The sequence below is a fragment of the Thalia democratica genome, chromosome 8 (assembly GCF_965202585.1).
Source record: "Thalia democratica chromosome 8, ktThaDemo2.hap1.1, whole genome shotgun sequence".
Taxonomy (NCBI): Eukaryota; Metazoa; Chordata; class Thaliacea; order Salpida; family Salpidae; genus Thalia; species Thalia democratica.
The window spans coordinates 22933460-23001899 of NC_139172.1; the positions used below are offsets into that span (position 1 = coordinate 22933460).

Sequence of the window (68440 nt, forward strand, 5' to 3'; positions counted from 1 at the left end):
GGTTGTAATAGTAAAGAACTAAACAAAGTTTCATAAGATCAATATTATAATAGAAATACTGATTAGAAAAAGTTATAAATTATAAATTATACTATATCATATATTTTTACCATACATACCAACAAAAATGGATTTTATAAAAAGCACAAAGTATAAGAGTTTTAATAAAACTAAATCATTGACTTTTTAACACTAACGCACATTTTTATAATTTTGTTTTAATTTTAAAATGAATGATTTATTTTTAGTCGGTGAAAAATTTTGCATAAAGTAATCACTGACAGGTGCCTTTTTTATAAACTAGATTTTAGATTTATTTATTTTGAATTATTTTGTAATTATAAAAATATTGTTCAACGGTTTTCAATTAAAATTAGTTTGAAATTGGTGAAATAAATTTTGTAAGATCTGTTTCCAATATGTTGTATATTAACATTTTACTAGTATACAAAACTAAAGAGAGCTATAAATCAATACGAAAAACATGTATTTCAATTTAAAAAAAAATTGCTAACATTTTTTTTTGCTTATAAAATATTAAACTGACTAACAATACATTTTATTAAACGAACATATGGTTATACAAAGTAGCGTTATTTACATGTAATAAATGATTTTACCGAAACTTATAAAGATGAAAATTACCTTCTTTATTTTTTGCAGTAAAAATTTCAAGAGGTCTTAAAATTTATAAACGTCATTGTACTTTTTAGAAAATGCATAAATTAATCACACTGTTATCAGTAGTCTTCAATATTTTATGCGTGAATTCGAGGACACACAAGATTGGAAAACTTATAGGTAGTTTTTTTTTTTTAGTACTTTTGGTCATTTAAACTTATTCTTATTTCTAGAAAGTCCGTATGATTTATCTCTTAGAACAATTGATCTGAAGCCAAAGTTCTCCTGGAAATTAAACGAAACGCTATTGAACACGTCTTTTCCTATACAGTATAAACTTTTTACATGGTTAGAAAACAATGAATAGAGCTTTTTTTTTTCTTTTCTATTAATATAAGAAAACATTTAAAAATAAACAAGAAGCTAAGTAAAAGTATTTTGAGTGTTTTACAACATATCTGTAAAACTTTGTTCAAACTGTCATCATTTACTGAAGGTACTTTTATTAAGAAGTAAGTTTCAAACAAAAGTTAATCAAAACATTAACTTGCTTTTTTTTTGCCATAAGTTGCCATAAGTTTTGATTTTTAAAAGAATAAATATGTTTAATTGTGATTTTTTTTTAATACTTCATATGTTAAGAACTTTTAAATCGGTAACATAGAAAAATTATGTTTTCAGAACTACAGTTTTAAAGATTTTATCAGCTTTACTAACAAACTCTGACTTTAAAATTCCAAGTTAATAAATAAAAAAATTCTAACTAAAATAATACTATTTAGTTTATAAGTAGTTTCTTACCGTTTCTTGTAATTTTTCTTAAATTCTATAAAAACAGTATTTTCAAATCCATCCCTTTGCAAAAGTATAAGATTTAGGTTTTTAGTTAACTGCAGCTGTAGTATTTTCAGGTATTTGTAAACAATCATAACATAAACAAAACTTTAACAAAATAAATTCAAACTTTACTTTTATACTTACTATCTACTTAAAATAGTAACTTTTTTTTTAAATTTTCTAGAAAAAGTTGTTTTATTTCTATAGATGGTTGTAAGAAAAGAAAACTACATCAAAAGAAGTATTCTTAAAAATTTTGATAAATATTAGTATGAGTATCGTGTAGATAAAGAATAAGTTGTTTAGGCTATTAGAAACATAAAAACTTCTAGATAAAGTTAGAACAAGTCCTTTTTTAAATAACTACATTAATTAACTATCGTCTGACCTTACAAGCTGCGTAAAAACAAACTATAAAAATTTTTTTTACTAATGTATTTTGCTTCTTACAATCAAGTAAAACAAGAAACATAAACATAAGTTTTATTCAGAACTCAGTTGAACAAAAACTGATAATAAAATTTAACGTAAATCTTTGCAGTCATTGTGGTAGTAAGTGTCCTTGCGAGTGTGAGTGGACTCAAAGATGGTGTCCTACAACCACGGCTGAAGATGGGAGCATTTCGTGTTCTTTCAGCTCAGCACATGTTGGGTTTATAGGTAAGCACAATGCTTCTTATTTGTTGATTATCTTACTTGTATTAAAAACGGGTGTACGTAAAGCATGCAATTTTAACTAGAAGTTCGTTTGTTTAGATTGAGAGTATAAAGTCTAAATAACTTGAGGTGTAGCAAGTTAATAAACAATATTTTGGTTAAACCTCATAAAAGAATTTTGTGTTTTAAATTGTAATGTAGGCTATTGATTACTTTAAATTTTTTTTCAAACAATGAAAATTTATTTTGTTATTCATTTTGTTACATATATCTAAAATTTTGATAAAACTTCTACTAAATACATAACAAAAATTTATACATAAATACGCTTATTTTTATATGCATACTTTGCTATATCACGCTAAGGTAAACATATTCAAAAAAACTTAACTCTAATACTTTTTTGTAAAAAAAGTAAGTAAAAAGTTTATTATCTGAGTTTAAGTCCTATTCAAAATTTGCATCCTTTTTTTATTGGCTTTAAATACTTATATAAAAAACGTATCTCGAAGTTAATAAACTAATTAAAGTAAACCAATTTGGAAACATACAGTTTTAAATTTCTGAACTACAGTAGCATAACTATAATTTAATCGGAAACGGGTCAAATATTGACGAAGATATTTTTGCACGAAGGGATCACTTTTGCACAAAGACACTCTACACGGAGGGTCAAAAAAACTAAAATGGTTAATTAAAAAAAAAAGTTACCGACCGAGGGTAATAGTGTTAGTAAAAATAAAAAAAACAAATAACCAAATAAAAATTTAAAATAAAAAAGAAACTAATAAAAAACAAAAAAAAAGTTACTGACCAAGGGTAAGGGTTTAAAGTAAAAGTGATGGTAAAAAAAAGTAATAAAAAAATTATAGTAATGATAAGAAAACATTAGAAATGTTTTAAACGCGTGCAAAGTGACTCTTTGTTCAAAAGTGGCTCTTCGTGCAATATTGACGCCATGCAAATGTGCTTCGTGAAAAAATTTCACTTCGTGCAAAAACATCTAAGTGCATACTTGACTCTTCGTGCAAATGTGTTCCTTCGTGCATATTAGAAACCTAACAAGTTTAATCATATGTGTAATTTATTCTAATTTAGTTAAGTCTACAGTAAAATATTGCTTAACTTTTCACCTGCATAACTTTGCTTACCGTAATCCTAAATACAATTTACAAAAATGTTGTGTTTGTAATTTGAAATTTACAAACCGACTATCGTTCTTCTCACCTGCTTTATACTTTTTTTTTAAACCTAGGGTTTAAAAAGCGAAATAATGTAGAAATGTTAAGGAAGATTTTATTCTTTTTATACTTCAACTTGAAACAAAAACTAAGTTTCAGTTTTTTTAAATTAGCAAAAGTGTAATAGCTGCTTACAAAACTATTCTTACCACGTTACTCCAGAGTAACGTTTTAAATAAATGCTACTGGTAAAAGTATTTCAACTTAAGTTTACTTAATAATAAGGATCAGTAAAAGTTCGCGCTCTCGTACCTCCCAGTGCTGACTTCAAAGACGAAGAATGCTCCTGTGGAAGATGTCAGTGTAGCAAGTACGCCTTTGAACCATGCGCCATACCTCAAGAAGCATGTTGGTTTGTTTAATTTGTAAAAAAGAGCTAAAATGTTTATACAATCGAAGCATAAAATTTTGAGTAAAAGAGATAAAGTAAAACTCTTTGTTACACTGTCTAAGTATAAGTTTTAGTTTTTCTTCAGAAATAAATAAAAACCTTGTAAAATAAATAAAAACCTTCAGGTGAACTTAAGGTTTTTAGACGAAGTAAAAAATTGTTACGCTTATAACTTTTTTTTTTTTTTTTGAAAAGAAAATTTTGGTTAAACTAAGATTGTACAAAAATAAACATTTAAATTCAGTTAACTTATGTTTTTTTTTGTATTTTAAGTGGAAAGTTTTATTAAAATAGTTAAATAAGTTTCAAAAACCTAAGTTAACTTTAACTTTATCATTTAAAATATGTTTTCTATAGCTAACACAATAGTCGTTTTTGAACACTAATTTTATAACTTATACGAGCTTCAACCTATTTTTATTAGTTTAAGCTGTGCATACAACTACAACAGTAGTTTACTAAATAAGACCAAAACAAGGTGATCCTAACATTGTAAGGATGATCATTTTTTTCCCCTTAAAAAGCTTTTTTCACTCTCAAGTTTACTTAATGCTAGTTGAAAATGAATATATCAGTGGTGTGCAACTCAATAATTGAAAGGTTACTTTGTACACCAGGTTGTTACACCAAACTTTTTGAGCGCTTTTTTGTTATCGTTCAATTAAAACTAGTTATTTAAGCAAAATCATACAAAAAAAATAAACAATGTACATAAATTTTATTGCATGTTTCTCATTTTCTGACATTCAAAATACAGCATTCTTGCGATTTATGAGCATAAATTCTTCTTACAAAATCTAATTCTGTTTTAATATAATAAGCTATTGGAAATTTAAACATATCTTTATTAGATTACGATGTATCAATATATAAAAATACTGCATTATATCATATTTAAAAACAATAATATATTTTTGAGAAAAGTTTCTGTTAATAAATTTCAAAAATATTTAATTTTCAATGGCATAAAGTTAAAACATTTAGTTCAAACGATGACAGAATTAAATTAACTTTTTCTTAGATGACCTTCATTCACATATTTTTTCATTTTTAATTAGCATCAAATCATCTTAAGTAAAATTCTAGCTACTTAAAAAAAGGATGTCTGTATAAAAAAAAGAAACTTTCAAGTAGAAAATGTTAGCTAATATTATGTGATTAACAAGCATTACCCTTTTCAAGGATTGTTTTATTTTAGTATTTTCAATTATTATTCTACTTATACTTAATTAGAAAACATACGTTTATAGTTTTTTTTTTAAATTCTAGTTTTATAGAGACTTTTAGTAAGTTCATAAAGTTTATTAAAATTGTTAAAAATGTTATTTTTTAAATTGATTTAACTATATTTTAAATTTCGTATTTCGCTGTAGGAATGCAGTACGAAGCCAAACTCCAGGTTCTAAATTTTCAGATCATCTAATATAAGTATTAATTAATTTTTTAATTACAGTATATTTTTCTTCACCCGGTGTAAAGATGATAAGCATCGGAGAAAAAGAAGCTTCATTTGCTGTTACCTTGCCAACCGATGGTATTTTTTGCATAAACAACCTTGTCCAAGTCAACGTTTACTTTACAATCAAGAAGACAAGTTATTCTTGTTTTTATAAAGTTTTTCACTTTAAAGATAGCTTTTATTCTAAACTTGAGCATTTATGTTGTAAATCTGTGAGCCCCACAAGTGAGTCCGTAACTAAAAAAAAATTCAAACTTTATTTGGAAACGAGTTTAGAGCTTGAAACTAAATATTTAAAATTTTCTCTACAATTAAAGCTACGCCAGTTAGCGTAAAAAAATTGAATAGTTATTGCTTTGATGAAATATATAATATATGTTTTAAGTTTTCACTTGTTTTTCTAAACAAAGTTTTAATTGGTTTAATTTTAATATTACTCAAACAAATATTAAGACTTATAACACAACACAAAATCTATAAGTAATGATTTTTCATTTATTTTAGCACAACTTTATTAAGTTTTGAGTTTAGAGAACCGTAGAAGTTTTTTTGATAAAAACAAGTGAAATAACTTTAAAATTGTTATAGGCAGACATTACATGATATTTTTTCCTAAGTTTAACTTTTAAGATAATTAATACATTGTAGGCTGATGTTAATACATATTTTTATTACTATATTTTTATTTTTAGTAGAAAACGAACAAAAATAAATAATTTTTTATTTAAATATGCGCTTGTTTCACTTGTAAAAAATCAGAACGAAATAGTCTTAATTAGATTAAGAAGTACTTGTTTATTTGTAACCTTTTTCTTTAAATGTTTTACTCGTAAATTTAAAGTATTAAAGTTTATAGAACATTTTTAAATATGTTAAGTATGTTGCTTTTTAACCTTTTTCAAAATAAACACTACTACCTTAATATTAGTTCAATTTAAAAGATTGACGAGTTACGATTATTTGGTACTAATAAAAAACCTTAGACTATGGCTTTCATTTTTAGTTTATCTAACCGATAAGTTATCTATAAGATTTTCATAAGTCAAGGTGGTCTTAGTTTATGATCAGTATTAATAAATAAACATGTTTATAGCTAAAGTTGAAAACTAATAACAAAGTTTAGTAAAGAACAGTTTACTTTAGTTTTCAACTTTATCAATTTAGTTTAATTAAATGTTCTTTTAAACTAAATTACTAAATTTGTTTTAAAACAACTATAAAACAAGTTTGTTTTACGTTTATTAAAATAGGCCCTTCTGTTGATTGGTGTAAGATTTTTTCAAAGTGCTTAGGTTTTACTTTTTAATTTTTTTTTAATAAAATAATTTGAATTTCAAACTAATGTTCCGCCCTTTGAAATTAAATTGAAATGTTTAGTAGTAACAGACGATGCATTTTAAACAAAAATTTAAACTCAAACTAAAAAGCATTTTTTAAAGTGATTACTTAAAACTTAAAAAAAAGTTGAAAGAAAATACTTATGCAAACAAAGCAAACTTGATAGTTATTGATTGTATTTTTGTTAACTTTCTATGTAATCCACAGGTGCAATAACTAACAAGACAACTTTTGTGAAACACAACCAGGTTTCATTCATTGAAAATGTTTCGGATCCCCTAGAAGTTGTAAGTTAATTATTAGTTGTAAATACAACAAGAAATAACAAACGTAGCTTATTTTTGCAGCATAACCATTGTGTAAACAATTTCAAGACTAAAAAAGTTAATCTTTTCAACCTTAATGGTAGCACAACATATTCAATTACTACTGGTTTTGTAGTAAAGCAAGTACGTTTTGATAATGGAGTAAGCTCAAATACTACAGTTTACTTTACAACTAAAAGATCTGCGAACTGTAAGTTTCAAGCTCGAAGTTGTGAAAGCAAATAACTAAAACCTATAATTTAGAGTAGAATTTAAACATTATGATTGAAAAATTTTTTAATAGAAAAGTATTTTAACAATTTTATTCAAGTGTGTATGATTAATTATTTAATTATTTTTTTAAATTTATACACAAACTTTAAATAAACGTTTATAAGAAAAAAATAACTGTTTTGATTCACCTTTTATAGTTTTGGTTTAATTTCATAAGTGAATTTAAAGAACTAAAATTAGTAAGTTTTTAATAATTAAGTGATATTGAAATAGATTTTTTATTTTAAATGTAGTATTTGTATAATGTATATCAATTACAGAATTACCATAATTGTTATTTTCAATCATTTGAGACTTTAATTTGACTTTTTGATAAAGTGAAAAATCTAAGATACTCATGTTTTTTTAATTAAGCTTATTTTATTAAAACAAAAAATAAAAAGCCTCTTGTTTTAGATACTATATTGTCTAACCCCTTTTTATAATTCACACTAGTTTTTTAATTAAAAATTTGTTTGCTTAAAGTCAAAATGTTTATTTTGTTTCTATCCTCTTTAGAAATTTAAATACGTAGTGATTTCTAATAACTAAAAAAATAATTCTTACTAACCACAAAGCGAAATATCGATCGATTAAAACACAAATACAGTGTTATACTTTTTTAAACAAATTCATGAAAGTAAACTACATTTTCAACAAAGCTAAAATTTTAAACAAAAAATTCAAAATACCTTTAAATTTTTGTTTAGCTTATACCAATCAACAATTTTTGATATCTACAACTTTTTCATCTGACTCAGTATAAAAAGTTTTTATTTTTTTATTATATCTTTATATAGTTAATAATTATTAGAAATAATATAAAAACGCATAGACAGAAAAGTTAAAGTTATTGCTTTTTTCATTTTAAGGTAGCATAGTTTTAATAACTACACGAGTTTTTTCCAAAATAACACAGTGCTGCACATATAATTTATTATAGTTAAGTTGTTGATAACATAAAATAATTAGGAATTTTATTTTAAAACTATTCGAGAACCACAAACTAAAATTCACTATACATTTTTAAATGTATGCTTGATTTTAATCTCCATTAGTAACGTCAATATAGACGAGTAAAAATCAAAACAAAACTTTAAACCATAAGAAAACTGTTTTTTAAAACTAAAACTACAATAAATGAAATTATTAGTTTTAGTATTTTCCAACTTAAGTTATAATACTCAAAAATATTTAAAAAAAAATATTTACAAAAAACAGACACAAAAGGAACAGACAATGGTTCAAGTTCTTTGAGAATATTTGTTTTTGTGTTAATTGCTGTTTTGGTAGTACTACTATCGTGTGTTGGCATTTTTTCGAAATTGAAAATTTTCACCTTTAAGAAAAGTGAAGTAAGTTACATTTCATAATTCAATAATTATAAAAATTATTATGATATATTAAGTTAACTATCCTTATTTTTATAAAAAATAATCGAAACAAAAGTATACTATACAAAAACTTTTGGTTTACAAACATAATAATAAATTTTATTAAACATTTTAACGTGCTTAATTTTCTTAATGTCTTCGATGTTGATATTACTTTCTTTGATAAAGTGCTAGATTCAATATTAGAAGAGTAATATAGTGTTTTGAGAAAGTATTGTTTTGTTATTAAAGTTTTTAAATTTGAACTAACTGTTCAAAATATAGATTTAATCGTTTGCTAACAAAAGATCCTAGTGAAACAAATTTAATAGAATATGAATAAAAACAAATTATACAGTAATCTTCCTTTATTGTACCAACATATATTTCTGTGTGTCAACGAATCAACACACTTCAACTGGATTTATAATGGAAAGAATAACTTTCCTAATAAATTTTAACTATAAATTTTAACAAATGTTCTGAACATTTGCTAGTTATGTTATTTTCTTAATTTTATTAAAAGTAATTAATGTGCTTTCTATATATGTTGATAAAAAATTAAATTTATTTCCCGGTTAATTTATTTTGCTTAATTTTATTTCTATATAAATAAATCAGTCTTTATTATTTTGTTTATTATTCACTTCCTAAAAAACTGTTTTTAAAGTGCAACATGGTGGAAAAAACAAGAGATATTATAAATTAAAATGTCTAAATAAAAATAAAATGATTTTTTTTAATTTTATATTTATCTATTAAAATAAAAACAATAATTTTAATGTTTTTAATGACGGCAACATCCTTTTTTACGTCATTTTACTCATTATTTATAATTTTTAATTTTGTTATTGCTTTTGTACCTTTTAGTTAATTATAAAGTGTTTTATCAACCAAAAAAGTTTATTTTTAATTTCGTATTTGATATTTGATAACTGAATTTTAAAACGTTAAGTAGATTTCAATATAAAAGAAGATTAAGTTATTTCGGTTATCATAAACTTACTTCTACAAAACCTAAAATATATTTCAAATACACTTAAATTATTGTTTTCCTTTTATAAGTTTAGTATAGGCGTAACTATATAAACTTTTAAAGGTTTTTATTAACATATAAAATGACACGAAGTAAAAAAGAATAAAATGTTTATTTCAGTAAAACTCACATTTTTTATACTTTTTATATATCATCTTTATCAAAATTATACAAATGTATTTAATCATCTTTGCTTTACTTTTAAAGCAGCTATAAATTATTGTTTAAACTAATTTTACAAGTTATATTTTAAGTTTGCTTTTACTTAAGTTTTTACTTTTTATTTTTATTTTCTTTTTACATTAAAAATTCAAAGACACAACTATTTTTCAGAATGTTTTTTTCAAAAAGTTTTTCTTTAGTACGAAAATTTGATATTTTACAAGAAAAACAGAAATTGTAGTTGTTTAGAAGTTAAACGTTTATATGTCTATCGTGTTAATCGTTTACATATATTTTTCTATTGAACAATTATTCTGTTTATATAATTAAACTTTCATCTTATCTCTATATATTTCGGGATGGAATTTGTCCGTTGTATTATCTGAAACAAACTGAAAAAAGTTAAATATTCTGGTTCAAAAACTACGTTAGTTATTATGATCAGTAGCACACCATAAAAAAGGTTTTTTAAAAAGTCTTTGACTTTTTAATTATCTATTGTTTATCTATTGTTATTATCTATTGTTAATTATGCTAGTTTTCTATAAGTGTGGTGTACGACTCGAAAACATAAAGACTCCCTCGTATACCAAATCATTAGACCAAAGTTTTTGAGCGCTTTTTTATGGTTTAATTAAAAACATTTTAAGTTAAATAAAAACTAGTTAGATTTTTTTAAAACTTAGTATTTGTTATCAACAAATTACTCACTAGGTTTGTAAATACGACAAAGTCATTAGTATGACCATGTACTTGTCTCAAATGATTTATAGTAATTAGTAAAGTCTAAAAAGTATTGTCTGTAACATTTATAAAAAACACATTTAATTTAAAAAAAACGTATAAAAATAGTTCAATTAATTATGTAATATTTTCGTTTACATTATATTTTAAGTTCTAAAAATGTATTAAAAAACTACTATTGCTTTTTAGCCGTGGAAGCCACATGAATTTGATAGTTATGATAGCTACCTAAAAGTTCTTTTTAAGCAGCAATCTTTCCAGTAAGTTTATTTAAACATGTATGTATTTATATGATACCGGTAACATCTTTAATAAAACTTGAAAAAAATATTTAAGAAACGTATTAACAAATTCTAAAATTTAAAAAAAAAAAAGTTGTTTATAGCAGTATAAAATTCAAATCTTTGACTATGTTACTGATAGTAAAGTTTACATTGGTTTTAGAAAACTGTTAATTATTTTGTAAAGTATATTTTTAAAACATAGATAAAAGTCCTAAACTGTTCATTTTTTGTGTGTCTTTATTTAAAGAAGTTTAATAGTTAATAAAAAGATATATTGATAGTTTTAAACTTTAAAATTTTGACTAAAAAATAAGTTTATATGAGATAAGTAATTCACTATTTATTTAAAAAAATACATATTTTTATTTTAAATATGATTTTAAAGGTTTTATTATATTTTTAATATGATCTATATTTACCTAAAATTAGAAAGTTTTTTATTGAATAAACATTATTCCTATTTTATGTATAAAAAATAATTTGTAAAAAAAAACGTAGCTAGCTCCGTTTTTATTATAGTAGAAGTATATGAATATGATAAGCTAAAATATCTAACAGTTTTTATTTGAAGAACTAAAGTTATATTTTTACAACTTTTGTTGTACAAAATTTAAAACAATGTTTTGAAGATTTTTGTAGAAACTTTATTAAAGTTTACACGAAAAGCAATAACTGATAGTTATCTAAACCTAGACATATAGATTATGGTAAAAAAAATACATTCTTCTAATTATTGTTCCTGTTTTATTTACGTTTAACAAAAACAAATACGATTGTTTTAACTTGAATGCTTCTGAGCTTCCTTTAACACTAAAAAATTTCAACAATTTCAAAACCAAGCTTTTAATAGGATAGAAAGTAAAGAGGTTAAAAATGAAGAAAAAAGTGACAACATAAATGCACCCTGTGACAGCAATCTCACAAAAATAGATAACGATACGATTGCTGATCCTGAAAGTAAGGCAAATTATTCTAAAATTGACTACGCAAAGTTTGAAAGCAATTCCGATGATGACAAAAGTTTGTACTTGGGTAGCCAAAGCACTATAGAGTACTCTTACGTGGAGCAAAAACTTTTAGGAAAAGTTGAAGACCCTTGTTCGTCTGAGGAGCTGTTGATGAACAGTGACATCGATAACAGATACGTTCCAAAAAGTTCAATTTAAAAGTATGTGATTAATATTCAAATTGTGTAAACAATCATGCAGTTACAGTAAATGTCAATAACTAAGTTCATGTTTTTTTGTAAAGTATTACAAGAGGGTTTTAGTTTTTTCATTAGTACTTTTGACTGATAAAAACGGTATTTAATAAAATTTAAATTTGCACATTTTCTAAAAAAATTAAATTAAAAATAAATTTAAAATACTTTTTTTAGTAATTAGGTTATAAAAAGGTAAAACAGTTATTATTCTTAATTTTATACAATAACAAAACTTTTTTTTGAAACGATATTTTTCTGTCTTCTTAGACTGTCCTAGTGTTTTTTTCAACATAAAAACTCACTTTTTCAATGTTTAGTGGTTTAATTTTGATTTTATACTGTGATTAATATGAACTCGTGTGAAACTTTTTTGATTTTAAAGATAAATAGTTAGAAATATCTGAACAGTTCGTAAATATTTTTTTTCCAAACTATGTTTTAGCAATTTCTCCTCATTTCTTAAATTTAATAGGAAGTTAACAGTCTAAAATTAAAAAACCTTTTTTTTTTTCTTTTGCTTAATTGACTTTACTACCAATTCAAAATTTTTCTAAATTTAAGTTTTATAGTAGGTGCACAAAAAAAAACACCTATAATATTTATGAAAAAACTTGCCATGTTTTTATTTTTAGTTTGTTTTAAAGCATCTTCCGAGCTTCCAATCCTTTCTTTTATTTTGTTTTCATTGTTTGTTTTTAATAACTATTTCTTTCTAATTTAGAAAAATGCTAGCAACAACAATTTGTTTTATTTTATCAATGCTACATGTGTTAAGCAAAATTTTGAGACAAGGTTCATTCAACAACACTTTTATTGAGGAAACAAGTAAAATATATTTCAGCTAACCCTTTTCAACTACTTTTGTTGGCAACTATTTTTAAATAAATATTGAGTAAATAAAAAGTTATAGGTTTCTTCAGAAAATACTCAATTAATAAAACTAAGCAAAAAATAAAATAATAAAATATATTATTTAGATATAGATTAACAGTTTATAATTACATAAATATAAATTAGTTAGTGATTTAACTAAGATAAGCATACGTATAAAATAAAAGTAAAACAAACAATAAGTTAAATAAAATAAGCGACAAAAAACATTTATAACAACTTATAAACGTACTATTGCTTGAACGAATTAGGTCTAAACGTTTAGATTTACTAATTTTTTTTTTTTCAAATATAATAAGCTGTAAATAATGAAACTATAAAACAGTTGTTTAGTAGCTACTTATGCATCATTTAAAACATTTATTATTTGTTGTTAAACAATTAGTGCTGCAAATCAGCAAATTAAAATTGTATTTAATTCATTTATTCAAACTTAAGTATTAAACTATAAGCTATTAATCAACCATAAATGTATTTACAACAATTAAAACCTTAATGGATTAAAACTGTAACCACTTTTGTCTAGTGTAGCTTTTTTGTTCATTTATGCTTAGAATAGGCTTAATTTTCCCTTGAAAGTACCAATAAATTATTGAAATAAAGTTTTTGTGTAAGTACCTTGAAAGTACCACTAATACTTAAACTAATTTAAATATATTAACCCACTAGGAGTATTTTACTAGTGAAACAGTTTTAAGTCACGGTAGTTAAAGTTTATGGAGTATCAAAGATAGTAATGTAATTTTTAAAAGTTTGCTAACATATTATATAAAAAAACGATTAATTAGAAAAAAAGAATTAGTTGGTCCATAGTTGAGACTTAGAAATATACAAAATTAATTTTAATGTATTTTAAAACTAATCAAAGTCAGTATATAAAAACTAAATACTTAAGCATGAAGATGTTATTTTACAAAAAAAACATAACTAAAATAGCTATATGATTTTAGTTGTATATAATTAGGTCAACAAAAATTATGCATTTTTAACTTTAATAAATTACAGTAACCTCTCGCATCTCTACGCACTCGTGACGTTACGCACTCTCGTTTAGTTACGTATTTTAAAATTCTAAAACATTCAAAAAATGAAATTTTTATTTGCTTTTATATTGCACAAATCAGGTTTATTCTACATTTTTAAGTTAAAATATGTTTTTTAATACTAACTCGCCTCTCTATATCTTTAGACTTTGTGAAATTATGTTCCTTGACTAACTGATAAACATTTAGTTATACCTAATTATATTAGAAATTTTGTCAACAACAAGAGAATAAATCTTAAAAAATTTTTAAATATGACTTTGTTTAGTTATTTAAGTATAATAAAATAATGAGAGTTTAAAACACAAATAAATTTTACAGCACTCTTGCCCTATATATGAATAAACATCTAAAAAAGAAATCTAATGAAACTTCCTGGCAAAAGGTAGCAGTGATACTAAATAAATATAAAGCTTACAATTAACACAATACTCAGTTGTTTATTATTATTATTAAAATTAGTAAAGTTTTTCTACAAATTTAAATCCTTTTTTTAGTATACGTATAGTTTTATCTTTTATTTTCATATTTAAAAACAAAGTAAAAAAAAAAATTTAAGTGGCAAAGTCTTCAGTCTGCTTATAACTAGAAGCAATATCAAAAAACAGCCATTATAGTATGTAGATTTGGTACCTCTCGTATCTTTACGATCTCTCATATATTTACGCACTTTTTCTGTGGACACAATGTGCGTAAATAAGCGAAAGGTTACTGTAGATTATAAACTCTTTATTTATTTTTGATGACGAAATAATATTTTAAAACTTTATTTAATTCAAACTATGAACTTTAATGTTAGTTAATAAAATTTATGATTAACTATAGATATCAAATGACTGAGTGCAGTTTATCCAACTGGTATTAATTTAGGCTAGTTTAGGTTACAAAACTTACGTCTGTTTCAGGGTTAATTGAAAATTTTCAACTTTTTGAAAAACTTAGGCTAATTTAGGGTAGCTTGGCCAATTTAGTATAGTTATATTAACTTTAGTTTTTATTTAATAAGTAATTAAAGGAATTTGTAAGAAGTACAAATGTACCATTAAAGAATTTACCATAAAAAGCTTGTAGATTATTACAATACAAGGGGAAAGAATCAAAACAAGCACGAAAGAAAAGAACTGGTGAAAAAAAACTAGAACAAATGACTATGGTGTAGAGGTAAAGAAAATACTTGATTTTTAGAACAGCACAAGTTCAATTAGTTTTTTGTTATACTTAAAAAACTGACAACTCATAACAGTTTTTAAATTGATGTGAATAAAGGTTTGTCATCTACAAGTATGGTTCAATTTAAACAAGCCTTGACAAAGAAAATTGAATCGAGAAGCTAAGTAGTAATATAAACTAACTTTTAAATTTTATATCTTTCAATTAACTTTTAAATATTACAATCTATGTTAAGTTTTGTTTACCTTTGATTTTTGTGCTTGTATGATTTACTGAGTACTCAATTCGAATTCTGATGTAAGAATAATTAAGCTGGTTGTATTTTTTATATAAAACAGATAACACTTTTTTGTTTGCAAGACAAGTTTTGAGCCGTTGGAAATTTATTGAACGAGAATTTTATCGAATTTAAACAGTTTGTGAGAGTTATTAAACTTTTTATATAGGTCAAATCTATATAAAATTGTGATAATTGTAAATATAACAGAAAGTTCCAAAAATCTAGCAATTATTACGTCTGGTTGCTGAAAAAAAACTGGCTAAAGGTGCTTATGTTATATTTTTTTGTTTTTAGGTTGGGTTTCAAAACCAAAGACGGATAGAAAAAGAACAACAAAAAAGACTTGCTAAACAATCTAACCCTACTTCTAACACTCATTCTATACAGACTAGCCAAACTACCCCTAAATTGCCTAGTAAGTTTTTATAATGCTTAAAGAATGTATTAAATGTTTTTCAGATTAGATCTAATTAGCTTTTCACTGTTTTTTTTTTCTGTTCATATTTAATACAAGTTATGATCTATACTAAAATTATATTTTGAACTATTTTAAGAAATTTAGATTTATTGTCTAGAACAATAATTAGTGTTTAAGGGATTTAAACATACAATATGCATTAAGCATGTTTGTAAAACTTAAATTGTTTGTTATTGTTGAAAAAGTTTAGATTTTGTTCATATGATTTTTACTTAGTCAGTCTGACCAGCTATAAGGCCACAGTTATTTTGTTTAATTTTTGTAAATTATATTTTAAGTAAAATAAACATAATCATTACTAAATATAATTGAAAAATTATAAGTTTTTACAATGCTTGTACGCTATATACTAATTTTCTAGTAGTCGAAGCAAAAACTATCTTTATTGGTAAGATGGAAAACATTTTTTTTTACTTACCTTTGTAAATGTAAAATGTTTATATAGTTACTAACAATGTTTAAAAAAAGATTTGTTAAAATTATTAAACCGTGAATAAAAACTAAAACAAATAACTTTTCTCAACCACAAATAAATTATTGGGCATTTTAAAAGTACCTCAACTTTTTGGTTCAAAATCAGGTCAGCTACCTCCTTGCGGTACTAATCAATAGTAAGTGTTATATAGAAACATATATATTAGTATCCAATTTTAGTTTAATAAATACATTATTTAACCTCGCTTCTTCTTAGGAAGATCAAATACTTATGTCAAAACTTTAGTTTTCAGCTGTGCAGCTTGCCCGAAGAAAATAATGAACAAGCAGTTACAGTTGCACTCAGCAATGCTTTAAAACCTCAACTACCAGCAAATAGAAACACCCCCAGGATCACAATAAGAAAAGTGCGATGAATTACAGTTTTAGATTTTTGTCCTGATTACAAACATTAAACTGTATTTTGTAGTATGACTTGATAACTAAAAGGTTTTTTCTTACATCAGTCCTTAGACCAATTTTTTTGAGCGCTTTTTTGTCGTTTAATAAACAATAGTTATTGTTTTTATTTGTTAAGGCCTTTTTTAGGAATTTTATGTTTTGGAACATTTGTAAAAGGTTTTTTGCATCTGCTTTTAATATTTTGTAGAAAGATTTAATAAATTAATTAAATTTCTCAAGGCACATTTACTTCTAAACCTAAATATATATTAATTTAGACGTATTGTTAAACTGTAATCGTGAATTATGGATAAGTAACCTAAAATACTTTCGTACACCAGGTCCGCTTACTTATTTTGTCTTTTAATTTTTAATATATTAAGTATATCTTTGTTTATCTAGGACATGTACAGTATTTGTATTACTTTTCAGTAGCTGTAAAACCCATTTTCTGAAAAAGTAATTAACTGTAAAATATACTAACAAAACTGAATAGTAATTATTCTAACTTGATAGAAACTCTAAAAACAACAACTTTACTTAATCACGGATACAAATGTTTATTTTAACGAAAAATATTTCATAAACCGAGTTATATATAAGTAAAGCGGTGACAAGTACAATTTATACAAAAATTTATATAGTTAGTTATTTGTCAGTACATAAATTAATATAACAGAAAAAACAGTTTTATGTGTCTTTAAATACATACCAATAGTACCACTTGCTATTATAGTTGAAATTATTCTAATATAAGCTTAATTAATTATATTAATATTAAGAAAATAAATAAATTTATAGGCGTTAAAATCATTTTAGATAAACAGTTCTTAATTTCATTATTTTTGTTATGTTTGTTTGTTACTTTTCTTTATTAAAAGCAAATTACCTATAAAAAATGCTAGCCGTTAAATAACAATTTTTCATGTTTTTATAAAAAGTTTTTGGGTATAATTTAAATCATGGGTCGGCAGCCTTTTATAAACACCATTTTACTTAGCAAATATTGTTCACAGGTCACACTGTTTACATAAAAGTCTTCCACGGGCCACAGTTTGTTTTTAATAATAGTAGATAAAATAAAAAATACAATTTTTAACTAAAAAATGCGGTTGAAATGCAACCATAAAGCTTGATGTCGCTGGTTCTATTTTTCAGCCAAAAAACACGTTGATGGTCAATCTTTTTTGCTTTGCGAGCCATTTTGTAGTAGTTAATTTTAAATAAACACGACATACCTATATTAACTATACTTTTTTACAAAAAAAAAAAAAAACGCATATTGTTATAATAGTATTTATGTCGTCCTGATTTTCAAGTTTGTAATTAATACAAAAAGTTTATGTTCAATATAAAACTTGTATTTATGTAGAAATATTTACCTTAAAGTATTTTTTAGTCATTTATTTAAGTTTTTCCTCAAGTTAAGAGTAGGTTTATTAAAATAAGTATTATTAATTTTATGCCTTATGAAGAGATTTTACGTTTTGTATAGAATATTTAGACTCAGTTGAGCTAAAACAAGTAGTTATATATTGACTTTTCCAAACAAGCTGTCTTTAAAATAAAAAAGTAAACAGTACTCTTATATGACTTTTTAAATTTTTTAAATGTTTCAAATTATTGCATATTAACAAAGTAAATGATTTTCGTACAGGTGATAAGAAATATTTTGTGAATAATGGGTCAGATTTCTCAGAGTGCATGGTTTAAAAGTTAATACAACTCAAGTCCCTTTTCACAATATTTTATTTAAAACAGTTAAACAACGAACCAAAACACAGTTTTTTAATTCATGTAAACCAACATTTCAAGCAAATTTTTAAAACTCATAATTTATTTTTTCGAGTCTTCAATTGTTGACTCATAATAGTTTGAAAAAGATATATAGATTTATATACTACAGATCCCTTGCTGGTTCGAGGCAGTATTCCAGGGGGTGCGAGATGGCTTTTCAATTTGGATTGATAAAAAAGGAGATTTTACTTAAACTTGGGCAATTTACTTTACTAAACAAAACATATCAATTTTTAAAGCTAAAAAGTAATTTAAATCACATGACAAAACCTTAGATTTTGATAAGTACGTAATATTTTAATTGCATAATGTTAACTAAGCTTTCAAACTCAATACTAATTATGTCGGTTTTTTGATTTCAATTGTTGCTTTACAAAAAAAAATACTACCATTACCTGAATCTAAAGTTTGTTATAGGAGTGCACGACTATTCAAATTCTGACAATTCAAATTCCGACAATTCAAATTTGGACAATTCAAATTCCGACAACTCAAACTCGACAACTCAAATTCCGACAATTCAAATTCCGACAACTCAAATTCCGACAACTCAAATTCCGACAACTCAAATTCCGACAACTCAAATTCCGACAACTCAAATTCCGACAATTCTAATTCGGACAATTCAAATTCCGACAACTCAAATTCGGACAATTCAAATTCCGACAACTCAAATTCGGACAATTCAAATTCCGACAACTTAAGTTTGGACAGTTCAAATTCCGACAACTCAAGTTCTGACAATTCAAATTCCGACAACTCAAATTCCGACAACTCAAATTCCGACAATTCAATTTCGGACAGTTCAAATTCCGACAACTCAAATTCGGACAGTTCAAATTCCGACAACTCAAATTCGGACAGTTCAAATTCCGACAACTCAAACTCGACAATTCAAATTCCGACAACTCAAATTCCGACAACTCAAATTCGGACAATTCAAATTCCGACAACTCAAATTCGGACAATTCAAACTCCGACAGCTCAAACTCGACAATTCAAATTCTGACAACACAAATTCGGACAATTCAAATTCCGACAACTCAAATTCGGACAATTCAAATTCCGACAACTCAAACTCGACAATTCAAATTCCGACAACTCAAATTCCGACAACTCAAATTCGGACAATTCAAATTCCGACAACTCAAATTCGGACAATTCAAACTCCGACAGCTCAAACTCGACAATTCAAATTCTGACAACACAAATTCGGACAATTCAAATTCCGACAACTCAAATTCGGACAATTCAAACTCCGACAACTCAAATTCGGACAATTTAAATTCCGACAACTCAAGTTCTAAAAATTCAAACTACGACAACTCAAAATTCGGATAATTCAAACTACGACAATTGAACTTTTTTATTAAGACGACTAAAGTGTACACATAATACTTCAATAAATTTTATAATGAGAATTGAAAAGTTTATCAATTGTTTCATTTTTTTTTTAATATTATAGTTTTTTTTAAATGTTATAGTTTTTTTTAAATTATGTTTTTAGTTTTCTAAAGATGTATAAATTTTGCTAAACTATAAATAAATTATTAGATATAAACGATTATAAAGATAATATTAAATTTTTTTTGAATATTTCTAGACATAAAATTAAATAATTTTAAACAATATGTGTTATGTTTTTTTGTAAATATATAAAATATCTTTTTTTTTTTACTGTTAATTGAACGATAAAAAAAAGCGGTCAAAAAGTTTGGTCTAAAGACCTAGGGTACAAAAAAACTTATCGGTTATCGAGTCGTACATCATATAATTATAAGTTTCTTATGAGCAATTACATTTTTTTTATCATTTAAATTACATTTAAATTACATTTTACACAACTGGCTGTATCTCTTTTTTTTTTCAGAAAACAGTATGTAATAGTTATAACTGATATAAGGGCTTATATACATTTTGGTGAACAAAATAATGTTGAAACCCCTATGACCTTAACTTGTTTAAATATCAAACATAGTTTATTCTTCATTTACTCTCATTATATATTTTTTGAAGGCTGATATAAAGGTCTACCCATAATAAAAATAGAATTGACCCAATACTTAGAAATTCACAGGATTTTTTTTTTCCACATTTTTTGTTTAACTAGAGATTTGTTTGTTTCTGTTGTTCTTTTTTTACATGCAATTTAATTGTTTTATGATTATTTATTAAAAAAATAAAATTTTAAAACTTTTTATACCAGGATGGCCATTTTACAGAGAACTTTGAAATTTTCTGGATCTGGATCTTTTTTTCTAAATAAACTGGCTGGCTCCAGATTCTAAACAATTTTAAAAATCCAAGCAAAAATAGCCAAATAATTTAAAAATGATCAAAAAACCTTGAATTTTATTTTAAACCAGTGGCAACCCTGTGAAAAACAAAAAATAATGATCAATTTATGGTCTTTTAAGATCTTGAAAATGTTAGAAATGTGTGCATGTTTGTTTTTATTATGAGTATCCTTCAAAATGAGTAGCCTCATTTTAGCCTTTAAAAATAAATAGTTTGAAAGTAATAGAATAATAAGAAAATTGTGTCTCATATATATTTTATTTCATAAATACATATTTGATAAATAGTAAAACGCTTTTTCTTTACATAAAACTAATTTACAGGCATTGAAGCTGGTTTCTACTGCCAAAAGTATTGCTACGAGTACAACAAATTCTACATCAAGGATTGTTAGTGATGCTTACGGGTCGATGCCATCTCATTCAATTTTTGAGATGCCAAAGGAATCTAGTCTTAAGAGAACACTACAAAGGTCAAGGAATGTAGCAGAAAGCTGTCCGCCTGAGCCCGCTTCTTTAAATGAGCTAGTTTTGAGAGAGGAAGACAAAGTGTTATTCAACCGTGAAAGCTGGTTGGTTTTTGACTCTGGTCCAGGTAGTGACAGACTTCTCATTTTTGCAACTCAAGCGAACCTAAGGCTCTTGGGACAGGCTGAAATCGTGTTCAGTGACGGAACATTTAAGTGTGCTCCAAGTCGCCTTTTTCCCCAGTTGTATACCATTCATGGTAAATGCTACGGGTCAGTTGTTCCCTTAGTATACTGTTTGTTGCCGAACAAAAGGGAAGCAACATATAGAACTTTAATCAATGCATTACTTGATAATGTAAATCTAGCTCCTCTTGCTTGGCACACAGACTTCGAAAGGGCTGCCATTAATGTAGTTAATGAAAAGTTCAACAATGTTGCTAAAGGGTGTTTCTTCCACTTCACTCAATGCACTTATCGTAAAGTGATAGAACTCGGCTTAAAGCAACCCTACGAAGCAGAGGATGGAGATTTTGCCCACTCAATTAGGCAATTAAGTGCATTGGCGTTTATCCCAGAAGATGATGTAGCTGGGGCATACCTCTTACTGAGGCAATCTGATCAATTCGATCAAAGAACTGTGCCTCTGTTTGCATATTTTGAAGACACATGGGTGGGAGTTCCCGGAAGCAACCGTCAGCCCTTGTTCCCGATTTCATTATGGAACGTGTGCCTTCAAACACTGTCAGGAGAGCATCGAACTAACAATGCTCTAGAAGGTTGGCACAGAAGTCTTCAAAGTAAGTTCAACTGCGCAAATCCAAGTGTTTTTAAGTGCATTAAGTTATTGAAAAGAGAACAAGGACTGATCTCTGCGAGAGTGGCTCGTTATGCAAGCGGTGAGAGTCCTCCTCTTCCTCGGATGGACATTCGGAAACGAGAAGAAAGGATCAAAACAATCGTGGAGAGATATCCTTTAATGGATAAACTTGACTACCTTAGTGCAATAGCCAGGAATTATAAATTTTAATGTTGTAATAAAATGTGCACTTATAAATCTTAGTTGTTTTAGTTTGTAAAATTTGAGGAGCTTAGGAATGAATATATATTTTTCGAAATTTTTTTTAATATAAACTAAATAGGTTTTTATCTTTATAAAACCAGCATTGATTGATGTAATATTAGTTGAAAAAAAAATTAAAAAAGCAATGTTAAAAACTGGTTATGTTATATTAACACGTGAACAAAATTTAGAATTCTCCCAATTTAAACTGATCAATAAAAGCTCACCATTGACTAAGAAAACAATTTAATTGTTTTTTGAAACTATAAGAAACGAAAGTGTTACACTAAATAGAGTAACATACCTAGAATATCATGCTATAGATATACATTTAATTTAGCGCTATGTTACACTAATCTAATCAAAAAAAAATTGCCTTCAAAAATTTGATAACTTGAATAAAGAAAAATGGGCAACTCAAAATAAAAAGTAGCACAATTTAAAATCAAATCTAGAGTTAAATTACACAAGAATAATAAATTAAATGTTTTTTATTGCATCAAAAAACAATTATATTGATTTTAATATTAGGAAATGATTTTTTTTATCAAAAAAAAAAGCATAGAATGAAGTTTTACTGTATATGTAGAGATACAATTTATTTTAAATAAAACGTTACGACAACGTGACTTACATTAAAAAAGAAATAAAGCTTTAAAAGAGAACAACTATTATAACGACATTGTACTTATTGAACATACATGCAAAAGTTTTTTAACTTCAAAATATTAAATTTTTAATCTTTAAGATGAAAACTATATACAAATCGGATAAAACATAACCGCAAATATTACCCTTGTAACTGCTGCTCTTAGAATCTATGTCCTTGGATAATAAATATTTAACCCTTGACCGACTTAATACTATATTTATAAATACAAAAACTCGATTACTTAAAATTTACTCGAAAGTAATGTTTTAAGCTAAAACATACGACTTTTTATTAAGTTTTTGGAATCATCTATTTGTGGGCTCCTTGTGCTGAACAGTATTTTAATAACATTTTTAATATTAGATCTTGTAACCGCTCTGTAGCGTTAGAAAGTCATCTTATTTCATTTTCTTCTCTCAAGTTCTCTTTGACAGTAACGAACTCGTTTGAATTTGGCTTTTTTAGTTGACTTACTGTTTGTTAGTATTTGTTTTTTATTGGTTTTTTTGGGTTTGTTTTCGTCGCTTCAGCTGTAAAGCCGAAGTGTTTCATATCGAACTATTTTGTTAGTACAATTCGTTTTAGTTTATTGCAAATTTATTTTTTTGTAAATACAGTCTAAACTTATTGACTCGATTTCTTTTTACAAGTAGTTTAAGCTTTCTAACAAAGTTAAAAAGCTACTTAAATAAATTTTAGTTTAAATAATCTAACTGCTTTGTAAAACTACTTCAATAAACAGCAGTTTGGGTTCCACCAACACTTATAATCTGTTAGATTAGTAGATTTACTTCAATTTATTTTCTATATACCTACTTAATTATTTAACGAGATTAATCTAACTAAATAGTAGCATAGAACTACCTAAGGATATCATTTTAATACGGCATTATAGTTAGTAACCGCCAGAACTGCGTATATATAACCAAGCATATCTCTTAAATTGATTTATTATAAGTAAAGGTATTACCTCTGATCTTGAACTAAACAAAATGTTACGACGTAAAATGGTGTTTTTATCACTATACATAAATAAAAATTCTATTTTTAAATTAAGTATTTTAAAGTCAAATTTTTACAGTTTTTTTATTGTAAAATTATGATACAAAATTAATTAAAATTTTTGTAATATTGGCCTTAGCGGGCCGGATCCGGCCTGCGGGCCGTATGTTGCAAAAACCCTACTCTATAAGAATAGGAGATTAAAATCCAACACAACATCTTAAAGACTTCAAAATAAAACTTAACAAATTTAAAAACACAACACTTAAAAACGACAAGTACATGTAGATATACAATTACGATAAAAATAAACTCTTATTATTAAACTTTTTATAATATATACTTTTATTTTGATTTTTTTTTGTATTTATTTTAAAACTAAGTTTTATTACTCAAGATAAAAATACATAAAACAATTAATACTGTCAAAGCTTTCATAGCAAAAACTGAAAAGAGGTTACTTGCTACAAAAATGAATAGTTTTTGAAACTTTATTTTATGTTGTTGGTTTTATTTATCATAGTTTTAGTTGTCGTATTTTGAATTGTCAAAATTAAAATTGTCGGGTTTGAAATGTCGGAGTTTAAATTGCTAGAATTTAAATTTTTGAATTTCAATTGTCCGAAATTAAATTATCGAAATATTAATTGCCACAATTGAGTTTAAAAATTTGAATTTTAAAAGCTTGAATTGAACGAATTTGAGTTGTCGATGTTTGAATTGTCTAAGTTTGAGTTGTCGGAATTTGAATTGTCGGAATTTGAGTTGTCGGAATTTGAATTGTCTGAATTTGAGTTGTCGGAATTTGAATTTTCCATATTTGAGTTGTCGAAATTCGAATTGTTGGAACTTGAGTTGTCGGAATTTGAATTGTCCGAATTTGAGTTGTCGGAATTTAAATTGTCCGAATTTGAGTTGTCGGAATTTGAGTTGTCGGAATTTGAACTGTCCGAATTTGAACTCTCCGAATTTGAATTGTCGGAATTTGAATTGTCGGAATTTGAGTTGTCGGAATTTGAATTGTCGGAATTTGAGTTGTCGGAATTTGAATTGTCGGAATTTGAGTTGTCGGAATTTGAATTGTCGGAATTTGAATTGTCGTATTTGAATTGTCCGAATTTGAATTGTCGGAATTTGAATTGTCGGAATTTGAGTTGTCAGAATTTGAATAGTCATGTAACCTTGTTATAGTCCCTTGGTTAAAGGTAGTCCCTTCGAATTTCTCTCCAGTTGGACAAAATATCCAATGTTGAAAATTGCAGTCAACTGATCGCAATAGTGAGATATGTGCATTATGGTGCCTTAATGGGCGATTTCTTATATTTTGAAGATCTGAAGAGAACCACCAAAGCAAAAGACATCTTCCAATTTTTTTGCGAAACATGACCTACACACACAATATATTGGTTCTTTGTCTACTGATGGTGCATAATAACACGCAGGTTGTGCTTAAAAGAAACTTTATTAATACTTGAATCGGATACAAATTACACCAACAAAAGAACAAAATTAATGAAAATATGCAGGCACACGAACAATTTTTTATTTGTAAATTCGAAGGTAGATTAGACTTAAATAAGTATACAGTACTAGTACAAAATAGGTTTTGACTTTTTTATTGAGTTTTGTTGATACTTGGTTTAAATTAATATTTTTAGAAACTTATTTAATTGTATTAACTTTATAGTGAGTTATAGTTCCAATAAAGAGCTCAACTAAAAAGAAGCAAATATTAATTAGACTATTTCAGATTGAGAGTTTTGTTCAACACGGTGTTTCATGCAAACGCAATGATCACGATTAAAAAACTCTATAAAGTAAGATAGACAAAGCCATATATACTACTATTAGATGCTACTAATCAGCACTTATCAACACTAGTTATATTCTAATTAAAACTGATTAGATTAAATGAGCTTGCTAAATTGACAAAAAGATTCCAAAATGCTTAATGGCCAATTAAGTAAAAAACCTATTGGATAAGTACAAAATAGATAAATGAATAAATAGTTAAGTGACTAGAAAAACAAATACAACAATAATACAATAAAAATAAAATGCAAGCACAAATGTAATATACTTATAAAATTTGTAAATACGGACATGGCAATGTTATGATTTTAAATAAAAATAAATAATTAGCAAATCAAATCTTAAAATCATAGAGGAAAGCAAAAACCAGGAGAAAAATGAAACAACTTGCAATTGCAGAGTTAAAACATCATGCTCAGTGGAAGGTAAATGCTTTTCCAGAATGTTATATACAAAGCCACGGTAACACACAATAACAAAAAACACCATTATATTGGATCTACCGCAAGAAACTTTAAAATAAGATACAACGAGCATATGCATAGCTTCAGAAACAAAAATCTGAGAGAATCGACAAAACTGAGCTCTTTCATTCAGACCGCCAAATTCAACAAAGAAATTACCAAAAAAATGTCAAGTGGAAGATAATGCATAAAATTAGTCAACGCAAACCAAGCAAAATTTGCTCCCTGTGCAATGTAGAAAGACTGGAAATAGCATTTGCCGACAAAAAATCATCCCTCAACTCCAGAACTGACTTAATTGCAAATGCAGACACTTCGCTAAATTTTGTTTAAAATCATAACATTGCCATGTCCGTATTCACAAATTTTATAAGTATATTACATTCGTGCTTGCATTTTATTTTATTTTTATTTTTATTGTATTATTGTTTTATTTGTTTTTCGAGTTCGTTAACTATTTATTCATTTATCTACTTTGTTTTTTACTTAGTTGGCCATTAAGCATTTTGGAATCTTTTTGTCAATTTAGCAAGCTCATTTTAATCCAATCAGTTGTAATAGGAATATAATTAGTGTTGATTAGTAGCATCTAATATTAGTGTATATGGCTTTGTCTATCTTACTTTATAGAGTTTTTTAATCGTGATCATTGCGTTTGCATGAAACACCGTGTTGAACAAAACACTCAATCTGAAATAGATAGTTATTTATTCAACTTAGATATTTTTTTAGAGTTTTTTTATTTATTTTTAGATAGCTTTTAATTTCATTTAAATTTTGACTTATAGCTTAGTTTAATTCAATTTGTTTTAAAATTAGTACTAATATACCCAATTATATACTTATAAGCTCGAATTTTTCGAATATGCAACTTTTTAGTCTTTTATTTTATACTTTCATGCGTGAATAAGTTTTTAAAACCATTATAGATAAGCAACATTGTTAATTGTAGTTACTATTTTATTATACTTGACAAGGTCGTTTTTTTTTGCCCCCGAAACATGGTAGTAAATAAAATACTCTCACAATAATTGTTGTTTAGTACTATGTTTCAAAACTTCGGTGGCTTGCGAAGAATTTTTTTATAAAATTCTAATGCATGAAATACTTTAATTATTAACCTGGCCCATTACTTGTAAAAAGCTGCCGATTAGATCTGGTATGCTTTGCTGAAAATGTAATACATATAAAACTAAGTTTAATAATATATAGTTAATGCTAGAACACATTATTACATTGAGAAATTGTGTAACAAGTTTAAATTTTGCTAACGCAAGTAAATTATCACGTTGTTTGGAATTTCTATTACTGATATTATTTATTAATAAAGACCTTAAATTTATGCAAAACCGTTAATTTTATTCCTTACCTGTAAAAGATTTAATTGTACAACTTAAGTATCTAATATTTCCAGATTTTTCTAAACTAAAAATTGTTTTTTTAAATTTTAACTTTACTATTTTTAATAAATATAAAGTTTCATGTTTAAAAAAGAGGTAAACATAATAAAAAATACACAACTTTATATTGTTTGCATTGCCTTTAAACATATTTTGAAAAAATACGTAAGGTCATTAAAATTAAATGCTCCTAAAAATAAAATTGTAACGGTGCATCAAATTGTATTTGAAACCTTTTTGTGTTTAAGGGAAAATCCAAGAAATAAACGCATGAAAATACTGATGCAATTTTAATACAGTTAAAATAAGGAGAAAATAAAGTACAGATAGGAAATTCCTGATTTAATGTTTTCAAATTAAGAAAAGAGCTCTATAAACAAGCCACAGAGAGTTGAGGAGAGACTCTAGCCAGGGCTTGCTGCAGTAAACATGTAAATCAAAATAGACTCTTATATTGTTTAATGAATATAAATAGTTTAAGTTAAGAATGTTCTTCTCATAAGTATTCTTTTAGTTTTAATTTCAAGCAGTTTACTCTCATTCTAATTTAAACATTCTCAAAGTATAATTCTTTTAGATTTAGATTGTGCTTAAAGGTTTTAATGTTATACAAAATAATTTATAAACCACAAAGTTTTTTTTTTATTGTACGGTTCTTTATATCTGTTAGTAATTGCAATTGTTCTTTATCACAATATATTCATTCATTGTCATACCTAGTTTTATATAGAGTAGCCCTAAGTATTATTTAGTAACAGTATTAATTAAGTTAAAATAAATTTAGTTATTGGTTATAGTGCGGATGTAAAGTACACTATCATCATATAAATTACTATTGTTCACTGAACGACAAAAAATTTGTTCAAAATAGCTGACCATAGGACCTTGTGAAGTTAACTATAACATAAGTTTATTATTCAAGTAACCATCACGTTCTATATGAGTTACGAAATGAAATTTATGAAAAATAATTTTCTACTTGTTTGAATTGAATTTTATTACTAAAGCTTAGTTGCATATTTTCAGAAATTCGATAAAAAACAAGCAAATTGAGTTAACGTCATCTAGCAGCAAAAAAGTTTTATTAATGTTTGACTTGCACATTATGTTTAATTGAAAAAGACAAAAAAGACAAAAAAACAAAACAAAAAAGAAGCTAGTTTGAGCCGACTTTTTTTAGCAGGAAAAAAAACAAATTTCAATTCCCCCACGCGCAAATTCTAATTGATGAAGGCCACAACTAAGGCGGCCAGCAAGCTCAGGGAAGCGACCAATTTGCTTCCGGCGCTCTTGCCATCCGTAATCGACGCTTCCGTAGTCGACGCTTCCGTAGTCGGCGCTTCCGTAGTCGACGCTTCCGTAGTCGACGCTTCAGGATCGGGTCTCTTGATTGGGACATTGTTGCAAACTTTGATTATACAGCAGTATAACCATGCTCCTCTGTTAAAAATAAAAAAAGAGTCGAAACAAACGCATTTGATTTTAAATTTAAATATTGATCTTTTCGAAGTGCATATATGATTTATTATTAGGTTGTTGAAAAAAAGAGTTACTCAAATTACAACAACTACTTACAATTATTTACATGTAACAAGCGTGCTTTAAGCTATTAAAACTGCTTAGACTTACTTGTTTCCCTGTGTATAATTATTTGAATTAGCGAAAAGATTAATATTAGCTGCCGCCATTTGGTTTATATCTTCCTCGTCTTTTCCATTAAAATTTTTACAATCGCTTACACAGGTCAGCGTCACTATGTCTTCAACTGCAATATTTGTTATATTTCACTAAAAAAATTCTTTAAAGTCGCGATAAGAGAAACAAAAGCAGCGTTGCTTATGAAATGATCATGATTTCAAATCTGATATAACATTTTTTGGAAATTTTTATTTGTTACAATTGGTGTTGTTAGTTGAAATGCTGAAATGTTTTTTTAACTAGTACCAAACACGCTTGTTGTGATTCTCACAAAGAACAAGTTAGCTTTTTCTTTACAAAAAAACTAAAATGTCTTAACACATGAGTACAAAAATGTTACCTTTAATATTCACTTTGAATTTACAACGAACATGAACAAGCAAATGTGTTTAACACTACCGTGCACTTAAAGTGCAGACTCAGTTTCAGCTGAACACTGCGGAACGCTTTTATGAAGTTTGTAAAAGCATATTGTAAAAGTCTAAAAAAAAGCTTAACTGACTGAGTCTTCCAAGTGGGTCCTGCATTTCGTCAACTTCCAGTCGTAGGCATGACTGGGCAGAGCAATTCGTAGACGTGGGGAAATTTTGTCCGGACGGGTGTCCATGCTTTCCGTCAGCTATGGCTCCTTCCATGCAGTTGAGAGCGGCAATGTCATGCGCGATCAACAGCAAGAACACGGCGGCCTTCAATTTTTTGCGGCTATGAATCGTGTTCATTTTGGCGCTTGTTATGGATGAATTAGTTATAAAAAACTGTTGATATTTTAAGAGAGTTAGAAAATAAATACCTTGTTTAGTTTTAGTTCTGTTCAAATTAGTTAGTTGACTGTGTATAACTGTAGCACATAAAAATAAAAGTAAACAGTTAAAACATTACTAAATATGACGAATATAAACAAAAGTGAACAGATAAGGTATGACTAAACATGACTAGTGTTGTTACAAAACAAAAAACAAAAGTAGCTTGCATTAATGTAAGAAAATTATAAATGAAACGCTTAATTTTTTCATCATTTTTATTTTTTGAAGGAATTCAAAAAACTAAGATCCGGAGGATCCGGATAATTTTTTCAAATACATATCCGGCCAGGTCCAGATCTAAAAAGGCAATATCCGACCGGAACCAAAACCGGATACTTTGATCTGGTAGACAATTATTCACACATGCAATTTACTATGCATTAGTTTTAAGATGTTTAAAGCAGTTTGCAAGATGTTGCTAAACAATGAATAAAAGTTAGAAATCAATCGAGATTTAAAAAAAAAACGTTATTAATCACGCGGTTTTTCGTAAAATACATATATTGTAAACACACAAAATAAACTTATTGATTATAACTTGAAAATAAAACAAATGTACATGTTGAATTAATTTAAACTCAATAAAAACCTAAGTAATTTAAAAAAAAATTAATTGTTTTTTTTATTCAAGTTTGTGTTTTAAAAGTAAACAAGTAAAACATTATTTGCAAAGTAAAAGTTTTGTTTTTTTAAAGCTAATCTGTTTATTGGTAATTTGAAAATAAACTTAGATAATTTCATATAAATTCTAATTTTTTCCTTTGTGTAAACCATAATTGAAATTATTTGCAGAAACGTATACTTATGAGCGAAAACACTTGCTTTTATTTCAGCTTGAAAAGAATCTGCTTTCTTAGCTATTACTATTAATTTATACTTAGTTTTGCATTCCTGAGAGATAGTTTTGACACATATATGTACTCTTTAGCACTTTTAGTGTCGTAAAAGTTAAACGAATTGAATACATCTTAATTTTATACATTTATCTCATATTAGATTTTTTTATCAAAAAGCTATGCATTGCAAAATTGATTCTAATAAAGTCTGTTGATTTTTCTTCAAAAATCAAAGTCGTACAATTTTATGTTACAAAAATTTGCATACTTTAATGTTGTTTTTATTGACTGCTTTAAATATTAAATTTAGAAAAATTCTACAAAAACTCCGAAAGTTTTACTATAATAACAATAATATTGTTTACTAATAATAATAAATATTGTGTAATAATATTGCTTAGTGTAAATAACAATAATATTTGCTTTAAATTGTCATTCTCTTATACTTTTTTTCAATAAAAGATTCATGGGTCATAAGGGGTGTGGAGCAACATAAATTGCTTTTATAAAGTTATTACTCGTACTTCAACATAAAATTTATTTTTAAAGTTTTAACATAACTGCATCCTTTAATATAAAATACAAGGGTAGTTCTTTTTATGGGTAGTATTTTATGGGCACTATTTTATGTGTAGAATTGCTGCAATCAATTCTGCCCATAATTTGATATGATGTCATTAGAATAAAATTATGTGTAGTATTTACATGTTGCTGCAATTAAGTTGCTGCAATTAAATGAAAAAATTAAAAATAAAATACTGTCCAGGCCTTATATAAATATTATGGATAGTTTTTGTAGTTTTAAATTTATAAACAAACAAATAAAAAAGAACTCAAGTACACATAAACCAATAGTTTGATTTATTTGTACATTTATTTAAACTATATTTTGTAAACTAACAGAAGTATAGGCTAGACTTATTAAAAGATTATGGATATTTTTTCATTTAAGATTTGATAAAGAAAAAAAAACTTGAATACACTTAAACCAATTGTTTGATTTAAAAGTATATTTATGTAATTTATATTTTCTATATTAACAGAAGTAATGGCTTGGCATATTATAAATATTTAGAAATTATTTTTTTTTTAACATTTTATAAACAAAATTGAAATTGAACACACATAAACCAATTGTTTGATTTATAGTTGTATATATGTAATTTACATTTAGTAAACTTATAGAAGTAGTGGTTTGGTCTTATGTGTACTATTTTATGGACACTCTTTTATGTGTAGAATTGCTTCAATCAATTATGCCCATAATTATATGTGATGTCATTTAAATTATGGGTAGTATTTAGATGTTGCTGGAATTAAGTAAAATTAAAATACTGTCTAGTTTTAATACAATCAATTGGTTTAAGTGTATTCAAGTTTTATTTTTCTTTTTTAAATATTACATAAAAAAACTATCCATAATCTTTTAATAAGTCTAGCCACTACTTCTGTTAGTTTACAAAATACAATTTAAATAAATGTACAAGTAAATCAAACAATTGGTTTAAGTGTATTCAAGTTTTTTTTTTTTGTTTGTTTATAAATTTGAAACTACAAAAACTATCCATAATGTCTATATAAGGCCTGGACAGTATTTTATTTTTCATTTAATTGCAGCAACTTAATTGCAGTAACATGTAAATACTACACATAATTTTAATGACATCACATCAAATTATAGGCAGAATTGAAGTGCCCATAAAATACTACCCATAAAAAGTCCTACCGTAATATATTGCAGGCTAGTAACTTTTTCGAGCTAGCTACGTCCCTGCACAATAGTTATTTAAACAATTCTTAATCGCATAATAAGCTCGAACTTTTTCTCTAACATCCTACATTTTATTAATGTAAAACTAATGTTTACTATTTAAAGTTTACAAAAGTACTATAATCAAACAAAGTAGTTGTAGTTTACGAACACTTTAAAATAAAGTTTTCAATACTTTTTCATCTTAATATAGTTAAAAGTTTATCAGTATACAAAAATGACAGTATCGGGTTCAAATTTGAAACAGCAACTAAGTACAATATATTAAAGGGTGTATTAAATTATTGCAAATGGGGAAAAATAAAAAAAAAGCTACAATTTACAAGATGATAATTTATTTTTATTACTATTTGTTGTATACAATATAAATTTAATTTAGCTTTTCATAAGTTTTATAAATTTAACAGTTGTTAACTTTAATTTAACCTAATAGATTTGTTTAGTTTATATAAAGAACTGCCTAAAACTATCAATTAACAAAAAAATCAAATTTAAATTTAACTTATGATGTAAATTATTAATTTTCAAAAAATATATCATAACATGTAGTTTTTAAATTTGCAGTTTTGTTGATAGATAAAAATTTTGTATAAAATTCACTGCTCTGTCTTGCTTAAGCTAACACTACTGTATTAAAAGCGTTGCAATGTATTACTTCGGTAGTTAATATACGTTTTAAGTCAGTAATAACGGAAACGTAAACAAAACAACTAATAGCCTGTAATGATGACAAATTCAAAAACTTTACTCATTACTAGTGTTTATTAAAAAAATTCATTTTTTCAATTCAATTAAGTTAGCAAGACAATTTTATTTTAACAAAAGCGTGTTGACAACCACCAATTTTTGTATAAAGTTAAACAGACTAATTACTTTTTAAATAAGGTGAGTTTTAACTGAAACAAACTTAGAACTTGATTGTACTTTTCCTTGAGCAAAAAAATCCCATCTAAATTTTGATCTATGTGAAACTATTTTAATTTAATTAAAGTTTATAAATACTCAAACTTACTGTAAGAAAACATATTAAACCAGTAGCATTTATTAGTAAATGAGTCATAAAGTTTTTGGAGTCCGAATTTACCAGACATAAACTTTCGTGGGCTGCCGTGTTTTTGTTCATCGATATTCTATACTAAAAATTAACAGTTGATTGTGATTCACCTTATTTTAACGGGTTGATAAAAAACACAGCTTTTTAGTTTATTTAAGTAATTCTAAACATAATTTAATGTTTTGTTTTTTTAAGTAATAAGATTTTCGCGAGAAGGAAAAAATGTGTTTGATCTTACCCTTGGACCAAATGTTACATTATTTTATTACTCAAAAAAACTTTAAGGCTCGGTATTTTATACTTGTACTTTGGATCCGAAAAATTCTAAACCTTAGATTTTAATAACTGATTTTTAACAGAACAATTATAACGACCCAAGGTATACAATTTTGAACTTTGCACTTTTAAAAAGTTTGATAAAGTGTTGTGTTTTAAAAACTTAAGTAACTCTTTTATATGTTTGTATTTTGCTTGTCTTTTAACAATTTTAAACCAATTATAAAAGTATTCTAAATTGTATTGTAAATTGAGTATAATAATTAAATTTATGCTTGAAGTTTTCAAAGTTTACAAATATGTTTTCTATAGCTAATAACAGCTAAGCTTTATATTTAAAAGATACCAAGTTTTATTTTTGGAAAGCACAACACAATGTTTTGTAAGATTTAAAAACTAAAATAAGATAACTGTAATTGATCAAGTTTATAAATAGTCTTTTAAATTATAAAGAAATATCATGTTTAGAAAACGGCATATAAAAAAAGCATATGAAATGCTGTCTTTTTAAAAAACAGCTTAAACTTTTATAAATAAAATGTGTTATTTCAAAAATATTTTTTATTAGTAGAATAATCAATCATTCTGTTTTTTTTTAAATGATTTCAACTTTTGTAAAAAAATTTTGAAAATAAATTTGAACGCTCTTTTAGATTAAATACTTTATGCTTTTTTTTTTTTTGGTATTTAATTTATTTTATACTTTATTATATTTGTTTTTTATTTTCTCTATTTTTTGAATAATACAATCATAAAACTTTGCAGTGTCATTTATATATAAAAACTTTTTTTTTAAATCACTTTCAATTAAATTTTTAAATTAAAAAATAAGGTAATACTTAAGTTTCTTCTAATGTAAAAGCGTTTCAAAACTCCTACGTAACTAATTAGCAATAGGCATTAATATTACGCTCATAAAAGTATAGCAAATGTATTTTATACCTTTGATGTAATTTCATGAGTAAACTTTACAAAACTTATAACTAAAAGTATTGAAGCACTGTCTAATAACTTATTTATCTTAAAGTAATTGGTTAAACCACAAACGTTTAAAATTATGTTTGACTATAAAATGCTTTCTAAACTGTTATCAAAAACAATAACGATAAACTTGAAAATAAATATATGTAAACAAACTGAATTCAAACTAAAGTAGTTACTTTATAATCCAAGACATCTAACAATATCCAAGTAGTGTACGACTGGACAATCGAAGGCTTTTTTTCGTACACTAGGTCCTGGGATCAATCGTTTTAAGCGCTTTTTTTTATTGTCGTTCAAGAAAATTATTATGACATACTAGTTGAGTAAACAATTGTGCCAGAAGTTTAGCTAAACTTTTCTATAGCTCATAACAAACAAGCTTTGTATTTAAAAGATACCAATTTTTTTTTAAACACAACACAGTGTTTTGTGAAAAATTTTGTAAAAATTATAAAATAAAATAATAATAATTGATCAAGTTTATAAATAAGCTTATAAGTTGTAAAAAAAATTCATGCTTAGAAAACTACATATAAAAAAAGCATATGAAATTCCGTCTTTAAAAAAACAGCTTAAACTTATTTCATTTATATTGTCTTATTTTGAAAATATTTTTTATTAGTAGAACAATCAATCATTCTAGTATTTTTTAAGACGATTTTAGTTTTTGTATTTAAACTGTGAAAATAGATTTGAATGCATTTTTACGTAAAATTAAATTTTTTTTTTTGGTTTTAATGTATTTTATACTATTATTATATTTGTTTTTTATTTTCTGTAATTTTTAAACAATACAATTAAAAAATGTTGCAGTGTCATTTATAAATTATTTCACTTTCAATTAAATTTTTAAATTTTAAAGAATAAGGTAACGCTTAAGTTTTTTCTAATGTAAAAGCGTTTCAAAACTCCTACGTAACTTATTAGCAACAGGCATTAATATTACGCTCATAAAAGTATAGCATATGTATTTTATACCTTTGATGTAATTTCATGAGTAAACTTTACAAAACCTATAGCTAAAAGTATTGATGCACTGCCTATAAACTCTTATTTGTAAACATCTACTGGGTTCAAGATCCGGAACCGGAACTTCCCGAAATCGGCCATCTTTTGCTTGGAACCCGATCCGGCTGGATCCTAATTTTAAAAAAATATCCGGAACCAGATCCGGCCGACTCCTAACTGAAATTTGGCCGGGTCCGGATCCAATTAGTTTGGAAATACTTTTTTCCGCAATCAGCTTCTTTCAGTTTTAAAAACTTAGATTATTGTGGTTTGAATATTTAATACATGTAAGAATAGTCAAGCGAAACAGACTATTTAAAAATTAGTTAATCAATCATTTGCTGTAAATATGCAGGTACATACAGTAGTTTATCAAAAGTTTATAAGTTTTCATTTTAATTATGACCATTATCTAATCTACTTTTGATGCAAATTTTAAAAATTTTTTGAGTAGAAAGCATTTTTTAGATCTATTATAATAAGTTTAGGGAGATACGATTCGGTTTTTTTTTTTAAGTGATTAGAAACAGCGTTTACACACGGTCAGGATCAGGACACTCAGGATAGTTCAATAGTTTTGTAAATTTAAGCACTTTTAAATTTTAGAAAATAAATAATCTAGGTTTAAGTTATTTAGTTAGGTTTAATAGAATTTTTTACAATTCAATTTTTATAACTGTATTTTTTGATACAAGCTTGAATTTTAGAAATTTTTAATGGTTAGAAAAACATTTTAAAGCGTTTGATAAAAACTCAAGATGGTTCAGTACAGTTTCATTGAAAAAAAAAGGCAACCTTGTAGAAATATAAGACATTAATCATATTGTTTTTAAGATAGTTAATTTTTAACAGTTAAATAGTTTATTTCTCCTTTATAAAAAATGTCAACTGCATGAAAATATTTCAACGTAAGTGAGGAAGATCCTTGTTATGCAATCTGCAGTTTTTGCAATAAAAGACTCATAAAAGAGGTAATGCTAATTTTTACAGCACTTTTTTTACTAAAGCGTTTGAATTCAAAACATCAAAGAGAAATTTCAGAGGCTAGAAAATCATCATCATCATCCAACAAAGCAGTCAGCGATAGTTCGTCCCCAACTCCAAAACAAAGGAAATTACAAAAAATTATACTTAATATTTATATTTAATTCTACTTAGCAAATTAAATTTATAATTAAGCATTTTTAAGCTTTTTGCTAGGAAGTTTCATTAAATTTCATTTTTAGATGTTTATTCATATATAGGGAAAAAGTGCTGTGTTATTTATTTGTGTTTTAAACTCTCATTACTTTATTATACTTTCATTATTTAACCCAGTTATATTTCTTTCAGAATTTTTATTTAATCTCTTATTGTTAACAAAGTTTCTGATATACTGAGATATAACTAAATTTTTATCAATTAGTCAAGGAACATAAGTTTAAAAGTCTAAAGATATAGAGAGGTAAATTAACATTTAAAAACATATTTTAAATAAAAAATATACAATAAACCTAGTTTTTGAAATAATAAATAAATTTAAAAAATCATTTTTTGAATTTTATAGAATTCTAAAATTCGTAACTAAATGAGAGTGCGTAACGTCATAACGGCGTAAAGATGTTAGAGGTTACTGTATATGGTAAGCTGGTCATATAAACTTAATAGTCTCTAAAATTAATTTTTATAACCGGTTGTTTATACAGTATTTTGTATGAAACTTCATAAATAAATTTGTATATTAGTTTTAAATACCTCGTTTAACTAGAATTATTATAATTAGAGTGATTAATTGAACAAAAGCGAAAAATTGCTCAAAATTAAAAAAGGACCTAAATACGCAAAAAGACCTCTCGGTCACCGAGTTGCATACTCAACTTAATCAAAATTATAACGAGCTACAAATGAAAAAAACAAGAAAAAACTTAAGAGTCAAAATTTAAAGTCTAAAACGAAAAACTCTATGAAAATGAGACTATTACACTTTACAACATTAAATATTGTTCTGAAAAAATATACACACATATATCTAACATTATATACACACAAAATGTATTTTGAACTCTACGTCAAAAGGTAAAGTTGTTATCTGAATTTCTATTCTTAATTTATCAATAGTTTTAGCAAATAATTTAACCTTTTATATGATTTTAAAAGGATTAAAAAAAAAATTGAAGTTTTTAAAAAAAAGTATGTTTTTGAATGTAGACTTTACTATAAACTTGTTAAAAATAAGCAAAAGAAATTAAAGCTATAGCATAAAAAAGATAATAATAACAATAAATATATAAAATAAAGCTGCAATTTTCAAAATAAAAAAGTAAAATAAAGCTGTATCCATAAAAAAAATTGCTTAAACTACATAAAAAGTATAAAATAATTTCTCCTTTTTAAAAATTTACCAGTTTTAACAAACTACAAACATAATGTACAAATTTAAACATAAAAACTCTTAACTCATAGTTGATTAAATTTACAACATTTTTTGTTATTTTAAAATTTCTTACACTCTCATTGTACTTTTCATAGTAAACAAACTTTGTCTTTATAAAAATTTTTTAAAGAAATTTTTTAGTTAAATACTTTTACATTTGTTTAACACCTAAATAAAAAGTATTTTGTTGTTTACAAAATTGAATTCTTGTTTTACATTTATTTTGTTTTTAACAATCTTAAGCTAGTATAACTTATTTATGCTATCTTTTCCTAATAACAAAAATGCGGGGCGATTTTTTTTCCATTATAAAGTCTGTGATTAATCTTAGAAACTTAAATTTAAGTAGATAGCAGTGCAGCAACATTCAAAGTAGAACTATGAAGTTATTTATTATTACTTTTGTGTGTTTAATTCTTTTCAAATCAATTTCACAGGTTTACACGTATAAACATACCACTTTTCTTAAGTCAGTCTAGGACACAGTTTTAGCTTATATAAAGTTAGATCAATTCTCTAAAGTATTTTTAACTTTTTATGTTACTTACACAGCCTGTAGATGTTTTTGACTAAGAATCATAATTCGATTTAAATTATTTTCGAATAAAACACTTTGTCATGATATAAAAAAATTTTAAGGAAAAAAAGTTTTTTGATTTTATTTTTGTTTAACACCTAAATAAAAAAAATTTTGTGGTTTACAAAATTGAATTCTTGTTTTAAGTTTATTTCTTTTTTAACAATCTCAAGCTAGTATAACTTATTTAAGCTATCTTCTTAATAATTAAAATATAGGGCAATTTTTTTTTTTCATTTTAGCTAAATGGGCGTTTATAAAAAGGAGTTTGGGAAACCCTGCTGATTAACATTTGTGGGTAATAAAAAAAGATATCAAAAATAAAAACTAAAATACATTTTATGTTAATAATAAATTGACAGAAGAGCAACTCCTTGTTTTGTAGAGAAAAGTGGTTAGATGTTTTTTATTTTTGTGACTTTCTGTTGATCAGCAGAATTTAGTCTATTTATTTTTAATTTTTGACGTTCTGTGTCTTTTTAAAAGTGTAGTAACTGCACTACTTCAGATACCATGAAAATTGTTTTGTTGTAAAAGAAAAATAATTATTATTTTAGTCCAAAATATAACTGGAAGGGTAGCAATTTCTCTTTTTGAAAGCTTTTCTTTTGTCGTAATACTTATACTACAAAAAAATTTTAAATAAATATTTTTCAATAAACACGGTTAAAGTTTTTTTTCATATATTCAATAAAAAAATGTTAAAAACAGACTAAAATAGAAAGTTCTTTTTTTTTTTTTGAAAACTACTACCAATAAAAAATCTTTTAAGACTAACATATGAAGATACAACCCTGTTCTTACAAGTTTGTATGAGTTATTACTATCAATGAGGTGGGAACCGCTCAGTTCTAAACCCGCAATCATTTCCCACCCGCGCACAATTCCCTTCCAATCAAATTTGAAAACCGCCACCGACCATGGGTAAGGGGTTACAGTGATAGTAAAAATTTACAAAAAAATATGAAATATTTTTGAGTGGGAAATGATCGAGGGTGGGAATTGTTAGTATATCAATAAGGTATGCAGAGCATCTACTTAATTTGAAAATCCTTCATACTAGCTAACAAAGTATTGTAAAAAAGTATATTGTATAACTGATATATTTTGGGTAAAAAAAGACAACATGAAACTTTAAATTTCCAACTATTTTATAAACAAATGGCTCTCTTAACGAAAAAAAAACTTTTTAATAATGATTTTGAAAACTTAATTTAACAGTAATAAGTGAATTAATGTTTTTCACATACATTTTTAAGTAGAAGATAAATTAAAAAAATAATAACTAAGAAAAATTTACATAACTTTTCTTATGTAAACTTGAAATTAAATTCAAGGTTGTAGCAAAAATTGTATTAAAAGTAAAAATGCAAAAAACCCTAACTGGATTTTTTAGTGGTATAAAACTAAAGGCAAAGCATCAAAGGTTTAGATAACTAAGTGGTAAAGAAGAACATTTATTTTAATTTTCTGTTTAGAAAAAATAATTATAAAACAACTAATACGAGAAGATTTTAATTACTAGAACTTAGTTTAACAATCTTAAATTTTAGGTAGGTAGATTCTCTTTATTTTTTTTATATGCTTCCTTGTTTTCTCTAACGATTCAAAAACAGAGGTGTAAGAGAGATAGGCCATTATGTATGCCATTTTATCAAGTAGCTTATAAAAAAAAGTTTTTAAATGCAATTATATGTTGCTATAATCATATAAGTACAGCATAAGCAGTTTAGTATGTCCTAACGAGGTTCCAAATACATATTTTTAACAAACTGGAAATGTAAAAAGTCCTTTATTAAACAAATTCAAAGTTAAAGAAAAAATGTAACAATGATATTTATTAAAAAAAAAATAGTATTTGTTACTTATTTTAAGCATAGGAAAAAAAGACTGACTTAAACGTTAAAAAGTAAAAGATACTTTCATTGTCACGCTTTTGACAGAATTTTATTGAAACAATTCTACTTTATAATATTAAACGTTAAATCAAATAAAAACTTAAGTTTGTTTTAAATACTCTAAAACATACTTAAACAGTTGATTTAACTCTATCAAAATGAAATTAAACCATGATTTTATAAAAAAAGAAAAACATTATTCATTAAAATTAGATTACTTTGATAAAACCTAACTTTATTGTTCTAAAACATGTCAAAAATATTTAAACAAATACTTAAAAAAACTCTAACTTAATTTTAAATAGATATAAGTAATACTTTACCATAACATCTTACCAATAGAAAAAAAATTAAACTAAGTTTGAAATTGTATTATTAGCATAAAACTGATCCCAATGGAAATCATAAATAAATTTGTTAAAAAAACTTGCCTAAAATACAATTTTTAAACTACTAAATCAAGAACAATTTAAATATTTACTAAATTAACAAAAGCAATGATATAAATGACAAAAAAATAACTAGTTCAAATTTTTAGCTCCAAACACTTATCAAGCTGCTTAGTTCGCTTGTTTAATGTGTTGGGAGTTTCTTTGGGATTCTTCATTCTTTTCAAGTTGTTCTTGTGCCTCTTAGAACGAATGTGGTCTATAAAAATTTTCAACTTTAATAATCCAGTTAATTTAGCAACGCGGAATTTACATTTTCAAAACCTTAACATTTAAACAGCTTAAAAAACCACTTAAACTACAATAAACTGAAATGAAATATCAAACCCTGCCAGCAAAGGGCCTGCACCCTCAACCCTCCGCAAACCTCGCAAATTTTGTGCTTTCTCCTCTCATCACTGTTTCCCAAACGTTCAGCTTTTATCGCTTCCACGTCAGCAACGCCCTGTTGAACAATTGGAAATCAAAGAGTGTAAAAGTTGGGTTGCAAAGGTTCTGGTTACTCGTTTATTTGTTTAGATTCGTAAGAATACTTAATTGGTAACATTAACACAAAATAATTGTTATAAATATGATTAAACTTCAAACATAAAACAAACACGACAGTGTATCTTTTAAATTACTGAATGTATTTTAAATAAAAAGTCAAATAGAAAATCATAATTAAAACAAACTATACTTGGATCATTTGCTTTTAAAAACCTTACACCGGATCTTTGAAAAAATAAAGTTTAAAAAGTTTAAATAAAGCAAAAAAATATTTTAAAAACATACCTCTAAATTAACTTTTTCAAGTCTTTCAGCGACTAGAGGGTTGGCTGAAAAGAAATTTTTAAGAATTTTTAAAGCGGGTTTATGAACTTTTTCAACCCAATCTTCTGGCTGTGAAGCATCAAAAGGAAATACTGGTATCGCATTTGCTCCTTTTAGAAATAGTAAGATATATATTTTTGACGAAGTGTTCGAAAATAATATAAATATCTAATGTAGATAGTTTTAAAATGTGGAATAAATTTTCTGCTATCTAATATTATCAATTATTAGAATTTTTTTTGACACATAACTAAACTTGATTAACATATTTTTGAACTGTAAAAAATATTTAAAATGCTAAAAGTTATGTAAGTTTTTGAAAACACAAGTCTAACAAGTTTAAAAAAACTAAAGACCATTTATTTACTGTTGTAATAACAACTAGTTGTAATATACTAAATCAGCAAGCACTTACAACAGTGTTGTTACTCTTTAAGGCAAGCGCCGTAATTATTTAGCAAAAACTAACCTGAGTTGACCTGAGTTTATGAAAAATTAAAAATTTAAAAATAATATGAGCCAAAACTTAAGAAAAAAAACTACTATTAATCAAGCTCAAATACCTGAAAATACCAAATCAATAACAGAACGACTTAAAAAAAAACATAATTTTTAGAAAAAAATATTTTAAGTCACAAAAACTAGTCTGAGATTTAAGAAAAACATCAAAACTAGCCTGAGTTGGTCTGAGTTATATTGGTTCGTTTTTTTTTTTTTTTCAAATTAGCCGGAGTTACCTGAATAGCCAGATGTTTGGCAATCCTGTCAAATACAAGAACTGAGTACGTAAAGATAATTAAATCTATTATATCTCCTAAATGGTGTAAATAAAATGTAGCTAACTTCTGACAAGCCGCTTGTTTATCCACTTAACTTGGTATTTAGCATACTTCCAAGTGTTTACGTTCATTTTTTCAATAGAACTTTTCAATAGTTTTTCTTTTTCTTGACTGTTGTCATCTTTTGTTGTGAAATAGTCATGAAACTCTGTAAAAAATATTAATGTTTTCTTTTTCACAGGCAATCACAATGTTAGTTATTGTTTTAATTGCAATTTTATCATCATTAGTTTGCTTACATAAAATGGTTTACTACTTTTAAAATAAAGTAATTATAAGTTTCATATCACAATTGTTTTAGAAGCATTTTTGTCTGAAAGTCAATTTAAATTTTACTAAATCAAACAGTAAGCATATAAACAATTAGGTGAGGAAAAACTAGTTATTTTAAACCTATATTTATTTGATTCAAGTATTTCAAAAATATATTGTTTAATATGTTAAGATACAAAGTTAAAAACGTATAGTAAAAAATTAAAAGGTACATTTTAAGAGTAAAGAAGGAAAAATAAGAAATATTTTAAATAAGTTTAAATTTTGATATTAGTTCTAAAACTCTTAAAAACGTAACATTTATTTAATTACTAATAAAGTTTAAGATAAAGACAAAACGCAATCTAATTCTCCGATCATACAAGTATTTATTCATTACATTTAAAAACTTTGGAAATACAAAAACACATTTATAGCTTTTCATATACTTTAAAATAAACAACAAAAAACCTAAATACTTATGAAAATATAATAAAAAAAATTCAGCTTTCTTCATTCTTAGTCTACTAGACAGTTTTATTTAAATAGTAGTACAATCTTATTTAGTGTTGAAATTTAGTTTGTGTTTCGAAGTATTTAATGAAATAAAAATATGAGTTATAAAGAAGCATTATGAACTAAATTCTATTACTTAACTAACAACTATTTGAATAAACAGATATAACTTATTCTAATTAAAATTCCGACATACAATAGAGTTACTTTTATTAAAGCCTTTATAAGACAACAAAACTTTAAGAATTTAATTTAAAATTCAGTTCAAAAACACAAAAGCGAACTTAAGAAAAAGTTAAAAAATTTATAAATTACATATTTAGAGCAAAATCAAACCTTTAAAACCAATTGATTGAAAAATTCCTTGAGTATAATCGGCTTCTTTGTTGTCTTTTAATCTGTAATTAAGAAACATTATTCCAATTAATATTATAAACATTTAAAAAAAAAAAAAACTTTTTACCTTTCTGCGTTATATTTATCGTGAAAATTTTGAAGTTCTTCCAACAAACCTCTTTCTAACATTTTACCAACTCTTTTACGAACTCGAACCTCCAATACTAAAATATACAGTCAGTAAGATTGATAATATTTTGCGCAAAGCTTATATTAATCACTAAACTACTAAATTTGTTTCTCCAACTACTTTAGTTGCAACAGGTTTTGCAGAAAGTATTTTGTAACATAACTATTAAAATAAACACGTTATTCAGCAAAAATAACTAAAGTGAACAATATATTTACTTATAAACATAAAATATATGTTTTTCAATTACACTTTTAAGTTTGAAACAGAAAATTTAAAATTTGAAAAAACTGTAGCTGATTTTTTTTTCAGAAAGTTACTTATTTTAAGCTAGAAGCTTTGTTATGAGCTAGTAAAATACCCGTATCATAAGAATTAAAAAAAACTTGATGTTATAAGCAATGTTTATTGTTTCCATATAACAAATCCAACAAACTTTTCGGCTGACATTGAACCCATAGCATGCAGGTTTTAGGGAACCTGATGGGACCCCCGTAACCTGAGGAGCCTGAGGAAACCCTCTGGTTTTTGTGGTGATCGCTCAATTTCACCCCCGTTTTCTTGTAAACCTGATGTTTTAAAATTTATTGTTAATTAACTTTCAATTAATCATACTTATTTCCAACTGATGTTTAAAAAAGTGCTTTGTTATTATTCTTTCATTTTGTTTTTATTACATTTTAAACCTGTTGTTTAAATTAAACAAGGTTTATTGTGGATACTTAATTTGTTTTTAATGTAAATTTCTTTACTAAAACAGAAATATCAGCAACTAAACGCATAAAATTCTAAAATATAGTTTTAATTTTTTAATAAAAAACTACCATAAAATGTAAAAATACAATATATACCTTATTTGCTTATATTATGAATTAAAAACCTATTTTCAAACCTGCAAAGCATTTATAACTTTTCTCTTGTCATTTGGGTGAATTAACAAGGCAGATTCTGGATCTTTTTGTTGAAGAAGTTCGTGCAATTTTTCCGCAGGTTCATTTCCAAGTTCCTATGTTTATTAGCTTAAATGTTTGAAAGGCTATATCAGCACTAAATGTGCTATAAACTATAAATTTTGAATGCAAATTAAAAAATTTATATATAAATTAAAACTTTAAGATAAAAGAAAAGAATATTCCTCACAACATTTAAATTGCATAAATAAATAGTCTTAAAGTTTGTTAGAACATTTAATCATTTTTAAAATCTGATAATTATATCTTGTTATGTGCCAAGTAGGACTTTTAATTGAAATTTTTCAAGACATAAAAATTAATAATGAAAAAAACTTTTTTTATCAAATTCTCAATTCTACAAAAAAAAAGTTTTATATTTCAGTTTAAAACTTCACAAAAGACAAACAGTCTTAAACAGAAAACAAACACTAGGTTTTAAAAAATATGTCAGAATTACTTTTATGTAATTGTTGTGCTCAGGGCATTCCTTGTTTTCATCAGATCGGAGTAATTGTTTCCACAAAACGCTTTCAATGTAGTAGTTGGTTCCTCCAGCTATAACCGGCACCTTTCCTCTCGATTGTATGTCTGAAATCTGGTCAAATATTGAAATCTAAGTGATCTACATTGAAGTATCAAAAAAACTGTATACATTAAAGTCTAAATATGTAATTTAAATTTTCAGAGTAAAATGGATTATTACATGCTCTAATGCAGGGTTTCCAAAACTTTTTTTCACAAGAAATCAAAAAATCTATGGCCCCCTCTACACACGTCTACTAAAGTAAAAAAAATACTATTTAAAACATGATTTCTAAATAGCTATACTTTCGAAGGATGCTGATACTTGATTATATTTAATTAGCAAAATAACTTAACTGTAAGCTACATATACAGGCTTATTCAGCCATCCGGTTTGCAAAACTTTTAAAAGTGTACATACTAGTTCTGTTAACAAATTTCTATTATCTCTAACGCATACATACATTTATTGTACTTTATATCTATGGTCTCTAAAAATAGTTCATTAATAAAATAACTTTGGATATTTAGATAAACTATAAAAAATATAGACGGTATTTGAATGCAGTATGCTTTTTATTAGACAGACATGAAAGTGCTTTAAATTTGTCATACTAAATAAGTATGAGAAAAAGCTTAGAAATTCTAAGAAATTTTAACATCACAAATAAATTTCAAGTAAAGCCTTACAATAGTTAAAGTATAACCTTCAATATTTGCAAAGCTATACAAAAACTTGTTCAAGTTGTCAAAACTAAAAATAGTAAAGTAAACATTCAAAACTTTTAAAATACTGTAAATAGTTACAAAAATAGTAAACTGTACTTTAAAAAACACACAACTAAAAAAAGATTTTCAAATTGTAACTTTTTTATTAGATTTTATAGTAAACATCAGTGACCAGAAAGTTTAAACGAATTGTCAAATTGTAGTAACATAACTAAAAATACAATACTTAAACTAACAATGGGAAGTACTTGATTGGTGAAGTGAACAGCGGTGTACTTATCAAGCGGATCAGTTATTCCAATCATGTGATGAGGACATACTTCGAGTTCTTCCGGGGTCACTTTATTCGTCACTATATCCAAACCTTCGTATATCTGTATATCACTATTTGGTATAAAAAAAAATAAAAATAGTAATATTTAATTTCTCAAAAATTTTTAGACACGAACATAGTGTATCTTTAACTAAAATGTTACTACACTTAAATAAGGATTTAAAAAACTATACAGACGGCAATCATTCAGTAAAAAATTCAGATTAATTATTATACTATCTCAAAGTTTCAGTAGTTTTTGCTTTGCTAGTTGATTCTAGCACTCATTTGATAAAAAATTATCTTAATAAATAAATTCCAACTAAATACTCTACCATACCTGCATGGCGTCAGCGCTGACAACCTCCCCGCCCAAAACTTCAGCAATTTCCAGCGCCAACTTCGACTTGCCCGCTCCGGTTGCCCCCAAAACCACAACCACTTCTTCCACCTTCTTCTGCATCATAAAATTCGTCACTTTCTTTGTCATTCCAATAATTCTTTTTAACATTTATGACGCTGAAACTGTTTTTCAAGAGGTAGTATTATACTAGCTAGCGTAGTAGTAAACAAACAGAATATTTTGAGCCTTAATATTTTAAAACAAATATTTATTTTAAAAAGGATTTATAGCAAACCAACTCAGTTTAGTATATCGTCGAATTAAAACACAAAAGATCTAAAAAGCTATTTGACTAAAGCATATTTGAAAGAGTAATTCATAGCAAATCGAATAAGTTAAATATATCATCGAATTAAATAACAAAAGTTCTAAAAAGATATTTAACTAAATCTTATCCAAAAAGTATTTTATCGCAAACCGACTAAGTTAAGAATACTGTCGAATTGAAACACAAGAGTTCTAAAAATACATCCAACTAAAACATATTTTGAAAATAGTTTAATTTTGATCAAAACACAAAAAATTTCAGTTCCTATTCCTCGGACGGGTCGGTCGAAATATCATCGACGGTCGTTTCAGCGCAGGACAAGCTTATCTCGGTGTAAGTCGACACCGACAGTTTCTTATTCGCTCCTTCCTCCTCGCTCGAATCGGTCGTGCTGACGTACGGTAAATGAGGCTCCTCGTCCAAAGCGGAATCTTCCTTGTCCACCCTTTCAGCGGCCGAGGACGGCTTGAAAATGTTGGGCACGTAGCTGAACAGCTCGGCGTTTATCGGCGAGCTCGCGGCTTCGGTTTCGTGGTGCGAGTTCAAGCTGTTCACCGCGTACTGAAGGCCGGTCGTGCTGCTGCTGCTCAGCTTTCTCTTTGAAACCTTGCCGCTGAGCTTGGTGGGGATCTTTCGCATCGAGTAGGACGCGTCGCCGCTCTTCGAAGTGGTGGTTATGGAGGAGAAGTCGGAGTTTTTGTGGTTTGTTGTGCCGCTGAGGGCTGACGCTTTCAGAGTTGAAATGCTTTTTTGCTTGTCGTCTTCATCAAAAATTTCACCGTAATCTGAATGAACCGAGCAGTTTTCCAAACTCGAGACTTGATTACATTCTTGTGCTTGGTGAGATGAGGTTTTGTTTTTTGACGGAATATTTTCATTACTTTTAGAAGTTGAGTTAATACCAAGTACGTCTTCTGTGCTTTCAAAAGCCGCAAGGCTGTAGAACTCATCCGACCTTGAACTTTTTTGATCTTCGCATGACAAAATGTTTTCGTCCGAGTCAGAAAAAATACTGCGCTGATTAGATCTAAAGCTAACTTCCCTTTTCATTTCTGAAATATGTTTTGTTGCTTGCAAAACATTTTCACTATCTATCGATTTCACAACTTGGTCTATTTCAAACGTGTCTGCGTTGGGAATGCTTGAACTCGAGCTGGAAGAAGAAATCCTCATTTCGTTGTCTTCACGATGCCTACGAATGTTTTCATCAACTGTATTATCAGCATTTTCAACGTTTTCTATTTTCAGGTTGTCGTGAGACACATTGGGAGAAAGGACGAGCATCACGGAATCGTCTTCCACGCAACTGACGAGATCACCGACAAAAGACGAAGACACGTGACTCAAGTTCTCGTTCTCCAAATCCCCCTTCTTTTCGGTCAACAACAATTCTCCTTTCTCCTTGTCAACTTGCACAACACCTTCGCTTTGCACGATATTATCAGTTTGATTGTAATCAGGAGCCTTGCTGTCCGCTTTGAAGCAAACGTTCTTGGCGTCGATCTGCGGCTCCGGGTCGCAGTGGAGGTCCTCAAGCAAGTTCTGCTTAACATTGACTCCTCGCTTCTTGCCGGAGCTTGTTAATTTTTTCACGACCAGGTTGCCGTCGGACTTGGTCTTTTTCACTGCCAACGGGTCGACGGAAGACGAGCGGGTCAGGTCCGACTTGTTTTTCTTGCGAATGCCGTCTTCATCTGGGAGCAGCAGCTTGGTGTTGAGCACCTCCTCCGAGTTCGAAGTTCGATCGGGTTCGTTCACAAGACACGGCTGCTCTGATGACCCCGCGTTGAAGTTGAAGTCGCGCGACAGGAACGTTCTCATCTCGTTGAAGACGGAGAAGCTAGCCGAGCTTTTAGAAGCTTTCTTGCTTTCATTTAGATTTTGAACCTCCTCCTCCTTGTCATCCGACCTCGGCTTCTTCTTCAGCGACGACTTGAGCGGCTGGCTCCGCGCCGAGTCGCTGCTCGACACCTGTTCGATGGCCACCTTCAGCCTGGCGGACATGGACCTGGGCTTGAGCTTGCGCCTCCGTTGAACCTCGCTCCTGGTAGAAGCCAAATGCTTGTAGTCGACGCTCCAGTTGGCAGGCATGTGCTTCGGCTGCATGCTGTCCAGAAAGTGCTCTCTCCACAACTTTTGAAAGTCGTAGATGTTCTGAAATGTTGAAAATTTTATTCATAATCTTTTACGAAATACAAAAACAAACATTTCTTTTATTTTAATGTAATATTACTGTTTTAAAACGTTTTTAAAAATAGTTTTACAACTTTGTTTATACTTATTAATTATCATTTTAATCACCAAACAAAATAATAAATATTTAAGGCAATCAAAATTTTCATGACCTGTTTTAAAACATCTTGCATAAAATTTATAAAAATAACCTTTGCATAATCAAGTATTTCTTAATTACTTTTTTATTTTCTGTTACAAATTGTTTTATCAGGGTGGCCACTGGTTTTCAGTAGTACATGTTTTTGGGTTTATTTTTAGTTTAAACTTAAGTTTTAGGTTAAAACCTGTGTTGAGTAGTATAAAAAAATTAAAAAGATACTGTAAAGCTACTTTAAATGTGTTTTATAATGTAAAAATTACGGATAATGACATTTTTTTTATCTACATGATAGATTTTTTGTGACAAATCAAAACTTTACTACTTAACATGTGAAAACTGTTCAAAGTTCTAAGTTTTTTTCAAAACTTTATAAACTCCAGGTTTTCCAGGTTTTTTAGTTAAATTGTAAAATTCCAAGTTTAGTGGCTACCCTTTTTTATGTTAATATCAATTAAATGAACTTTTTATGAAAAAATAAAAAAAAATTAATTAACTTTATAAAATATACTTCTAAAATATTAAGCAAACCTGTGCAACATTATCCTTTTTAAGTATATTTACAACTTGCTCAGCATGTGATACAAACACTTGTTTTGTCTTCAATTCGCTGTTAAAAAATATATATTACTTCAAAAGTTTGTTAAATTTAGTTAATGAATATTTTTAAAGATAGAAAAACAACCTGTCAGAAACAATTTAATAATTTTTAACTATCTACTAAATAAGACTTTTTGGGCATTTTTTATTTAAGAAATGCGTTATATATAAGTTACTGAGAATTTAAAGATATACGTCTCAAAATAAATAAATCAAATTTTTTAATTGTTTAATAAATAAGTGTATTGGAATAAAAAGTGAAAATAAGACAAAATACTTTTTATCAATACTGCAAGCTCTATCGAGAAGGCGTTGATCAAGCACATTTTCTTTGTAATAATTGAGAATTGAATCTACTAATTGCTGTTTTCTTTCGTGTGGTATCTTGTCTATGTTGTACTTCAATGCATTGGCTATAAATTAAGTACTGTGTTTATTTGAGTTTTTCAAGATATATATAACAGTATCCATCCATGATAGTTTAAACGCAGGTTATAAAACAAAACTAACTTGTACAAAATAGTTTCGTATTGATAGTAAACCTTTTAGATTTAATTATTTACAAAGTTAATTAAGCTTAAGATTAATTTTTTAAAACTTTTACCAACCTGCTCTGTGTATTTTTAGTTTTTCTTTTGTTTCAGACATCATTTTACCGCCATCGTCCTATGACAAAACAACAAAAACATCAAATAAAAAACATGATATAAGTTTTGATTGTTTCAAAAAAACTTTTGAACATATTTCTAATCAATTTATTTAAGTAAAATTCAACATTTCAATTTCATACCAATAGACTTGTTTTTAGTTCTAACTATCATAACTCCTTTTATGATAAGTCAACGTTTCTACCCTACTACAAAACTGGTTTTATTTTAAATATTCATTCAACAAGCTAACAAGAGGCACGTTAAATTCTTCGGATATTTTCCTCTTAAAGTCGTGATCGATCACGTTGGATTGCTGGTGGCAGGGAATACAAAGAGGAACCACATCGTGCGGGTTGTGGCTCTTGTACTCTTCTGGGAAGAATCTGCAATGTTTATTATTTAATAATATTTTTATTATATCAAAAACTGTACGTATTTCAATGGTTAAATACTACATAAATTATATGTTAAATTAATTTAAATTATCAAACTGTTTTGTATATTCGGGTTATTCAATAGCATTTTGATACCTTACTAAAAATTAGCACATTGCTGCAAAAAAAAATATTTAAAAAATTTGAACTAAAGCATTTGAGTAAAAAATATTTTTAAATTCCATATACTTGAAATAAACTAAACAGACTTTTTGTAATCACGGGGGATTATGTTTTTATGCGCGACATGTCCGTTGTATCCGCAGACTACGCAGCAGTTAGATCTCTCGTTGAGCTGGAAGTCGTCTTTGGACTGCGGCTTTCCTGCAGGCTCGAAGTTAAGCTGAACCGTGAACGGGTTCTCGTTGACCACGACTGGAAAATAACTTTTATTACAAACTTTCAATAAACAGAAACTAAAAGAATATTTAAATTGAAATTTTTACATATACTGTTTTAATATTATGCCTACAACTTTCCTTCGAAATTCATAGTATAACAGGGTTGCCACAGATCGAGCTGAAAAAATTTCCTAACTTTTCAACTTGGTAACTAAAACCAATTTGATAATACATAACCAAAGACTTGAAACTGTGTCAAGTTTTCAATTTTATTTTTATACATGGTTAAAACATTTTTTTGATAGATTCAATCATCTAACATCCATTTCAACCATCTATGTCTGATCGATGCTTGTATCAAATTTTCCTGACTTTTTTTCGAAAACCCAAATTGTTTCCTAATCTTTCCTGATTTTTGTCTTTTTTTTTTGTTTTTCTTACTTTACTACTGACTTGGTGACAACACTGGTATAAGTTAAGATATCCACTAAAGGTCAAAAACTGACCTTAATATACTATTAAAAATAAATTGTAAACAAAAATCTTTAATATTACAAACAATTTAAACCTGCAAGTCCCTTCTTAACGTACCAATCCGCCTTCTTCTTATCGCATGTTGAAAGCATGTCCCCACTGGGTGCTTGCAATTTGCAGTTGTCGTAAGACTGGCGCTTTCTACCGTATCTGAAAATTGTATTATTGTTTTTGTGTTAAAACAATATTTTACTAATAATTGAAAAAGTATTAAAAGCTAACTATTTACTTAACTATATACTACTTATTTCACAAACTTTGACTCCAAAGAAGCTCTCGACTTTGAAGGCTTGACGGATCTTATGGAACTCGAGCTCGAAACGCAATCGACCTTCAGTCTGCTCTTCGACTTTCCCGTCTGCCTCAGATCCTTGAACTTGATGTCGCGGAACTTCAAACACTCCTCGTGCATCTGATCCCACATCTCCCGCTTGATGGTGGCCTCCAACCTGCTCACGATGTTTGCGGGGCGGCTGACGAAGCGTTGCGTCATGGCGCTGACGAATATCTGCACGGCCACTATGGCATCGTCCGCCGCGTACTTGATCTGAATGGGTTGCTTTGAGTTAATATTCCGAAATTTATAATTTTTATCATTGCTTATTCATTTTCTATCTGAGAAGAATTTTTTATTTGTTCATGTTGGTAAGCGAGAAATTTTTATAGTGTTTTGTATACAATTGATACAGTTTTCAATAGTTTTTTAAACATGAAAATTGGTTTTATTTTTATCTTTGATAAACTTATAATGTACATTTTGTTAATTTCTAAAGTTTTGCTCAAATAATAGAATCTATGAAAAAGAAAACAACAAAGCCTTAAGTGTATAATGACACAAAACTAAAAATTTAAACTAGCTAATAAAAGGTATCAAAAATACTTTATCAAAAAATCTTATAACCACACAGAAGTATCAGGTTACTTCTAATTTCAAAAAACTTGTACGGTTTTATCATAGTCTAAATCTTAACTGTTAAGGACATAGGCGGGAGGGGTCAAAAATTAACATTGGGTCTTATTTAAAAGCATAGTGCATGGTTTCATAAAGTTATTCATATGGCTCTTAGGGGAACATGAGTAGTAAGAGGGCCACAGGGGGGTGGGGAATTAAAGCCAAATTTGAAATTTACACACTAGATATTCTGGAGTTGATGGTGGAAAGCAAAAAAAAGGTCTTAGGTGTATTTAAGATAAGTTTTTTTAGAAATCTTGGGGACAAAGTTTTTTTTATTTCTTTTAAGGGAAGGAAAGTTGGAAACCCTGGTTTAAATAAATGTAAATGAAATAATTAGAAACGTTCCTGTGAAGTGATTCACACCGCAAATTCTAAATCTTTACTTTTATAGCATTTTGTTTTCAAACTATTGAACTTAATATTAGTTAAGTAAGTTTGTTTTAAAGTTTGATCTAACAGATCTTGTTTTTGAATTTTTGCACTACTTTTATGTAAAGTCACCCAAATGTTTATATATCTTACTTTCAATAACAAGTGTGTGTATGAGACTAACAAATAAAGTAATTGATATACCTGGTGCACGTAAAAGTTTTTGTGCTTGTGCATTTAAATTAAAATATATTTTTTTGGTGGTCGTAAATTCAGATTTGGTTATTTAAATTACAGAAAAAAATAGAAAGAAGTTGGAAAAATAAATGAGGCAAGTTCAAATGCAGCTTGTTATTTATTTAAAGAAAATATTGTAGTTTGTGGTGGATATTATTATGGCTATAAATCAAGCTCAGTAGAGTCATATGATAATTTTGCTAACACTTTGGCACCTATGCCAAATATGACTAAAAGAATAAGTTGGCATAGTTAGAATTGTATTAAAAGTAAGTTGTTTGCGATTGGTGATGCAAATCTCAACGTGAGTTATGAAGTTTTTGATAAAACTTGCAAAACATTTGTCACACTTAAAACACCAAAAATATTGTTTGCCTTTGCGATAGCTATAAGTGTTGAAAGTAAAATATTTGCTTTAGAAGCTGATACAAAGTGTATTATGTTATGGTGTTGATAAAGATAAATGGTCAGAAGAATCATGCAAAGCTACTGAAAATATTCGTCTCTATTCTTCTGTCAAAGTTCCTTTGTATTGATATAACTAGCATATACCAAAAGATTCTATTTATTATGGTGATGTATAAACAATTTTTAACAATTAAAAACATAGTTATTCAAGTATTCCAAATTAAAAAATAGATTATTAGGTTATTTTTTGTTAAATTTGTAAAAAAATAATATACTTATAAGTCTATTTATGCTTTTAAGATGTTAAATTTTTCATCTTTAATAAAACTAAAAGTAGTATAAAAATTTGAAAAAGGATTTTCAAGGTCAAAAGAAAGAAGACACTTCAGTAATACACACTAATCTACTTGACAGGTTTTTTCTTGTTAGTCTATAACGACTATGTATCCGTTAAAATAAATTTTGTTCAATAAAATTTTATATGATTTTGTATGTAGAAAATTCTGATTCTATACTCAAAGAGACGTATAAAGTGAGAGAAGATTTTATAATATACACGAGTCTACTTATTTTACAAATTTTTTCATAAGTATTTAATTTTTGTGAAAAATTCTTTGAAGGTTAACTTACCGAAAAAACTAAGCTAATGTAGTTTTCTTTGATTAAACAATTTTAACTTAAACTTTCATTTTTAAAATAAGTATATGTTTTATAAAAATTATTGTAGGTTAAGACGATATTGAATGTTTTTAATGTTTAAGAGCAGGGTTTCCTTAAGTAACCCATATGGCCGTCTTGGGAGTCATAAACAGTAAATGGGCCAAAGGGGGCCATGAGTAGTAAAGGGACTACAGGGTGTCCATGAGGCTACATTTTGAAATTTACGCACTAGATATTCTGGAGTTGATGATGAAGAACATAAAAAAAACTATTATGTGTATTAGGGTGGATCTGTTGCCCCGACTTTAAAATTTCGATTAGTAAAATTTTTTGACGTTGGGAAATCACATGAATAGAAAGCACAAAAAGACTAGCTACCTAGCTTAAGCCTGTTGGAGCAAATTACTTTTGAAAATTTTGCTGTATATCGGTGTATTTAAAAGGGGAAAAAGACTATTTCACTAAAAATTTATTTTCTCCTACGTTTTTTGAAATAATTACCTGAAACGGTTAGAAAATGTTCCTTGCCATATTTATAAAATTCTATATAAACAAAGTTAAAAAAAAATAAAAATAAAAATAAAACCATTTTAAAAAAATTAAAAAATAACTTAATTTATATCTTTATTTTTGCATAAAATTTTAATTTTTTTTCTAACTTAGTTTATACAGAATTTTCTAAATATGGCAAGGAACATTTCCTAACCGTTTCGGGTAATTATTTCAAAAACGTAGGAGAAAATAATTTTTTAGTGAAATAGTCTTTTTCCCTTAATAAATATACCAGTATAAAGCAAAAATTTCAAAAGTAATTTGCTCCAACAGGATTAAAGCTAGAAAGCTTTTTTTTGTGATGTCTATTTATGTGATTTCCCAACGTAAAAAAATTTTACTAAGCAAAATTCTAAAATTTTAATTTTCGAGGGGCAACAGATGTACCCTAATGTGTATTTAAGGGTAATTTTGGAACTTATACTAGATATTATGCGAAAGTTTCATAATTTTAGGGGCCATAAGCTGTAAAAGGTAGAGCTATAAGGCCATAATTTGAAACTTACACTAGATATTCTGGAGTTGATGGTGAATAGAAAAAAAAAAAGATTTTAGGTGTATTTAAGGGAAGTTTTATGAGAAACCTTGTAGGAGGGACAAAGCTTTTTTTATTTCTTTAAAGGGCGCCTTATGAAAAAAGTTTTGGAAATCCTGGCTTAGAGAGAGTATATGCAATACGATACTTTTTGTAGACCAAAAAAATTCCATTAACTTTTGAGATATAAAAAGTTTTGTAAAAAAAATCCGATACAAATGTATAGAATCAAAAATTTTCAAAACCAATACTCTAAGAATTTCAAAAAATTTACTAAAATCTATCTCCACCTTCATTTTTAAAGCAATTTAATTAAAATGTTGAAGAAATGTACTTTTCAGTATTACAGTAAGAATCTTTTTTTGTTTGTTTTCTATTAAATATTTTTTTACAAAAATTAAAAACTTTGTTTGTTTCAGGTTGTTTATATTTCTTTAAAGATTACTCTGAAAAATATTTTTTCAATTACTCAAGAACTAAAGATAGATCTTTACTTAAATAGTCTCATTTTTCCCTTTTAGTTTCCATCTGCCGTAAGAATCTTTTGAATGTTCTAACTTAAATCGATTATATCACAAAAATTAATTCGAATTTTAACAAACGGTGAAAAGTAACAAGAAGCTTATCTAGTTATGTAAAAATCAAGACTAAATTTGAAAAAAATAGTTTTAACTTCCCCCCTATGCCCTTAACCATATTTTCTGACTAGTATAAGGGTAAATAAATAAATAAAAAATAAATTTTCAATTAGCTCATATTACTAAAAAACAATCAAGTCATTTTAAAAACTAACTTGCTGTGAACTGAGAGTATAACAATCCCAGTCACTGCATTGCACATCTTTAGATTTATCCACTTCCTTTTCCAGGTACTTTTGAGTCAATGCTTTCAAGCTGAGCTTTCTGAAATGAAAAACAATATAAACTATATAGTAAATTCATCAATAAAAATTATGTGTACTAAAGATCTCTAACAGAATGAAATATTGATTTATAACAGAATTCTTTGAAAAAAAAATTTGTATCTATCTTTTTGAACTCAAGTTGAAATTTATAATTATCACAATTAAAACCAAAAGAATACATTATAAAGTATAATACAACAGAAACTTTAATTTTAACTTACTGTCCAGCCTCTAAGGAGTTTTGATCTACTAAAAACCTCAAATCAAAGCAACCATTGACAACAATGTCTCTATCTTCTAACAACTTCTTTGCATCTTCTAAACAGCCAACACCAACCTTTAAAATATTACTTTCTACACTTCTCAGTTTTACTAGTTTACTTTTACGTATTTTGTAGCCTTAAAAAGTACTTACTCTTGTATAAAAAAAATTGAAAACATTTTTATTCTGACATAAGCTAAAATTTTATAAAAAGTTTCAAACTAACTTCTATTCAAAATCAATCAAAAAGCATAAACAAAAAAAAATTAGGTTAAAAATAACAAACTGTAGTAAAATACATTTATATAAAATTCATGCTTTATTTATTTTTCAATGTATAAATTAAAAATGTATTTATAATAGCTGTTAAAATAAAATCTTGGTATACACAACGCAAAGAATTCCCACTAAAACAAAATAAAAACATTTAGTGTTAGAAAACAAAAATCAAAAAAATCAAAAAATAGTTTAATCAAAAAAAGGTAATCTTTTTAATTAAACATATGCTCTAAAACAGGGTTTCCCAGAGTGGGTTAAGTGGCCCCCTTGGTGGTATAGAAGTAGGAACTCTGTTAGTATAAATACCATAGGTGTTTACTTAGCAATCTGGTGTGCACAGGACTAAGCATTTAAAAATATACTGTGTACAGATTATTAATAGTTAAGGTTCAGTAACATAAGCTACTGTTTATCTTTTTATTTCACTTACTTTCAAAAAGAGTTTATTAATTGATATTACTAAACGCATTTCATTATAGATTTTTAATTTGTTCTTATTGAATAAAGTTTCTTTTAACATTTTTTTCAAAAATTTTCTAGTATTTATAACAACAGCGCAACAAGTTTTTGTTAACAACAGTATCAAACTGAGTGCTGGAGCAGCCTAGTACATAAAGGCCATATGAAAAACAAAATATTTTATTTCATATTTAATGCTGGCTCTTATCTGTTAGCTATATATTGTAAAAAAATAGCACAAAACAATTACTGAGATATATATTTTTTTTACAAAGAATATAAAATAAATAAAACTAATGATTTTTTTTCAGTTACAATTGTCTAGCTTGAGATATCCATAGTGACAACCCTAAAAAAAGCTCTTATAAAAGTAACTCTTAACATTTTCTGTTAATGCAATATTTCTTGTTAATTAGCACCTTCTAAATCAGGGTTTCACAAAAGGGTCAATATGGTCCTCTTAATGGGCAATAACTGGTAAAGGGCAGTTTTTAGGTTTAAGACTGTTGCACAACTTTTAATAAAACTAATTTACTTTACTTATTGCAAACCAAATAATATAATACAAAAATTTCTGAGAGGAAAGTAGACCATAAGGACTTAGTTTGAAACTTACACTAGATATTCTGGAATTGATGATAAAAAGTAAAAAAAGGCCTTAGAAGTATCTACATAGTAAAAAGTTTAAATTAAAACATCTCTATAAGTTTTCATTTTAACAGTTTTGTTTAGTTTACAGTACTAGATACTACCGAAAAACTTAAAATTAGACTAGACCAGGACTTTCCAAAGTGGGCATTTTTTAAAAGTTAAGAAGCAATAAGCTGCAAAGGAGGGGGGAAAGGCTATTATTCAAAACTTATACTAGATATTCTAGAGTTCATGATGAAAATCAAAAAAAAATAAAAAGCTTTTTATGAATCTTATTGGAGTGGGACATTGCTTTTTAATTTTTTTTAAAGAGGGCACTATGAAAAAAGTATGGGAAACCCTGTACTAAGTATACTTGTGTTTGTAATAAAGAGTAAAAATAAGTACAAATATTATTTGGTTTTTTTCTGCCAAAGGGCTCATTATGAAAATTGGTTTAGAAAACTATGATCACAACAAAGTACTTTTCAATGTTTTTAATTTACAACTGAATAAAAAATTGTATAAGCTTAATAGATTTTTAAATAAGATGTATAACCAATTAGATTGTTACTAATAATATATTTTTCTAGTACCTTTATAATACTTTCATCTTTAAGACAGTTCAAAAGAGAGTTTGGCAAAGCTTTTACTTGATTTAATTGAATTAATAAAGTCAAGCCATTGTAAGTAGCAATTTGCATGAGGGCTACTGGATTTCTTCCATTTTTACTTGAAGTCCACTCACAATCAAAGCCAATGACTGCAACCTATTACAAAAAAAAATAACAATAAGCAAAGTTGTAATGAACTTTAAAAGTTATTAAGAAATACAGTTTTCAAGAAATTTCTAGAAATAACAAAATTAAACTTTGTTATTTATTACATTGCATACAACTAACCAAGATAGAATTCTAGTTTTAACTTTATATCAACTTTGAAGATGTATTTTATGTGAAAATTTACTTTATTTAGTTCATAGTTTGTTATATAAACTAAAAAAAAAAGTAAAATCTACTTATTTTTTTAATTATTAGTGTTGATAGAAACTTTGTCTTCAATTTATATAACAAAAGTAGGTAAAGAAAATCAGAATATTTTTTTTTTCTTCCTTTAGTTAAAAATTATTATTTGAAGTATCATGGTAAATAAAAAAATTATGAAATATAAAATATAAACATACCTTTCTTATTTTAAACTTTTGATTTAACTCTACGTAAGAAGTAAAAATGTGAAGTTTAAATTTTTTTCAAAATAAGATTAATAAAAAGAAAACCAGTGTAGCCACTGGTTATTTAGAAACTTTTGCTAGGTTTTCTGATTGTCTTTCAGGTTTTTAGAAAAACTTTTTTGTTTCTGTTTAGCAAAAACTTAAATTAAAAGTTGAGAAACTTATTCTAATTTCTGAAAAGATACTGTAATACTTTAATTTAAATAATATTTAAATAATATATAAGTTATTGTGTGTATTTCTTATCTGATCTAAATTTTTTTTTTCAATAAAAGTTGTTAAAAATTAGTTTTTTTTTCAGACTTTTTATCCATTAAAGTTTAAAATCTCAGATTTTTTCAGAAAGTATAAAATATAAAGTTTTACCAGAACCCAAGGTTAAATGGCTACACTGAATTACTCACTGTAAAATAATACTACAACTAGATGTATATAAACATATTTATTTGTAGTTAGTTTTTAAGTTTTTGTCAATAGTGCTCGACAAGTAAAATTGAAGCTAAACATTTAACTTTATAATAAATGAAAGTTTTCTACAGTTTTTTCATATATATGAGATATTTAATTATCACATAACCCTCAACAAAGCTTTAGTTTATAAATAAGGCATATTTTACATAAAATCAGAATTTTAAACTTTTTAAATATTTTAACCTAGAATAATGCTGAAGGCTTTTAAAAAAGGAAAAGTTCTTAAACTAATAACAAAACAAAAAGCAGTTTATATACAAACTTAACTTACTGCACAGAAAAACCTTCAACATTATTACTATGACACAATATTTATAAATAAAAATAGTTCTAAATTTCTGTAGAACATGTAAAGTTTATTGATTGAGATCTTAATTGGCTAAGATTTATAAAATTAGTTATTCAAGCAGAAAATTTTCAGACATTTTTAAATATTAGCCAAAAAAATCTTAGCTAATTAAGACCTCAATAAGTAAAACTAGAAGTCTATTTAATCTATATAAAATCATACTATTTATATAAACTATAATTACAACCTAAGTTTAAATAAAATCAAAGTAAAAGTTAACCTCTTTTATATCTGCTTCAAATTCAGGCCAGGTTGATAAAAAATCTGCATGCTCTCTTATTACAAAAACTTTTGAGTTTTTATACCCAAGATTTTTAACTATTGTTTGTTTGATGGCAGTTAATGAATTGATTAAAAGATTAAATGTGCTTGACTTTACTTTGTCATTTTCAAATGATTTCAATATTTCGGCTAAAGATGATCCAACAAGAACTCCTACAGTGACACAACCAAGGCATACTAAAACTTTTACTTTTTTCTTTGACATTACAACTATAACAAAAACAAAACAACAGACAATTTAAATTCATTAAAGTTCATTAATCAATTATTTTGTAGCATGTAGTAAGCATGTCATCATATTCTAAACTCTTCATAGAATCGAAATCCCCTGTTTTGAACTGCATTTAATTATGTTCATTTACCAACAAAATTTATGGCTATGCACGGCAAACGGCTTTTCAAAACTAATGGTAATTATTTCAAATAAAACTTTCTTTTGTCGAGATTATTTAAATAAATCTCGAGGTTTTTTTTTTTGTTGTTTATATGTCGATGTGAGCCCTGGGTTCAGATCTTGCAACGTTTATCTTTAAAAGTTTTCAAGTCTATCATCTTGAAACAAAACTATTAAAATTTATAATAAAAAAAAATAACATAAAAGAAGTTGTAAGAAAAATTTTTAACGAAATATTTAGTTTTGTTAACTGAAAATCATTTTAAGAGCACAATTACATTGCAAGTAACTGTTTTTAAAAACCTTAAATTTTGTTAACATGCATAATTTTTTTAAGCTTAAAATTACGTCACGGACCAAGTTTAGCCTCTGTACAGTTTTTGGTTCCCCTTTTTTTTTGAATCAAAGAAATATCAGCGGTCATCAAAGTAGAGTAGCTAAAATTACTAGAAGGGAAAGTATACTTAAAGATCAGTTTAATCTAAAAAAAAATAAGTCAAAAAATTTTGTGAAGTTTTTTTTATACCCTTATCCCTATCCCACTTTACACACGCGTATTAAAAATTAATCAAAAACTAAAGTTCAAATAATATAAGCTTAAATTTAAAAAAAAAGTTATTTTTTTTAGATTTTTTTCAGCCCAAACTGACCTCTGAGTACACTAGCTAAAGAGAAAGCTCTAAATACTTTACTGTTGACACAGACATGGTAACAAGCGTCGCAAATTAAATATATCACTATCAAAAATCCCCGACAGTAGGATTTTTTATTCTCAAATGTAAACAAACTTTTAATAATAGTTATAATAGTTAGTTTATATTCTTAAGATAGGTTTTCTCATACTGAGGATATCAATATTAATTTAGACTAAAACCTTTCTAGTTTCATTATTTAAACCTTTGATTTATTTTGTAGCCTCAAATTAAAACTATATAGTTATTTGAGCCTTTAATTCAGCCTATAATTTACAGCTCTCATTTGTGGACAAAGCATGCACAAAACAAAACTAATTTTTATATACTGTAAATATAACACTAAAGTATTTCTTTAAAAATATTGTTTCTAACTTTTATTAATTAATAAAGATTATAAAACATTTAAGTCTAATGAACCTTTAAGAATTTATGTAATTAACTTAATAAAAAATTTATACAAAAAAAAAGTTAATTAATAATATGGTTGAATAAAACATTAAGTTACAAATGTAAATTATTTTATTTTTGAAAGTTTTTTATTCTGTTTTATTTTTTAAACTTTAAGCTAAAAATAATTTAAGGAGAACTTTATTTTTTAATTAAAAAAAAAAAAAAATAAGGTAGTATATAAAAATATTATTATAAACTGTTTTAGTTTTACAATTAAGGTGTTAAAACTGTTTTAGTACATTGTAAATTGAAACTTAAGTAATTTAACACTATAGTAAATTTATATTAACAAAAGTAATAAAGATTAACTTATGAAATTTTATCCAATGTAAAGTATAAGAAAAGAAAATTAGCTATACTTTATTACTTTAGCTTTCTGATTACTATAGCAATAAAAACAACTATAACTAGTTGTTTTCAAATTTTACCATGCCTGGTTGACAGTTTACTTTAATTTAAAGTTCAATGCTAAAATAGTCGTTTGGTGGTTTTTTTATTGAACTGTAGCAACAGTGCTTCACGATGTGCAGCAATGTTGCCAGAATGCTAATAAGCTGCTTTGCAAACTGACTAACACATACTGTTTTGTAAGCGTAAGTTTATTCTAACTAAAAATGGTATGGACAATTTCTATAATTTTATTGGATTATACATAACACGCCTAGTGTGCAGTGCAAATTAGTTTGCTGTGCAGTAGAGGCGTGTTTTGACTGATTTCCTGTGAACCCCCTGAAATAGAAGAAGACAATAAAAAAAATTTTTAGATATTCACTTTAAAAAAATTAATCAAAAACTTTACATACTCTAGTGGATTTGATTTTGCTTTTTTTGCTAAACTTTAAAATAATGATTATTAAGTTATAGGACGTAACTTTTGATTCAAACTCAGATGTAAAACCCATATACTTCTCAGTAAGCTAATGTTTATTACAGTTTTAAACAGAAATTTAGAGTTTGAAATTTATTTATTATAGTTATGACGTAGTAATAAAAGATTTTTTTATTGTACAGTAAGCTGAGTTACTGTACAAGGGTAGGTCTTTTTATGGGTAGTATTTTATGGGCACTATTTTATGGGTAGAATTGCTGCAATCAATTCTGCCCATTATTTGATGTGATGTCATGAAAATTATGGGTAGTATTTAGATATTGCTGCAATTAAATGAAAAATAAAATACTGTATAGGCCTTATATGAACATTATGGATTTTTTTAATATTTCAAAATTTATAAACAAACAAATAAAAAATAACTTGAATACACATAAACAAATGGTTTGATTTATTTGTACATTTATTTAACTATATTTTGTAAACTAACAGAAGCAGTGGCTAGGCTTATTAAAAGAATATGGATAGTTTTTTTTATACAATATTTAATAATGAAAAAATACTTGAATACACTTATACCAATTGTTTGTTTTAAAAGTATATTTATGTAATTTATATTTTTTTTATACTAACAGAAGTAATGGCTTGGCATATTATAAATATTTTGAATATTTTTTTTATTTAAGATTTGTAAACAAAATAAAAATTGAACACACATAAATTAATTGTTTGATATATAGTTGCATATATGTAATTTATACTTAGTAAACTTATAGAAGTAGTGGTTTGGCCTTATGTGTACTATTTTATGTGTAGAATTGCTGCAATCAAGTTATGCCCATAATTTGATGTGATTTCATTTAAATGATAGGTAAAATTTAGATGTTGCTGCAGTTAAATGAAAAATAAAATACTGTCTAGGCCTTATATAAATATTATGGATAGTCTTTTATTTTAAAATTTATAAACAAACAAATAAAAAGTAACTTGAATACACATAAACCAATAGTTTGATTTATATGTACATTTATTTAAATTACATTTTGTAAACTAACAGAAGTAGTGGCTAGACTTATTGAAAGATTATGGATAATTTTTTATGTAATATGCAATAAAGAAAAAAAAACTTGAATACACTTAAAAGTATATTTATATAATTTTTTTTTATACTAACAGAAGTAATGGCTTGGCATATTATAAATATTTTGAATATTTTTTTATTTAAGATTTTATAAACAGAATATAAAAATTATAATTGAACACACTTAAACCAATTGTTTGATATATAGTTGTATATATGTAATTTATATTTAGTAAACTTATAAAAATAGTTGCTTGGCCTTATGTGTACTATTTTATGGGCACTATTTTATATGTAGAATTGCTTTTAAATTAAACATAAAAAACTATCCATAATTTTTCAATAATTCTAGCCTTTACTTCTGCTAGTTTACAAAATATAATTTAAATAAATTTACAAATAAATCAAAATATTGGTTTATGTGTATTTGAGTTATTTTTATTTTTTTGCTTATAAATTTTGAAATAAAAAAATATCCATAATATTAATATAAGGCCTAGACAGTATTTTATTTTCATTTAATTGCAGCAACATCTAAATACTACCCATAATTTTCATGACATCACATCAAATAATGGGCAGAATTGATTGCAGCAATTCTACCCATAAAGTAGTGCCCATAAAATACTACCCATAAAAAGTCCCACCGCTGTACAATAAATTATATCTTTTATTACTTTATTACTACGTCATAATTGTTATAAAAAAAATTCAAACTCTAAATTTCTGATTAAAACTGTAATAAACATTAACTTACTGAGGAGTATATAGGAATTTATATCTCATATACGAAACGTTCGTCTAAACCAGGGTTTCCCAAAGTGGGCCAAGTAGCCCCCTAGGGGGCCATGACAGATACTCAGGGGCCATGAGCAGCAAAGGGGGAAGAGGGGGGGGCCATGAGCAGTAAAGGAGCCACAGGGGGGCCATGAGGCCATAACTTGAAACTTACACTAGATATTCTTGAGTTGCAGATGAAGAGCAAAAAAAAAAAAAAAAAGGTCTGATGTGTATTTTATCGTAGTTTATGAGTGATCTATATGTAGAAGGGGGCCATTACTTTTTCTAACTCTTTAAAGGGGGCCATTAGCAAAAAAGTTTGGGAAACCCTGGTCTAAACTATTGTTTTTTATATAACCAAATTATAAATATCTAGCTCCTATTCAATTTGTCGACCTTAACTAAAATAAAATAAAAATATGTGAGTATAATATAAGGAAAAAAAAAGAATCTTTCTTTATGATAAAGAAATATCTCATATACTGAAATTTTTTTAGCATAATTATTTGGTCTGTTTTTTCTTGTTAAAGTTAAAACCAGTCAAAAAAGATTATTCAATTTTTTTTTACTTTATCAACCATATTTTCTGTTTTAAACAGTTTTTCAAAACATTTATAAAAAAAAAAGCGCGAAGAGTTTTTGTAGTTAGTGAAATAAAGATAATTAATGACGCTAAAATAACAAAAAGTAATCAATTTATCGCTAAAGACTATTAATCGTTTTTTAACTGTTAATCAATAATAAACTTATATTTTAATATTAACTTTTAATTAATTCATATTATATTTAAAAATTTATACTAATTTAATGACCTTTATCAAAAATTTTAATATAACAATTTTCAAAATATTTAGTTAGATTTAAATAGAAAGAAAAATTATAACAACACTAAAATAATACAAAACATATACTAATAAAAACTATTAAAATTAACTGAATTATGTATAATGAAGAAACAAAGTAGCTAACTCAATTCTTATACTAAAAACATTTTTTAGTTTATGCGAATAGGTTTTTACAAATTACAAGTTGACTACATATCAGTTTGTTTTAGGGTTAATTCTCTTAATATTAATGCAAGACTGACCGAATTGCATTGATTTTGACCTTTGATATTACTTTTAATGGTTTAATATAAAATTTATACAAATTTAATCTTTTTTTTATGACCTTTATCAAAAATTTTAATATAACAATTTTCAAAATATTTAGTTAGATTTAAATAGAAAGAAAAATTATAACAATAGGTTTTTACAAATTACAAGTTGACTACATATCAGTTTGTTTTAGGGTTAATTCTCTTAATATTAATGCAAGACTGACCGAATTGCATTGATTTTGACCTTTGATATTACTTTTAATGGTTTTAATATAAAATTTATACAAATTTAATCTTTTTTTTATGACCTTTATCAAAAATTTTAATATAACAATTTTCAAAATATTTAGTTAGATTTAAATAGAAAGAAAAATTATAACAACACTAAAATAATACAAAACATATACTAATAAAAACTATTAAAATTAACTGGATTAACTGGATTATTAATGCAAGACTGACCGAATTACATTGATTTTGACCTTTGATATTACTTTTAATGGTTTTAATATAAAATTTTCAATAAATTAAATGCATTTATGATTTTTTTTTGACATTTAGACAAAACACATAATATCTACTCTCTTTAATTTTCACATGTATTAAATTTAGCAAAAATATCAGTTTCATTTTTATAAAAATTAAATGATGTGTGTTAATACTCTAAATATGGTTGTGTTTTTTTACACTTGTCAAAACTTTAATAAAAAGCTAAACAACTTTTTTAGGTAGGAAAGGCTATTGTTTGATAATACTAAACTTACTAAAAACTAAAGTTATATTCTAGAACTAAGTACAGCTACAGCATTTATTTTCGGCAAAAAACGGGCCTGTAGACCGAACGATTTAAATAAGTGCTAACTTACAGCTAGCCTTTTAATAGTACAGTGTGTTTCAAAGTTATAAGTGATTAATGTGTTTATAACATAACAGCATATAAAAACTAATACGTTTTACTTATATTTTTATTAACTTTTTTTTATCAAAACTCAAACTACTAATACTCGTCGTAGTTTAATGACTCCTGTTTAAGGTAAAACTTTTCACTAGACAAACAAATAGTATACATTTTTGTATACTTAAAAAGAGTCAAAGCTCAAACATTTATTCTTCCACTAGATTATGAACTTGTTTTAGTTTGGAAAAGAATGAAAATTAAAATTTTCTATGTACTATAAAGTTTCAACTTATACTAAAAAGTATATATAAAAACAAAAAACGAAATAACTTAATGAGAGTTTTGTATGAAAGTATTTAAGTAATGAAAAGGTTAATCAAAATTTATATAAAAGCAGGTTTAATGAATTATTTAAACAATTTAGTACAGTTTATACAAAACTCATTTTCACAATCGCCTCTTTGGTAAAAATTTACAAAATAATGCATTTTTACTAGTTAAAAACCAATATAATTTTTTGCTCCCTGATTGCAAAAATTGTCCAAAGAGCAGTAATCGCTCACATGGAACCCTGTCCTAAGCAGCTGATTTTTTTTTATACTTTATTTGAGAAATGCAACTTTTTTGTTCAAGTCTTATACTTTAACTTATTATGTAATATTTAACAGCAATCTAAAGTTAATAAATATCAAGCTTCAAGTAACAATTTTACGAATGCCCAAAACTTCAAATTGCCTTCGTCCGTCTTTGCCCCCTAACCAATTATTTCTCCTCAGCATACTGAAATCGCCAAAAAAGGACGGTATCGCCTCTTTTGGAAAACCTAGTTTGAATATAGTAATAAAAGTACGTAGGTTAATCTGAAGCAACTGTTTTACACGCGTAGTTTTACTTAATTTTACAGATTAAGCTTTAATTATTACTACGAGTTATTAAGTTAAGTTGTTTAAAAAAACGGATTTTGAGCACAATTTTTTGGAGGTTCTGAAGCTGACAAAGATCTGAAGCTTTTTGTAACTCGCAGGTCGCATTGTTTAAAAAAGTCTTCTGCGGGCTGCATCTGTTTTAAACAACTGTAGTAAAAAAAAAATTATAATAGAATGCTATTTGTTACTACTTACTAAGAAAACAGTATAATAGTAAAACTTTACCAAAAAGTTTTTACTATTTTGAAAAAGTCCGGTTTTAGATGAATAGTACCTAGCGGGCCGCAGTTTTCCGA

The 68440-nt window shown here is 26.4% G+C and overlaps 2 protein-coding genes across 2 annotated transcripts; both read right to left on the reverse strand.

The window, feature by feature from the left end:
* Window positions 1-41110: 41110 nt before the first annotated feature.
* Window positions 41111-47350, reverse strand: LOC145842274 (tRNA dimethylallyltransferase-like). Its single transcript, XM_082949696.1, has 11 exons — window positions 47188-47350; window positions 46771-46908; window positions 45741-45878; window positions 45223-45336; window positions 44767-44899; window positions 44268-44364; window positions 44141-44202; window positions 43041-43184; window positions 42159-42307; window positions 41712-41829; window positions 41111-41583 (listed from the first exon to the last, which is right to left on the reverse strand). Exons 1-11 carry the CDS (start codon window positions 47335-47337, stop codon window positions 41462-41464), a joined length of 1365 nt encoding a protein of 454 aa, XP_082805822.1. The 5' UTR covers window positions 47338-47350; the 3' UTR covers window positions 41111-41461.
* A 41-nt stretch (window positions 47351-47391) lies between these two features.
* LOC145841960 (uncharacterized) lies at window positions 47392-59366 on the reverse strand. The gene is made up of 11 exons (XM_082949273.1): window positions 59256-59366; window positions 57251-57366; window positions 56919-57027; window positions 52667-52956; window positions 52444-52559; window positions 51744-51909; window positions 51351-51483; window positions 51059-51116; window positions 50728-50863; window positions 50382-50460; window positions 47392-49672 (listed from the first exon to the last, which is right to left on the reverse strand). Exons 1-11 carry the CDS (start codon window positions 59361-59363, stop codon window positions 47783-47785), a joined length of 3201 nt encoding a protein of 1066 aa, XP_082805399.1. The 5' UTR covers window positions 59364-59366; the 3' UTR covers window positions 47392-47782.
* Between the last annotated feature and the right edge of the window lie 9074 nt (window positions 59367-68440).

Excerpts from the sequence above, each read along its gene's own strand:
- LOC145842274 (XM_082949696.1), bottom strand. The coding sequence starts at position 47,337 with ATGACAAAGAAAGTGACGAATTTTATGATGCAGAAGAAGGTGGAAGAA. Across the intron at positions 45,879-46,770 it reads CCAATCAAGTACTTCCCATT|ATTTCAGACATACAATCGAG; the intron begins GTTAGTTTAAGT and ends ATATTTGACCAG. Across the intron at positions 43,185-44,140 it reads TCAATCAATTGGTTTTAAAG|AGTTTCATGACTATTTCACA; the intron begins GTTTGATTTTGC and ends TATTTTTTACAG.
- LOC145841960 (XM_082949273.1), bottom strand. The coding sequence starts at position 59,363 with ATGCAAATTGCTACTTACAATGGCTTGACTTTATTAATTCAATTAAAT. Across the intron at positions 57,028-57,250 it reads AACTCCTTAGAGGCTGGACA|AAAGCTCAGCTTGAAAGCAT; the intron begins GTAAGTTAAAAT and ends TTTTCATTTCAG. Across the intron at positions 50,864-51,058 it reads ACTAAAAATACACAGAGCAG|CCAATGCATTGAAGTACAAC; the intron begins GTTGGTAAAAGT and ends CTTAATTTATAG.